Source organism: Lissotriton helveticus, chromosome 1_1, assembly GCF_964261635.1.
Source record: "Lissotriton helveticus chromosome 1_1, aLisHel1.1, whole genome shotgun sequence".
Lineage (NCBI taxonomy): Eukaryota > Metazoa > Chordata > Amphibia > Caudata > Salamandridae > Lissotriton > Lissotriton helveticus.
Genome location: NC_136057.1, coordinates 977,976,917 through 978,049,005, shown reverse-complemented (window position 1 = coordinate 978,049,005; position 72,089 = coordinate 977,976,917).

Here is a 72,089-nt window from a genome sequence, read left to right as displayed (position 1 = left end):
GGTAGTGTGTGTGCCTGGTGAAAGTGTGCACTGATGGCTGGTGGTGTGTGTGCCTGGTGAAAGCATGCACTGACGGCTGGTGGTGTGTGTTGGCCTGGTGAAAGTGTGTAGCGACGGCTGGTGGTGTGTGCGCCTGGTGGAAGCGTGCACTGACGGCTGGTGGTGTGTGTGCCTGGTGGAAGCTTGCACTGATGGCTGGTGGTGTGCGCGCCTGGTGGAAGCGTGCACTGATGGCTGGTGGTGTGTGTGCCTGGTGAAAGCGTGCACTGATGGCTGGTGATGCGTGTGCCTGGTGAAAGCGTGCACCGACGGCTAGTGGTACGTGTGCCCGGTGAAACCGTGCACCGACGGCTGGTGGTGAGCGTGTGCCTGGTGAAAGCGTGCACTGACGGCTGCTGGTGTGTGCCTGGTGGAAGCGTGCACCGACAGCTGGTAGTGTGGGATGGCTGGTAGTGTGTGTGCCTGTTGAAAGCGTGCACTGATGGCTGGTGGTGTGTGTGCCTCCCCTCAATCAAAATTAAATCGAGCCCCAAGAGGTGGTGGTCCCCGGGGCTTGGGGGCGTAAGAGCCCCCCCACATTTTATTACCAAGCCCCGAGGGTGGCGTTCCCCAGGGTTGCGGGGGGGCTGTGTGTCCTCCCGCAACTATAAATGCTTTGCCCCGGGGGGTGGCAGTCCCAGGGGCAGTGTGGGGGGTGATTGGGCCCCCCCACACTTTTTTGATCATGCCCCCGGGACTTGGCTCCGCGGGGGCTAATTCACAATGAAGCGTGGGAGTCCGCGCTTCGTTTTTTAAAAAATGTCGGCCGAAATTCACGCTGGGTGCGCGAATCTTGCCGATTTTCTTTTTTTTTTACAAAAATGCTTTTTCTGGCCCGGGGGGTCCTTCTGGGATCCCCTGAGGAGGCCTAGGGGGTCAGGGTGTTTCTACCCTGCCCCCATTTATGAGTTTTGCAAGTTTTTTTCTGCTTTCTTGTGCCTCTCTTCTACTAAGGCACAAGATGGCTGCCAACACTTCCTGGTTTGGAGTGTAGACAAACAATTAGCATACAGCAGTAGGATGCACGGATCCTGCGCGCCCATACTTATATATGTGATTTTAATTTTGATTTTCTCAGGAACTACTGAACGGATTTACACCATGTAACCAAAAGGCACGACTCTGAACCAAGGTCTACCTTTCTGCCAAATTTGGTGTAATTCCGTTGAGCAGTTCTGGCTGTAGCTGCAATTAAAGGTTCCTACAGGAAATTGCATGGGGAAAACACGTTTTGGGACCCAGCTTTTTTCTCGACCCCAGCTTGATGAATCACCCCAAGACTTTCAGGATAGGAGCAAACCGGAGCGGGCCACCAGTTTTGAAAATTTCGCGAAGATTCATCAACCAGCGCCAAAGTTATTCCAAATAGAATGTTGCGGATTTACTATGGATAATAGGTCCTACCTATAACTACCTACTGCCGACCGCCAGTAGGTTTTATTTATATATATATATATATATATAGATATATATATATATATATATATATATATATATATATATATCTATATATATATATATATATATATCCCCATGGAATTGGCACTCATAAATCTCCACATGCAAGCAGGAGTATGAGTGGGCCTGAGACAGCTGAGTCACAGCCAGATGTAGACATTGTTACACCTTAGGGAATTCCAGCCGTCAAACGAAAGAGGAAGAGTGGGAAGCCTATTTGTACTAAAAGTAAACAGCCCACCCCCACTGGTCCCCTTCGAACCTGTCTTTCCGCCTGGATGCAGCCATCGTCAAGCAATGGCATTTCTGGATTTTCTGACCTCCCCTGCAACAGTACTTAATACGAACTTGAACTGCTCAACTGGTACACAGACTGAGGCGATACTGGATCTTGAGAACCTTGGGAATGGTATTGCCAATATTGCCGCTGCGATGGTGACCAAACAAATTAACACACTTTTAGATATGAAATTTGCCTTATTACCGGATCGTTTGGACAATATGGCCTTAGTTATAGGGGGATCTGGCCAATCAGTAGGGAATGTTCAAATTGTAGGGGGAAGGGGAGGGTCCATTGCCAGAACAAATGTTTCAACTAATGATACCCAACCCCCTATCGTCGGAGCCCCCGCCCCTGCAAGTAGCAAGTGCACTACATGTGGACAAGTCAGGGGACGTTCTCAACCCCTCTAACAGGCATGATACCCCATGTACTGTTGAACCAGTTACTGCCTCACAGCCCAATTCCATTGTGGGAAGTGGTAACAGACCTAATGGAGCAGACCAGAACCCATTGTCTGGCAAATTGAGTTGCAATTCATTAGCCACTCCCAGCAGAAGTCTCCTAAAAGCAAATCTGGATGTCCTGAGCTTGCCACCTGCCGCCTGCCCTTATGTGCTGGTGTTAGCAGGTGTACCGACCTTAAAGAGGGATCGGAATGAGTCATGGGACCAATTACGCAATAAATGTGTAGACTGGCTATCGAGGAATAGGAGGTTACACCCACTAAACATGAATAACATTATTATGGTACGTAGAGTTGGGTGGGTAGGTGCATCCACAAAGAACGTTGAAGGGTACAGCATTGTAATTAATTTTCACAGACCAAACCAAATCACGGTCCCCACCTTAATGGGACCCCGCCACCCATCACATTTAACAGGTTTTTGGCTGTGTCAGTGTTGGACACCCAGGATTGACTATCGTGATCCCCTGAACCCTATGACCTCAATGCTGGACCATCACCTCTCCTTCCAGCAATTGAGCCCACTAGCCCACACACACCAATAAAGGTCTTAGCCAGCCCAGACCTTCGTATTCTAAGCTGGAATGTTGCGGGCTGCATTCCAAGCTGTACCAACCTGGCTGGCTAAAACTCATACGAGAGCAGGATATCCTCTTGCTGCCCAAGTTCTATATATTGATGGGTTTGAATGTCACAATGTCTTAGCAACAATCCCTAAGCACGGTCGACACTTTGGGGTACTATCAATTTGGGTAAATATCGCTGCGGGTGGCAGCATTAGAACCGTATGCACTAATAACAATAACTTTCAAGCCATACTGTACAACAGAGGGGTTTCTTTTTTCTTAATTAATTTCTACAATAATGATTTTTATTATATACCAAATGGGAACTTCATAAACCTATTAAATTTTATTGCGTCTATCCAAAAATCAAAAGACTGTTTAAGTCAACTGGAATTTGCCTAGGAGACGACTTTAACGCCAAATTACCCCAACTTTGGCCAAGTAATCAGCCATGTAGCAGTGGACAAAATTGCCATAGGGGCAAGGAATTGGTGGACTCCATGAATAATCATAACCTAATTAATGTTATGGAGATTGCTGCCATAGCAAAAGATTATGTTTTCCAGGAGTCAGCATTTAGAGGGAGGGGCTGTGCATCCATAATGATTACGTGTTCATCTCCCCTGTTTTAGAGAGCAGAAATTATTGCCACAACCTTTGGGGACCACCACCCAATCCAAATAGTGCTAAGATGATCCCCTGGCCCTACGCCCAACATAGAATGTGGTGCCAGGAATTTATCACCTTCCACGGATAATCTAAGATTGGTGTGGCGGGGCGTTAATAACACCAACTTATTCTGTACAATGGTAAGGGATAACTTGAGCCTTATTATTTCTTGCTTGTTGGCTCAGGATCCACACCCGAGGTAATTCATGCTTTTACCAAACTTTGTGGAGGCATTTAATCCTTGCTGTTGAAACCCATCACTACACTGCAATGTGAACCCAGATGGTTTAACCATGAATGTTCAGAAGCTAATAGGCAGTTATGTAAGGCTTTGTCAAATAGCCCGAGGAGTAATTCATCGCTTATGGTATCAAGGCAGAAGTATATATATCGGCCATTGCTAAAAAGGAAGGAAGAACTCTTAAATGTGCACTGGGACACGCTTGTTAATGCTGCTGACGTGAAAAACGGGAATACATTTTGGACTACCATTGAATACCTAAGAACAATGGGACAGCTGTTAACTCCCATAAGCTGCAACATAACAAGTGCAACCTGGGAAAGTCATTTTTCCACAATCTATTTAGCGCCTGTTTTGGAACTCGACCTCTTCAAGCATAGGACTCCATCTAGGGTCCCAATATCGATAACAGAGGTTGAGGAGGCCATCTGTCAGAGCGTAGGCAACAAAGCTACAGGCCCGGATGGGTTACCCATCGACCTCTTCAAACACAATCCCGATTTCTGGGCCCCATTACATGTCAACTCAGCCCCCGCCCCCTCCCTTCACCACTGTGCAAATGCTTTCCATGGTGTGTTTTAAGTTGGGGGATTAACTCCCCTTCAATCCTTAGGATCCCTGGGGTGCAACTAGCCCACCAGCTACCTCCACTAAGTGCCACAGAGCTGCGTTGCACAGAGGTGTAAAAGGGGGCGTGGCCTCAGAACACCTCTCTGCAACGCTGCCTTGGCGCATACTGGAGGTTCCTGGTGGGCTAGTTGGCCCCCAGGGACCCCAGTATTCAAGGGGAATTCTTTCCCCATCTGCAAACGGGCCACGGGGTGCATTTGCAGAGTCATGAAATGAGGGGGCGTGGCCTCCGGCGCAATGCCGGTCTTTTTGTTTTTGTTTTTAAGAAGAGGGGCTGTGTAGCCCCCTTCTTTTTATATTTTTTGGGCCCTGTGGACCCCACCCCCAGGGCCTGCCCCCTAATTTTTGTTTTTTACTTATGGGGAGGGGGCCACGTGGCCCCCCTCCCGGGCGAATTGTAGCCCCGGGGACCCCATCCCCCGAGCCTGGCCCTCTCTGGGGGGGGGTCCCCAATCCCCCCATGGTCCCGCAGGCTCCCCGCGTCCTTCGGGAGCCGGCATTGCTTTTCCACATGCGGAGCTGCTAAGATGCAGCTCCCCCTGTGCAAAAAGCAATTTGGTTTGAATTTTGAAAGAGAGAGCAGGTTTCCCTGCTTTCTCTTTCAAAATCCAAACCAAGTTTGCTATGGCATAGGAAACTACAGTGTCCCAGGGGTGGGCACTCCGGGACACTTCAGGAGCCGGCCCTGGGGGGTGGCGGTCCCCAGGGCTATCATTGGCTCCAGGGGGACCGCGTGGCCCCCCTCCCACTTAATTCAAAGTCCGGGGTGGTGGTCCCTGGGGCTTGGGAGTCCGTAACGGACCCCCTATTTTAAATATTTAGTGCCCTTGGGAGGTGGCTGTCCCCGAAGCATGTGGGGGACTCGAGCCCCCCACACACAGGTAGTTTTTAATTTTAAAACAAGCCCTGGGGGTAGCGGTCCCCGGGCTGCGGGGGGGCGGAAGCCCCCCGCAAATATGTAAATAAAGCCCCACGGGGTGGTGGTCCCCGGGGCTTTGGGGCGCCCTTGAGACCCCCACCCATTTCATTTTGTAGCCCCAGGGGTGGCAGTCCCCGGGGCTGGGGGGGCCCCTATGGGTCCCCATTATAATATGTACATTGCCCCCGGGACTTGGCCCCCCAGGGCTAAATAACAACACAGTGCGTGAGCCTGCGCTTCGTTTTAAAAAAAAATTCGGACGAAATTCGCACTGGCTACGCGAATCTCACCGATTTAAAAAAAAATAATTTAAATTGCTTTTTTGGGCCCTGGAGGTCCTTGTGGGACCTACTGAGCAGGCCTAGGGGGTCAGGGTGTTTCTACCCTGCCCCCTTTTTGTATTCTGCATGTTTGTTTTACTGTTTTCTTGTGCCTCCGTTCTACCGAGGCACAAGATGGCTGCCAACACTTCCTGGTTTGGAGTACCGACAGCTTGTCATCGGGAGGGTGCGCGGATACTGCGCGGCCATAGATATATATATATAGATATATATGATTTTTCTTTTGATTTTCTCAGGAAATACTGAACGGATTTACACCATTCAACGAAAAGGCATGACTCTGAACCAAGGGCTACCTTTTTGCCAAATTTGGTGTAATTCCGTTCAGCAGCTCGGGCTGTAGCTGCGACTAAAGTTTCCTATGGAAAATTGCATGGGGAAACACGTTTTGGGACCCAACTTTTTCTCGGCCCCCGCTTGACAAATAACACCGAAAAAAAATGGATGCCCCTGCCTTGAGCCACCCTCTTCACTGCATGCCTTGGCAGCCTCTCTTGCACATAAGCTGTGTATGCATTATAGCCGGAAATCACATTTGGAAAGGAACCACCCGAACTAAGACTTCAAACAATGGATCTATATCCTCTGTCTGGAAAATGAGTGTAAACAATGCCCCAAGCCACCCACTTTGTTCCAGTTCCAAGTTCATCTGTACAAAGCAAGAGAGTATTCCACATTTGAAGAACTGCAACTAGGGCTGCTATCCCCACGACAGCCAGTCTACCAGAGATGAGGGGACATCACCTGAAGACTCCACCGCTTGCTGGAGAAGCTGAATATATCCCTAGTGTCTCGGAAGTCTGCCTGTCTGGTTTGGGAGGGAAGGAGAATCTCTGACCCTGCAGGATGAGAGACTGTTCAGGAGGAGAAACCCAGCTGTGATCCCAGGGTTGGCAACATGCAGAAGGAGCTGACTACTATCTGGAAGACAGCCAGAACCAATTCATTATCATGAAGGTTCTCTTGATCTCATCTCACAGTGTAGTTCCTGTAGCGGACTATTTCCCGACCCAGAGGCAGCCTCAGCTAAAGCAGCTCGACCGACTCGGTCTGAGTCCTGACCAAACCTGCCAACTGAGTCCTATGTCACCGGAGCAGGGAATGAATGAATGACTGTGTTTGCCAACATCACACAACCTGCATCTCTGTGAGCACTCTGAACTGATTCACTAATGTTCCTGTGGTGTAATAACAAGTGAATTGCACCTGTGCCTAATCTTTGCTTATGTGTGCACTTTTGTGTAAATGCCTCTAGACATTGGAAGATCTTCTAGAACTGGAAAGGGGCACCGTAGTATGTATAATGCTTGACCCCCAGTTTAACTGTGTAATATTTTGCCTTGTTGTGATATTAAAGTACTTTTTTCTACTAAGATATGCAATGGACTGGACAGTACATTTATGTGTCTATCCTTTGACTGTTGACTTTTTGTTGTTGCAGATTTATATTGTACGTTCTTCACCCGAAGGTAGTAGAGCACTTCACATGAGCACCAGTTACATTACAAAAAGATGCATTCATTTTTTTTTTCGGCAAGGGAAGATTAAGCGATTTGCCCAGAATCACATGATGTTGAGCCAGTGCTGAGACATGAATCTCATTTCCCAGTTACAAAGTCAGCAGCTGTGGCGATTACGGCTCATCCTCTCCCCAATACTGAGTTCTTGCTAGCCACTCTACCACCCTGAGAAGCTTCTGCCTGCTCGCCCCCACTACCACGAATGAAGTGCAAAATGGGTGTATTGGCACAGTTTTTAGAGCTATTCTAGGATGGAGCCAGAACAAAGAGTGAAAAATTACCTGAACCCCCGTGATGGTGGTCCAGTAGTCCGTGCTTGCTTTTTGCACCCCCCACGCAGGGTCTGACTGCTGCTGAATGGATTTATGCCAGACTAAGCACATGCACTACACTGGATTCAGTTCTAGTTCTATGCCATGTGTGGTGTAATTCTGTTCAGTGCTTTTTAGGTCGAGCCTGAGCCAGCGCACATGCCCTGCTCTGTCAATCTGCTGTAGGGGAGTAGGGAATAGAAGCCTGCCCACTCTCTGCCCATATTTGCCATTGGCTCGTGTCATTGTCCATCCTAAATGCTGGCTTCTGATTGGTAAATAGGCTTGCTAGTCTCTCCTTAGTACTGCCTCCTCTTCATTTGTCACCTCCCATGGCGACTGGCCCTTTTACTTTGGTTGTTACACCTTCCCTCTTCTTAAGTCTGTGAGCACTATTTTCTTTATTGATTTTCATTCATCCGGGTCAATCGCGCCTACTTCTTTTCAATGCAATAGGTCTCGCATTTAAATGTGAGACCTATTGCATTGCAAATATTTGTCATTGAGTGGCAGGGTGGCTAGCAGGGGTTGCCATGCACTAAAGGAGTACCAGTTGAGTTGAGTGACTAACATTATCCATTTTTATAGCTTTATATAGCGCAAACTGGAATTGAAGGTGTCAGAGCGCTTTTTGTTACGTACAGAGAGGTTCAATGATTTGCCCAGAATCATAGGTGTTTTGAGCCAAACTTCAAGGAGGCCGCCCTTCCTTCCATCCCTTCAGCATTGGATGCTCTGCTTCACAGCAGGCTGCTGAAGCCTGCGGTCCTTGTGATAAGCAGAGCTCCCTCCCGCCTGTCTGATAGAAGCACCCAGAACAGAGTGAAGTCAGAAACTTTTCATGGCTGCTGGGGTTGGATCTGAGCCATGGTACTGCAGTCACCTCTTGGAAAGAGAGCCCTCAGATCTGAGCATGGCAGTGCCTAGACAAGCATGGCTGTTGCCACTGGGAGGTTCTCGCCTTTCTGTCCGGTCCTTCTCTGCATCTAGCTGTGGAACATGCCCAGGTATACTCTGGGCCTCAGGGCAGTTACTTCGGCTTCTCCTTGGATTTCTACCGTGCCAGCGATAGGAGGTAAGGCGGGGCCCTCTGCTTTACTCAACCCCAGGGGATAAGCCGTTTCAGCAACCAGGGGCCTGGTTCTTCATGGGGGATCCTGGGTCTTTGCTCGACACTATGGGGTTATTTAGGGTTTGGCGGACTACAGCCTGACATATTTAGAGAGCTCTGCCTGCCTGGCCGAGATCTCTGTTCCCTTCAGAGAAGCCCCAATGGCTATGCTGAAGGCCCTGTAGGTCTCTGCTGTTTAGCTGCCATATTTCATGCGTCACTCACCATTTCTTTTTTAAAACAAACTCTCAAAACGAAGGCTATTTTAAAAAACAATTAACTAATGGCTCCGCTAACCTGGGATTTAACACCCTGGCCATTTTCTCTTAGGGTGTGTAGTTTTGTCTGTTTGGGGCTACCTTGCTTTTCCCGGCATCCCTGAATGGGGAAAAAGTAATTAGAATGTTTACCCTTAATAGAGAGAAGTTGGGCCATTGGTCTAAGGGTTCTGTCGAGCAAGCGGGGGCACAACTGGCAGAAACATGGCAGTGTAACTGACTTTTAATAAAGCGTGTGGAATCTCAGTTTGCGGGATGGTTCTTCACCACACTGTCTGCCAACCCCTAAAGAACCATCTATGTACTTGTCCAGTTACCTTTATTTACCTGCCTGAGTTTAACCAGCTTCAATGCTACGCCCATACGACTTCATACTATCAAGGGCGATGTGACGTCGACTTCACCTCGTCTATTTCCTTGCACGTGCCCTGTGGGAGTGGACGTCATGCTCACTCATATAGACTTCATTGCACCAAAGCAAATAAGTACAGTGGTTTGTACACTGAAAGCCCCTGCTTTGAGTCACTGGAGCCAACAGGTGACCCTGTTTATGGATCAGTGTCTCCTGCCAAGGTGTACCTTTTTTTTGTCACAGAAGCGGGAAGGTGACAGGGTAATTGGGGGCAGAGGGCTAAGATGAATAACCACTTATTGGATGATGAACGTAGTAACTGATGCACAAAAAGCAACACGTTTGCACATAAAAGTATTATAGAGCAGAGGCTGGAGGAGCTGAATACTGACGTAAAGTGAAGGCAGTGCTGCTCTTTCAGATGAAGTGTGAGACACAAGCGGCCTCTGGCTTTATCTGTTCTCCAAAGCAACGAGGGACATAATTACAACATGCTGAGCTCTAAACTGCTTACTAGGGAACCTCTACTGCTGCCTTTCTGTCCTGTCCGCATTATGTGATCCTGGGCAAATCCATTTACCTCCTCATAATATCATGGCCTACTTTGCCAACACTGGGGGTGATGGTCTGCATGGTGTCTGCAAATATCAATCACTACAGAACTTGAATTTACAAGTCTTTTAAAACAGGATTTTTGCACAGACAAGGCAGAGGTGCTGGATCAAAACAATATTAAACTGACCACCTAGCCTGGAATGTGGTGTTTTTCTTATTCCTTAGAAGATTTCTAAGCAAGCTGGTCCCTCTGATAGGCTGTAAGATTTGGTGCAGATTCAGTCGAATGACAGGCTCTGCCGGAGGATTCAAAGGTCATTTCTCCTCCACTCGTGGATATTCTGGTAATAGACGGCTTAATTGAGGTGTTACTGTCACTTTGAATCCATCTGCTAAACTAAAGTTATCATCTTCAACAACTTGAAATGTAGTGTTCTTGGTAACATCAGTTGAATCTAACCTTCCACAGTTTTTCATCCACTTCCTGTGGGCCCTTATCCTTTCTATTATCTGTTTCCTTCCACTTCCCTAGTTTTCTTTCCCCTTCCCATTGTGTTCTTTCCTTATCATGGGCTCTTTTCTTGCCCCTAGTTTTTTAGGTCGAGCCTAGAGTCATCACGCAGGCGATGACTCTGAGGAAGATCTGTGGGAGTTCACTGTGTGAGGGAAGCCCCACCCACTGTCCGACCACACTTTTTTATTGGCTTGTGTCTTTGTCCTTCATAAATGCTACCTTCAGATTCATTATGAGGCTTGTTAGTTCCTCCTTATTATGGCCATGCCGTCATTTGTACCCTCCCATGGCTACTGGCTCCTTTACTTCGAGTGTAACACGGTACGTGTTATTTATTCTGTGAGCACTTTCTTTTCCGTGCCTTCTAACCCCGGCCCGCACTCCCGTTGTTCATGCCTTCTCCACCCGCACTCCTGTTGTCCCTGTTTCCCTTTCCCGTTCTCTGGGTTGCAATGCGTAATTGTGAGTCCTATTGCATTGCAAATGCTTGTTTCTATAGAGGAGGGCAATGATTTATATGGGAGACACCGCTTTTTTGACCTTCTCTTTATTGCCTCTTGTACCTACCATGCCCCGACCACATTTGACAGACATGCTTGAAGGTTTTTGTTTCTTTTAGTTTTGTTCAAATTTCTCTATCAATGCCAAAGTTACTAGCAAGACATAAAACAACCATTGACAAAGCCAACAGTTCTCGCTTTTGGGACCTCTCATGGTCTATGATGCAGCATGTGTTGTTATCTTGTAAGCGCGCACATCGAGCATGCGGTTGCCTACAAAATGATGAACGTGTTGGGATTTGTTTTGTTTACCAATCCGACATGGACCAATAAAACGCATAAAAGTAGTACAAATGAATGGGGGAAGCAACATGGAGGGTAGGCAAAATCATGGAGAACGGAAGCAACACGGGGCATGTAGATGGGGAAAGTAAGGCTGAGGGTGGGGGGGATGGAAGCAAATGGAGAGAGAGAGGAACTTGGAGCAGGCAAAAGTAAACGGAGGATAGAGAGTGCAAAACAGAGTTAGTGGAGAACCACATGAGGGCAAACGCAACAGGGAGCGGGGTGGGTAGATGCACAAGGACAGAGAAAGACCAACACAAGCACAGCTAACGGGAAAAGTACATGAGTGAGACAACTGGAACACATGTGCATTTTCATTTTGTGCTTAAATAAAAAGAAAAAAGTAGCACCTGAAAAGTGAGCAGTGGAAGGACAGAACTAAAGCGTCAGTGCTCCAGGGGAGCTACAAATGTACGAAGAAGTAAAGCCCACAAAAGTTAATGAATAAGAGGCAAGCAAATAAAGAGTGATAATGATGCCAACCAATGGTAAGCAATGGGCGGGCTCTAAACCCACTGTAAGCTGACAATACTTTTCACAATCCGCACATGCACTATCTAGGTCAATAGAGAAGATCTCACACGTTACCCATTATGTATTTTTATAACACATGTTTAATTTGTGATAGTAAACTTGAAAAGGGTGTATTTTAAATCTGGGAAATGTTTATTGAAACAAAGTGAAACTCTGAGCTATGATGTTTGTATGTCTACAGTAAAAAGAAGAGAACAGTACTAAATGATATAGTTAGGCAATCTGTGAGAAAAATGGAAAGACGATGCAGAGTTGAGCTTGGCTTTACCCACAATGCCTGTTAACTCAGACACGTCTGCCACCCTGTGGGAAAATCGTTTGGCTAACTGGCGAGCTAAAGTCAAAACTATTATTGCTCAGATAGAAATACTAGTGCCACAATATCGATATAACATAATCAACAAAAAGCATATTGCCCAAAAAATTGTTTTAAAATAAGTTTGTTTAAAAAAACATCATTTTATTAAGTACAGTACATGATGACGTATAACAAATTCATAAAAAGCAATAATAAAATCACAAGTTAAAATAACATTTTCTTTTGTAGTAATAACAAGATTTGAGAAGTAGTTGTCGACGCAGCGTTTCGTTTTTTTTTAGAGTAAAACACATTCTTCAGGACAATTCTAGATAGCAAGAAACATACAATTAAACACATATATACTCAATGTATTACATGTTATTTCGATAAACAATTAGAATGGCACAGTTTACACTTTCAAGTATCTTTTTTATAACATCTTATTTGTATCTGAGTGACTGACATTTTCAGAAGAAGATTGTCACTGACTAAAAAGCGTATCTATCCATTAGTCACATTTATATTCTTCAAAGAGGCTACTACCATAACAACTGAATAGACCTCCATTTGATTACATACGAAATCACACACATTTAGCAAACGAAAGGCCAGGAACTTCTTAATCCAGCAATACAGCATCTCAGCCGAGAACGCTGTAAAAAGGTACTTCTCTTCAGTTCTGAACTTCCAAAGCAGCAACAAGACATAATTCAGACAAGGAATCACGTACAGCCCTCGTTTGTGCTACGTGCCCCTATATGTCTTTTCTGGCTCCTCCCTTGTACTGAGCCTTCTGGGACCTGTAGTTCGGCAGGCGCATCTGGCATATCGTGACATTAGCTTGTCTTAGCAACCACTCTGGTGACAGGGACTTGTCTACGTTTTGAAGTCTCTTTAACCCGTCTGGCATTGGATTCTGTAGGGGACCTCCCTTTCTGTTTTGTGTTTGTAACTGGCGAGCTGCCACTTCCCAGAAAGGGCCCAGCTGCAGAGCCTCAGGGAGCCCTGTCATCTACTCACCCTGGCTGTCTGCTCGTTCGCTCTGCCGCTACGCCACATCCTAGATGGGTGATGTGTGCAGAGGACCACAGGAACCAGATAGGTTGACAAAGTAAGCCCAGCAGGCATGAGCTGACCAGACCTTGCTAATGAGAGGTCAGACCCGAGAGAATGAACGCCGCTGCAAGGCTTTGAACTGGGAGGCACCCTTCGACATCTTCATCCCACTTCTGGATCTGTCCCTCTGCTCAGGGCCGGCGCTAGGCATGGGCAGTGTGTGCAGCTGCCCAGGGCCTCGCGCTCAGCTTAAAAACAGGGGGCCCCCGCTTCACTGTGAAAGGCCACGCTTTCACAGTTAGTCCACCTGCTCCTCCAGGGTCCCCTCCCACACAATCATAATACACATCAGAGATGTCTCAACCTTGCTGGTCCGGGCGTTGTGGGATTCCTGGGGGTGCATGGGTAGAGGGAAGGACAAACAGAGTGGGGACTGCAATTATGTTGGCTCAGTGTCGGGGGCGGGGCAGCACCTTTGTTAAGTACCAGCCATTCCCTTTCTGCATTTTGTTCCTAGACGACAGAATGCCCCTTTGTGTCCAGGAACAGCCGGACATAGGGAAGGAGAGGTGGGTGAGGGGAGGAGGGAGCAGCCAGATCACTGGCTTTTTTAAATTTTTGCATCACCCATTTTTTTTATGAGAATATGCATTTAAAATGCATGTACGACTGCCGTGGTAGAGCAGTGTTTCGTGAAATGCTTTGCTACTGCGTCAAAGGGGCAGGGGAGGGGGCCCCTTTCCCTGGGCCTCTAAGCACTAGAGCAAGCTGCAAGGTCCAGATGTGGGGCACCCCCTTCCCTGGGCTCTGTAGCCATTACTCCCTCTTTCCGTTATTTGTACCCCTGTGAAATGTATGCAAAAAAAGAAACACGTTCTGGAAAGGTAATCTCTTTTTAAGATTTTTCACTTCCAAAGTGCAGCCTCGGGACGAAGAAAAATAAAAGGTTAAAAATGTGAAAGGTAACTAAAGCAAGACAGAGTGTGTCGAAAAGGGGCCAGATTGATTTTATTCACATCCAAAACACGTTAGTGCCACTTTACAGAGTTTGCCGGTGAAGCACTACTTTTGTTTTCTTGTATTTCTCTGAACAGCACCCTTTTTCCGAGTGGGGAAGCACACCATGCGGATAGGAAAACAAAATGCATACTACTGCTCTGTATTCACGAATGTGGTCTTTTTAAACCATACTGCTTACATTTTGTAAGGATCTAAGCAATGGACATTGAAAAGGGTCCCTTCTGGTCCTGTAATCATGTCCTTACCTTTTCATGCAAAAGCACTCACTGATTCTGAACAGTGCGTGTAAAAGCGTTGAGGTTAGCATGTTGTTCATGCTTACATTTCACATGCTTTACTTAATCTTGCATTCCCTATGTGTGTTTGCTTTTTCCAGTATGTTACTTTTTTTTAGGCAGCATATTGCTCTTGTCTAGTGCGTAATTTGAATTGTGTCGCATCGAGGTGTTTATAGCGGGGCGCAATTGGATTGTAGGTGAAGGCAGTGCGAGTTTCTCTGTGGGGCAGTTTGGCGGTCAGTGGGGGAGAGGATGTGGCACTATGGTCAGAGCTGCCAAATTTGGAACTTTGGAACCAGGTTCAGCCTTCATGAATAGTCCACCAGACCACTCTCCTGAGAGAGCACATTTCCATGCTAGACCTTAGAAGGCCCAGAAAGACCCTAGAAGAATGGTGTCTGAGAACCAGCGGGTGGACCATAGCGGTGGCAAGTGTGTGTTAACCTTGAAGGCCTGTCCACTACAACTCCTATTGAAGCTCACCTCGAGTCTTGAGGGCAGGTCTACGAAGCAGCACACCCTAGAGCGGAGGTCTTCAAACTTTTTTGCTCTGAGCCCTCCCAAAGCAAAATTTTTGAGGTTGGAGCCCCCCTTCAAAAATGTATGGCAAGGATATGGGGAGCAGGAGGGAGATGGTTGCATGCAAGTGCCCGGTCTTATGAGTTGATTTCCGGTGTAATTTTCCTATAGTTTATAAACTGCACTAAATATAAGACTTACAAAACAGCAAAGGCATCAAACAAAAACATGCATTACCCCAAAAATACATATGCCCATAATTGGGGTGGTGTGAGCTTCTAACAATCTTGGACCCCAATGCAACTACACCTGTTGTGCTAATGATAACTGTAGTACTGAGTAGCAGGCTACTCCTCTGCATCTTTTACCTCTTCCCCACCATGACAGACCATCACCTCGGTCCTAAAGCTAGAAAGGAAAATAAGCTCTCATGCCCCTTTTTTAAAGGTAGACAGTCATAATTGTGATGCAGTGGACCCCTCAAAACCCTGGGCCCCAGCCCTGCTGCATCTGCTTCCTTAATGATAATCAGCAGTGGCCACTTACAATCCTGGCAGCAGCGCCAGCTTCACTAATGAATGAACCTTTGAAAAAACAATTAAAAAGCACTTACATTGTCCCCTTCTTTGGGGTATCTCTCAGAAAAGGCTGCATCTGGCCATTTGTAAACATAAAAATTAGTCTCCATATAGTGCTCCCTATTCTGGACCTTCTCTTTGACAATATCTATCAATCTCGCTCCTTTCATCTGTCTCTTAAACCATTACTGTGAGGCCCCAGGGATCGAGAGGATTAGAGCTCTGTATATGAATGTAATCCTGCTGGCCTTCTACCTGCCACCTCATGGACTCAGCTTTCACAAAAAACTGCCCCTGAATGGTTAATACTGACTTTGAGGTGCCTCTGCCAGATAGCGAAGGGTGTGGAGCTAGTGCAGAAAGTTAAAAAAGAAAACAGACGTTAATTGATTGAGTTGCTTAAAGCCAGGGCCACCGGAATTATGAGTTTCTGCAGCAGCAGCGTTTACCACATAATTGAGTTTACCATATTTGCTACATAATCCACAATCTGCAGATTCCAACAAAAGAAACTTGATTCTAGCTCACACAGAACACAATTTACTTAAAACGTGGCAAAGTGTTCCAGAGCATTGGAAGGCTCTTTGCAAAGATTGACTATAAATCTTTTAGTTGCTTTCTGCTGTATTTAGGCGTTTTATAAATTTGACACATAATCCACCATCTGCCACATCATCTGCGGATATTACCCCCCCAAAAAAATGGTTCTAGGTCAAACGGTTCCAAAGTTAGTAAAAATGCTATGACACATGGTGCTGGGCAGTGGAAGGCACTTTGCAAAGCTGGCCTGGTCTTCTTTCTGTTGCTTATAGTTATATTTCGGTATTAAACTGGTCCTAATGAGGTGCAATCAATGCCCTAACAGTGTTACCAAGTTTTAAAATGAAAAAATAATGAAGCAATGGTATTAAAAAAAGTGCTGCATAATTTGCCTATTCTGGCCGCATCATTTACTCAACTCTGTCTCATAATTTGTCCCTCTTCTGCCGCATAATTCCAGTGGCCTTGCTTATACCCTGGAAATCAAGCTAAACATTCTAGGTTTGTGTGAGGTACAGGCTCTCGCCAAGTCTAGAACTAGGCCCAGTAGCTCTCAGGCACCTATGAGATGCCTACCGAATGTTAGAACTACCCACTCTTTGATGTGCGCATTTTAAATGTTAACGTTTTTGAAACAAAAATGTATTAACTCTTCATCCCATAATATAATATGACAACCGTGAATCGAGCAAGTGAAAGCAGCAATCCCTTCTTGTGCTCAAAACCAAGACACTGACCAGCAAAGCTCATCCTCGTGAAACACAACCAAAAGCATTACAAAATAAACGAGGGAAAACGCAAAGTACAAAAGTTGCATTTAGTACTGCCCAGTTAAAACGCACATTCAAACAACCTCTCAAACAAATATAGTTTTCACTAGGACAAACACACCACAAACTGATTTCACATTAAGAATTTGTGCAGCCGTTAACTTATTGAAACATAGAGAAAATACATGTTTCAGGCAAAATAAGTCTGACCATTCATAATTAAACAAATTGGACACCACAAAATTGGTTCCTCTATTTTTGTTGAGGGTCTTTCATTGACCATAGCTTTTTTGATAATATGTCTATAACTCATTATGGGCCATATGTAGGTGGCCAAATAACGGTCGATAAAACCGAAAACAGGTTGATTTCGGCGTTACCGACCGGTATTTAGTCATGTAAAATGTACGTAATACCGAATTGAATCGATAATAACGAATCGTTAAATAATTACCGATTCCTTATTTACCGATCGGAGAATACCGAAACAATGAATACCGAATCGGAAATAACGAATCGGCAAAAACCCCAAAAATGCGATGTAGCAAACCTCGTTATTACCGAATATGACCAAATTCGGTAATAACGAATCGGTATTTACCACTTTTCCTGAGCAGCTGGTAATCAGGTGCAGTGCATAAAAACAGTTTTTTTAAATTATAACAAGGGAACCCAATATGTACCTTTGGACCATGGGCAGGCAATCTAGTGTAGAAAACAAGGGTCCTAAGGCTAAGTTAGGATATAGACACAATGATAATATAGACTGGAATCAGTACTATACCTTTTGTCCCTGTACCCAGCCGGGTCAGGGAATATTTATTCAATATGATCAAAAACAATTAGATGACCACAAGAGGGGTCAATTTCAGCATTAGATAGGGTACAAGCCTGTACCTATCCAGGAGTGAATTAACATACAGTTTAGAAAAGGTAGAAATAAAAAGAACACACAATATCAGGCAAGAAAAAGTAGGAGCCACATGTCCCTTGCAAATAGTTAACTCATAAGCAACTTTAGACAAACAGTCAATGCAATCACGATAAAGACAATGGATAGTTTGCAGAGCTGTTAAAATGTCGACGACGTTTCGATCCCCACGCTCCTAATGAACCGGGATCATCATCAGGACTTTGTATTTAATTGCCTGTTTTGATTTGAAGCGCCTGTGAAAATAAAGACAGGAAAAAGGCAAAGAATTGGAACAGGGTTCCCAAAATGTAGAAATTGTTAAAAACAACTTTTACGTGCCAAGCCCCATTCAAGGTGTAACACATGCTCAATTCTTAACGTGTGTATAGGATTGTGTGTAAGGCCCGGTCCGCATCCAGCCATGCATACATTGAGGGACACAAGGGCACAAACCGTCATCGTACTGGTCGATGTAATTAAACTACAGAGTGAGAGAACAATTTCAAAGTACGTAGTGCAAAGTGCCACACGGTGAAGTATTAATGCTAGAGCACGTCCAGGTGATTCAGGCGCCATTTGTGAAAGGGTGCAAGAGTTCAGCTGTGTAACTGACAAGGAATTACATGGTCTCAAGATTGTTAAACGCGTAAATCAAGCCGAAGTGAATTATAGTGCGTGCACTTGATAACGGATGATAACAACGCAGTGCTCTGAAGGTGGCATAAGTGGAAAAGTTCTGCTGACCTGAACAACAGCGTTGGTCGGTTTGTAATAGATCTCTATGGCGCGAGCTTAAGGTAAGTGTAGAACCTAAAGGGTCAGAAAATGAATCATTAGGAACAATGCTACCCCTTCCAATGGGAATTGTGGCGGCATAGAAGTTATTATTACCTCTTACTAGGGCCTCAGCAACACAATAGGTATCAAAGGTCTCTTACGAGCGTCCTAGCTGTAGGCGACTTCTTTCGGAATCGATATCGTAAGGTTTTAGGAGTGCGAGGCTCCCATTAGTGCCACCTCACCAGCTGGAAAAGAATTAAATGATTTAGGGGGTTACAAGTAGGAGTGGTGGGCATTGTGCCGTCAAAACTCTACATTGGCCCAAGGCACGGTGTGCTTACCTTTGTAGTATGTAACTTGCTCCACAATCGGGCAAGAGTTTAATCGTCGGTAGACTCGATAGTCAAGGTACCAGACACTACGGAAATCCGTGTGTGGCTATCAGTGTAGCCTGAAGCCAGTTTGAGATAAACCCGGAGGCAGTAGATGAACAGCGATGAAGGACTTGGAAAGGTTACGCGGCGGCCATCTTGGAAAGGGATCGTATTAGAAGATTGGCCATACGATAATATTTGCCGAAAGCATCAGTGACAAGTGCCATGCTATTAAAAAAAGGGGGGGTGGTAAGCGCAGGCAGTGCAACGTAAAAGAAATGTTCATGCTCCCTGTGTACCCAGTGACCTATACAGGTTCCAAGCAAGAACTTACATTCTTCATAACGAATGAACAAGGACTTACATTCTTCATAACGGACAGAATACTACTAAAGCAACAATTAATAACATTCGACATGTCATAGAACATTATTGTACACAGTTCAGTGCAGCATTACAGGCAACAATAGAGGCTATAGGGAGTGGCATATTTCCTAACCACTCAAGGCTCAGTGATACCGTCATGCCTACATGTAATGTACTTTATAAGAGAAATCAGAGTAGGGCAGCCCAATCCTCTGTGCGATTTAGTCCATTTTGTATTGAGTCCAGCAGAATTATGCATCTGAGTTCTTCCTTATTCAGAAGATGCGCCATGCTGCCGCCTCTCGTTGGGAGTTTCAGGACTTTCAATATGGTCCACCGAATATCGTCTTCACTGTGGTTGGCAGTGGCGAAATGTTCCACAAGCGGGGCATTAAGGGTTTGACATCTAATCCGGCTTCTGTGTTGGCAAATGCGTGTCTTAATTTTCTGAGATGTTTGCCCAACATAGATTTTACTACAAGGACATTGGATCAAATATACAACGTTGCTTGTATTACAGTTGGAAAGGGTGTTACTCTTGAAGGTAATGTTATTTAAAACCATAGATTTACCTTCAATAGTAAGATCACAAACGCTACAACCACCACATTTCACGTGTCCAACAATGGGGGACAGACCCCATACATCTTCAAGAGTAGAAGAGTGAGAGGGACTAGGAAGGGCTGCACGGACCAAATGATCTTTTAAGTTTTTGCTTTTTCTGAAAGCGAACAATGGACGCTCAATTTCCACAGTTCCTGCATTAATGATAGGCCAATGATGAAGTATCATTTTCCGAAGTTTGTTTGACAGTGGGGAGAAAGTTGCGACACAAGCTAACCTCTCATGGGTTTTCTTAGGGGTCGGGTTAGCAGGGTCTCGCGTGGTCTGTACCATGCACGCTTGAGAGCATTCTTCACAATTCTTCTGGGGTATCCCCTGTTTCTGAGTTTGGTAGCAAGAATTGCACTTTCTCTAAAATAGTCCTCCCTATATGAACAATTTCTCCGAATTCTAATGAATTGGGAGTACGGTAGGGAATCTCGGAGGGCCCTCGGGTGATTGCTCGAGTACTCTAAGAGTGTATTTCGCTCAGTGGGCTTTCTGAACAATCGAGTCAATAAGATCCCTTCTTGATGGAAGATGGTGAGGTCTAGGAAATCTATGGAAGTTTTGTCAGATGTAAGGGTGAAATTAAGGCCGGAACAATTGTTATTCATCCAGTGTAAAAAGTGGTGTAGATCATTAATGTCATACCTCCATATAATGAAGATATCATCAATGTATCGACGCCACATGATGATCCCAGAAAATAATGGATTTGATGGTAACAAGATCACTTGTCTCTCAATCTCATCCATAAAAAGTATGGCCAGGTTTGGGGCAAAAATTGCGCCCATAGGTCCCCTTTATTTGCTGATAAAAGAGACCATTGAATGTAAAAAAAATTCGTGTTAAACAAAGTTCAAGGAGCTGCAAGATAAATGAGGTGGGCATAGCATGGGGACGTGGACGTGTGTCAAGAGTTTTTTTAATTACTCGTAAGGCTGTGACCTGGGGAATGTTTGTATAAAGGTGACTCCACGTCCATGGTACATAAAGTGTCAGTTGTGGGGTTGAAGGGGTGATTTTCAATCAGACTAATCATAGACATGGAATCTCGAAAGTAGCAAGGGGTCGATGGCACAAATTCCTTGATCAAAAAAATGTACAAATGCCCCTAGTGGTTCCAGGACCGAGCCGCAAGCCGAAACAATGGGCCGCCCACGTGGTGAAGTGAGATTTGTGTGGACTTTCGGGAGCGTGTATATCACCGGCGTCCTAGGGCTTTTTATATTTAAATAATTGAATTCCTTTTTTTGTGAGGAAGCCCACTGTGACAGCCTCAGAGGCTGTCACAGTGGGCTTCCTCACAAAAAAGGAATTCAGAAAGTCCACAAAAATCTCACTTCACCACCTGGGCGGCCCACTGTTTCGGCTTGCGGCTCGGTCCTGGAACCACTAGGGTTACGTTCGAGATTCCATGTCTATGATTAGTCTGATTGAAAATCACCCCTTCAACCCCACAACTGACACTTTATGTACCATGGACGTGGAGTCCCTTTATACAAACATTCCCCAGGTCACAGCCTAATGAGTAATTAAAAAAACTCTTGACACACGTCCACGTCCCCATGCTATGCCCACCTCATTTATCTTGCAGCTCCTTGAACTTTGTTTAACACGAAATTATTTTACATTCAATGGTCTCTTTTATCAGCAAATAAAGGGGACCTCTATGGGCGCAATTTTTGCCCCAAACCTGGCCATACTTTTTATGGATGAGATTGAGAGACAAGTGATCTTGTTACCATCAAATCCATTCTTTTCTGGGATCATCACGTGGCGTAGATACATTGATGATATCTTCATTATATGGAGGTATGACATCAATGATCTACGCCACTTTTTACACTGGATGAATAACAATTGTTCCGGCCTTAATTTCACCCTTACATCTGACAAAACTTCCATAGATTTCCTAGACCTCACCATCTTCCATCAAGAAGGGATCTTATTGACTCGATTGTTCAGAAACCCACTGAGCGAAATACACTCTTAGAGTACTCGAGCAATCACCGAGGGCCCTCCGAGATTCCCTACCGTACTCCCAATTCATTAGAATTCGGAGAAATTGTTCATGTAGGGAGGACTATTTTAGAGAAAGTGCAATTCATGCTACTAAACTCAGAATCAGGGGATACCCCAGAAGAATTGAGAAGAATGCTCTCAAGAGTGCATGGTACAGACCACGCGAGACCCTGCTAACCCCGACCCCTAAGAAAACCCATGAGAGGTTAGCTTGTGTCACAACTTTCTCCCCACTGTCAAACAAACTTCGTAAAATGATACTTCATCATTGGCCTATCATTAATGCGGGAACTGTGGAAATTGAGTGTCCATTGTTCGCTTTCAGAAAAAGCAAAAACTTAAAAGATCATTTGGTCCGTGCAGCCCTTCCTAGTCCCTCTCACTCTTCTACTCTTGAAGATGTATGGGGTCTGTCCCCCATTGTTGGAAACGTGAAATGTGGTGGTTGTAGCGTTTGTGATCTTACTATTGAAGGTAAATCTATGGTTTTCAATAACATTACCTTCAAGAGTAACACCCTTTCCAACTGTAATACAAGCAACGTTGTATATTTGATCCAATGTCCTTGTAGTAAAATCTATGTTGGGCAAACATCTCAGAAACTTAAGACGCGCATTTGCCAACACAGAAGCCTGATTAGGTGTCAAACCCTTAATGCCCCGCTTGTGGAACATTTCGCCAATGCCAACCACAGTGAAGACGATATTCGGTGGACCATATTGAAAGTCCTGAAACTCCCACCGAGAGGCGGCAGCATGGCGCATCTTCTGAATAAGGAAGAACTCAGATGCATAATTCTGCTGGACTCAATACATAATGGACTAAATCGCACAGAGGAATGGGCTGCCCTACTCTGATTTCTCTTATAAAGTACATTACATGTAGGCATGACGGTATCACTGAGCCTTGAGTGGTTAGGAAATATGCCACTCCCTATAGCCTCTATTGTTGCCTGTAATGCTGCACTGAACTGTGTAGAATAATGTTCTATGACATGTCGAATGTTGTTAATTGTTGCTTTAGTAGTATTCTGTACGTTATAAAGAATGTAAGTCCTTGTTCATTCGTTATGAAGAATGTAAGTTCTCGCTTGGAACCTGTATAGGTCACTGGGTACACAGGGAGCATGAACATTTCTTTTACCTTGCACTGCCCGCGCTTACCACCCCCCTTTTTTTAATAGCATGGCACTTGTCACTGACGCTTTCAGCAAATAGCATCGTATGGCCAAGCTACTAATACGATCCTTTTCCAAGATGGCCGCCGCGTAACCTTTCCAAGTCCTTCATCGCTGTTCATCTACTGCCTCCGGGTTTATCTCAAACTGGCTTCCGGCTACACTGATAAGCCACACACGGATTCCCGCGGTGTCTGGTACCTTGACTATCGAGTCTACCGACGATTAAACTCTTGCCCGATAGTGGAGCAAGTTACATACTACAAAGGTAAGCACACCGTGCCTTGGGCCACTGTAGAGTTTTGACGGTACAATGCCCACCACTCCTACTTGTAACCCCCTAAATCATTTAATTCTTTTCCAGCTGGTGAGGTGGAACTAATGGGAGCCTCGCACTCCTAAAACCTTACGATATCGATTCCGAAAGAAGTCGCCTACAGCTAGGACGCTCGTAAGAGACCTTTGATACCTATTGTGTTGCTGAGGCCCTAGTAAGAGGTATTAATAACTTGTATGCCGCCACAATTCCAATTGGAAGGGGTAGCATTGTTCCTAATGATTCATTTTCTGACCCTTTAGGTTCTACACTTGCCTTAAGCTCGCGCCATAGAGATCTATTACAAACCGACCAACGCTGTCGTTCAGGTCAGCAGGACTTTTCCACTTATGCCACCTTCAGAGCACTGCGTTGTTATCATCCGTTATCAAGTGCACGCACTATAATTCACTTCGGCTTGATTTACGCGTTTAACAATCTTGAGACCATGTAATTCCTTGTCAGTTACACAGCTGAACTCTCGCACCCTTTCACAAATGGCACCTGAATCAGCTGGACGTGCTCTAGCATTAATACTTCACCGTGTGGCACTTTGCACTACGTACTTTGAAATTGTTCTCTCACTCTGTAGTTTAATTACATCGACCAGTACGATGACGGTTTGTGCCCTTGTGTCCCTCAATGTATGCATGGCTGGATGCGGACCGGGCCTTACACACAATCCTATACACAGTTGAGCATGTGTTACACCTTGAATGGGGCTTGACACGTAAAAGTTGTTTTTAACAATTTCTACATTTTGGGAACCCTGTTCCAATTCTTTGTCTTTTTCCTGTCTTTATTTTCACAGGCGCTTCAAATCAAAACAGGCAATTAAATACAAAGTCCTGATGATGATCCCGGTTCATTAGGAGCCAGGGGAACGAAACGTCGTCGACATTTTAACAGCTCTGCAAACTATCCATTGAGTTTATCGTGATTGCATTGACTGTTTGTCTAAACTTGCTTATGAGTTAACTATTTGCAAGGAACATGTGGCTCCTACTTTTTCTTGCCTGATATTGTGTGTTCTTCTTATTTCTACCTTTTCTAAACTGTATGTTAATTCACTCCTGGATAGGTACAGGCTTGTACTCTATCTAATGCTGAAATTGACCCCTCTTGTGGTTATCTAATTGTTTTTGATCATATTGAACAATTATTCCCTGACCCGGCTGGGTACAGGGACAAAAGGTATAGTACTAATTCCAGTGCATAAAAACAGGCCCAAAATGCATCTGTGTGAACACAATGGCGGGCCTCTACCTCATAGCAAGGAGGCTATGCTTGAAAGCAGCAGGAGTGAGGATCTGGAGACGGGAAGAGCGGGTGTACAGACTACGCATCACATTGTTCCAATTGACTGAACCTGAAATCCATGAAAGGTACAGACTGCACCCACACACCATCCTTGACCTAATACGGAACCTAAAACCCTATCTGGAGCATCAGACACCAAGGGCGCACGCAATCCCCACCCATGTCCAGGTACTCTGTTGCCTGCACCTCCTTGCCTCAGGAAGTTTCCAGGGTGTGATAGCCGCAGTGGGTGGTGTGTCACAGAGCTGTCTATCCAGTTTCTTCAACACCTTCCTGGATGCCATGATGGACAGAATGGAACATTACATTACCTTCCCCAGTACACAGGGAGGGGGTAGCACAGCATGCTGGGCATGCTTCTTACCTTGTTTCTTTGCTGCTCTGGCGGAGCTGTCTGCATCTCCCACGCCACTCACACTCTCCGGCTGGATGGTGGAATCCACCATCTGTTCCAGTGGTGTTGGCGCTGGGGCTCGGTTCTTTCCTCCACCTGTTTTGGCAGCCTGCCTCTGTCTCTCTGCCATCCTTACTTTTGCTGTCTTCCTCAGGTCGTACCACCTCTTCCTGATGTCCTCTATGGTGCGCAGGGTCACACCTATGGCATTGATTTTGTCCCGAATGCCACTCCAGATTTGCCTCTTCTGTGACTCGGGCACTTGGTGGGACTGCGCTCCAAAAAGCCTGTGATGGTCTTGGCTGACATCCTGGATCAGTACCTCCAGCTCCTTGTCACTGAACTTCAGTTTTCTTTTCCTCTCATTTCCCTCCTTCTCCCTGTCCTGGCTTGCCATTTCAACGCTTGTTATCTTGTTTTTGTTTCTTGTCTGTAGCTGTGAGGCTCTGTTGCTGCTGGCTCCTCAGCTCACCTGCCTGCCTGCCTCGCAGTGAGCTCCAGGTCCTGTGCAGCTGCCTGGGTGTGGCCACTTCCTGTTTGGGAGGTAATTGGGTGACACAGGATTGGCTGATTCAACTAATTACGAATTTTTGAATTACCAATTCATTATTTACCGAATCGGTAATGTATTCTGTAACTCCGATTCGGTATTTGTATTTCGGTATTTTAATTTTTACCGATTCGTTCACATTAGGTATTTATTACCGAATTTTAACGAATCGGTAATGTTTACCAATTTTTTATCTACATCGCGTTTACCGAATTCTTAATACCGATTCAGTAAAATTCGGTATTAAGGATTCGGTATTCTTGATTTACCTACATATGGCCCTATATATCAATGTAACTTACTTAAAATTAGGTACGGGGTCAATAAACAAGCTCATGCGGTTTCAGACCCGTTTCTTCATTTCACTCTCGTGCAAAAACCTTCATGTAACATGGACTTATCAATGCCTCTTCATCTATGCAGCATGAGGTGAGTAGAAAGTTGAGCAACGGTGAAGGTAGATTTGACGTGTTTCTGCACCAGTGAAATGTTCTGTGTCCCAGTCCCTGTTGGGTGTCATTTGTGTTGTGCTTAATACAATGCTATTCCAATTTGGGACATTTATGCGCACCCTAGAGGAGTTCTACTACATCTGTTTAATATAACATTTGCATTATTTCAAGGGAGTTTCAAAGTCTGTTCAGGAACGGTCTTTAAAGGCTAATTGTGAAAAGTAAGCTCTGAAACGCCCAGGTTTCCTGGCGACACCTTCCTTTGCAGCATAAATCACTGCCCCCCCCCAACCAAGTATCTGTATATTTAAATAAACCTTAATTGAAATTAGTAGCATGAATAATAGATGAAATCTAAACCTGGAGAAAGAACAAGCATTTGCAATGCAACAGGGCTCGCATTTATGCGAGTTTGAGCTATTGGTATTGACATAGCTATTTACAATGCCAGTAGCTTAAATTCCAGCAATGCGAGACCTATTGTTCCAAATGATTGTCAGTAATTTCTTTGACCTTGCCTGCCACACTCAGTGACCCCTGCCCCCAGGGCACTCAAATCACGCTCAGAATAAATGAAGACAGCCTGGAAATGCAGCAAGTAAACAAAGCTCGCACTTCCAGGCCATCTTCATTTACATATACTTGGAGAGGCATCTGCGCCCCCCCTGGGAACCCATCCACACCCCCCCAGGGGGGCGCGCCCCACAGTTTGAAGACCTCTGCCCTAGAGCAACAGTGACTCTGTCACTGAGGTCACAGGACCCTTGAGCAGGGAAGCTCTAGGGCGGTGCGACCAGTGAGATCGCACTGAGCGCTGACTGCGGGTGGGGGCGTCATGTTTGTGAGTATATTTTGTTTTTAAAAGCACTTGCTGCCTCCTTTCTGGCCTCCAGCAATTATCGGCAACAATAAAAATGTCATGATATCTCCGGTGATTAATGTTTCTTCCTAGAGAGAGATAGAGTTTCGTCAGGTGGAAGTTTTGACTTGTGAAACGGTAGAGCAGAGGGTTAATGTGCCTGCTGCAAAGAACATGTACCGTGCAGATCACTAAGTCAACATGATGTAAATAGGCCAGTGGGCTACTGCTTTTGTCAGAGATCCTTTTGTTACTTGCAGTTTATAGGTCAAAATCCTAACACAGAACAATGAGCTATTAACTGTCATCTAAGAGATGCATGCAAACACACAAGGTATAAATTAGAGCGTTATGTTTTTTTCCTCAAGTCTTTGATTATCCTAATGATGCAAAAATGGTTAATTTGGACAGAAATCAATTCTGATTATTAAAGAGAATCCCCAAACCATGGTATTGCGTGCTAAATTCAGAGTTTGTGTTTCTACAGATAAATCGCTATTAAACTATACTGCCTACTAGTAGGATTGTCATGTGATTCCTACACCTTGTAGTCCTTTGTCTTATGTAACATTACCTTTTGTGATTTACACACGTATGATTGATTGTCTCTGTGTAATGTGTGTGATATAAAGTTCTCTGACACCCTACATTGATGTCAGTGGCGCTGTAAATCAAATTGAATGCATCTGAACAAGAATGTGGTTATGGAGACTTGAGGGACACTGTTAAAGGGTGGTAGTGAGGGAATCCGTGGCAGAGCGAGTCATTGGGGGAGCCAACAAACATTGTCGCACAGGGCTCCACCAGCGCTAAAGCCAACCACTTCTACTTCCTACAGTTCTAACACCAAATCAAAAACGCTGATTTGAAAACCCCTTCATTCTGAAGCATACCTTCAAGTCAATGTATGATTTAGCAGGGGTCTTGGTTGTGTTTTAAGTCTTTTTTTTATTTATGTACAATGTTTATTTGTTTGCAATGGTGTCTTGTAATTTTGTATTATATGTGTTGTATTTTTGCCCTTAACATATTTCTGCCGAGTCAAGAGCCCACACGCAAAAAAGATTCTTATGACTCTGGGATACTGGTGAGAGGATTTACGTTAAAACAAATGACTATGTATTAATGCCATCCTAAGGTAGCACAATAATGGCACAGAAAGACAAGGGAGCCTTTTGAAATTTCCGATTATATCCATGAAGGGAGGGGTTTTCTCTTGTGTAATTTTATATTTTGAATTATCCCGCCCCTCATTATCTCAACAGGATCTCCCCCCTTTATGAGACAGAACTGGAATGTTTGTTATGCATTCAACTAAAATCAGTTAAAATGAGTAAAAAATATCCATCTTTGTGAGACCTGCACCTAGCTTTTCCATCCAATGCGACAAATGTAATCCATTTAATACAGTTTTAAAATACATGGACTTATTTATTTTGTATATTTATCTTTTTTGTCCATGTTACTGATATCCACATTAGATCTCTTCAGTGATGCCAAATAAGATCAATAGTCCTGCAATATCACTTTCTGTGATGTCACTTCTTGTGATGTTACCAAAGATGGCTCTGGGTCATTGTCATTTAACCATATTGTGTTATAGCACAACAACAAACAGACTTCTGTGATAGAAAATGCATACGTGCCGACATTTTAAAGCAGGAAAGTTGCAGATTTAAAAAAAAAAAAGAATCGGGGGTATGTATTTCCCCCACTGATTTAATTGAAGCATTTTGTGATAGGAGAAAGCAGATCTATAGCTATTTTAGGCTTAAAAAAAAAATCAGAAAATCAGGAGTCTGAATCAGGTCTATTGGTATGTATGAAGTTGCATGCGCTACAGTTCCTTGTGACATATGTGCCTTGTTGAGAGGTCCTGGCTACCTTTGGTGACTTTACGTCCTTTACTATGGTAATTGGAATTTAAGTCACAGTATGACACAGTGAGGGGGCACGTATTCTGTGGCCCTAACTTTATCGTCATTACATTTTGCCAGGGCACTGCTTTCTTGAAGCAAGGTGTTTACATATGTTGCAACGTAAGTCCCATAGACAGTAGCATGTTTGTATAAGCTTCTTCGCAACTGCAGAAGTGAAGAGTCAGGAGCTAAAATCATCTACTGATATGGCAAAAGTCACGTTAGATTCTGCAAGAACTTGCCTCGAGAAAAAAGCCATTGGCTCAGTGAAAGACAGTGTTTTAGAGACAATAGGGGCAGATATAATAACATTACTGTCGAGAGTAGGCACTTCAGAGAGGAGGGTCGATATTGGGGAACAACAGCTGGAACTTATGAGCCTAGGCCTTGACTGAGAGCAAGAGTTGTGAATTGTTCTAAGAAATTTGGTGGAGTCGAAGGACAGAAGTCCACAAGATAATGCATGCCTTATGAAAGTGCCTGAAGGGCCGGAGCAATCCAATATGTTGAAATTCCTGGTAACTTTCCTCCTGAAACTGCTACAGTTCAAATTCTCCTCTCCTCTAGAATTCTAAAGGGCTCACAAGATTCAATCTCCATGTTCCCACAAAAATGGATATCCCAAGACCCATCAAAGCCTGTTTCCTCAGGCATCAACAGACAAGACAAGTCATTACTGACGAAGATACTTGATGTAATCGGAAAGGAGATGGATACTTCAGATAGATTATTTAAGTTACTTTATTAAGTTAAGATGTTAAGATATAATTATAACCCCATCAGGAGCAGCTGCCCTGCTGCTCAGCCCTCACCCAACTGACATTCACAAACCACTAACGTTCCATTCATCCAACATTCCACATCACATGCATTCTAGCTGAGCAGCAGGAAGATGTAAGATACAACATATCTCCCTTCGTTGGGGTATTTAAAAGAATCAAATAAAACATTGACAACATGTCTAGTACAAATGGTCAGTAGATTCAATAAATTTTAAACACAGCACAAGTAAAATAAAATGTGCAATATGATCAATAAACGATAGATTCCCTCATACCTCGCATCACAACCAATGACACGATCATCAAACTGACACAAGAAGACACATCCTGTCACTTCCCATACTGGTACACGCACACTACAGTCTGAACAGGCATCACACTACTTCCTGAAATAAACAACAATCCTACATCCTACATCCATATGCCACAAATCATACTAGTTGGCCAGACCAGTACAACAGGAAAGACACAGAGAAACAAACCTTAACACCATATATATACATCAGGAAATAACGTGCACACCACAGACTAAGAACAAGCACTCACATAACCCATTCATGCACCGGGAAACGACGTGCACACCTGAGACCAAGAACAAGCACTCACATAACTCATTCTTGCGTCGGGAAACAACGTGCACACCACAGACCAAGAACAAGCACTCACATAATTCATTCATGCACCGGGAAACAACGTGCAGACCTCAGACCAAGAACAAGCACTCACATAACGCATTCATGCGCCGGGTATCACACACCACACAATACCTACTAAAGACTGACCATATACAGCATAGTCATCTCATATACAGGGTGACCACATACAACATAGCCCCCACACACAGAAACTAATGAGTTGCCTAACAACTTGACACAACTCACACACAACATTTGTTGTGGAACAGCTCTGGGTGACTTAAACACCTACAACCAAACAACACTAACAAGGGGTGACCACATACACATAGCCCCCTCAAACACAAGCTAATGAGTTGCCTAACACCTTGACACAACTCACACACAACATTTGTCGTGGAACAGCTCTTGGTGACTTCATCACCTACAACCAAACAACACAAAAAAATGAGAATTGTTCAAAACGTTGGCTCTTTGACCCCGTAATTTGACTTCCCGTTGTTGTAATACTTGGACGTTGTGCCCAACATGGTCTCTCAGACCCGCTTTCATTACCGGGTCGTTTATTCTGTTACACCCCTTTCTGGGCTCACGGACCCTCCTCCATTACTGGGTGAAATGTCCAGCTAAAACTTCTTCTCCAATTGGAGGATTTACAGTGCTCTCATGAAAAACTCTGTCCTATTTAGTCTTCTTCAGGGTTCTTAAACTTAAAATACGTTCTGATTGCACGAACTCTGAACCCACTCCCGATATATCTTGGGCAATAATCCAAACAAATATTTGAAATGTGAGTAACAACCTTAGGCGAGAACATCACGTTGCAAGTTTGCACATTTGTGTTTGTCAACCACTGGCAAGAAGCAGACTCCACTTCTTTGGCAACACTCACTAAAATCAAAATCAGTATCTGGACGCTCCATGGTGCAGCATTCATTTCAAACCACACCACGACAACAACTACGTCAGAATCTTGCCTTGACGATGTACACCTATCAACTCATTTACAAAAATGGAGGCACGCACATTGACGTAGAGTCGGCTGGTTCACGGCACATAGATGCATCAAATACTTCCACGCCAGCATCAAACGTACACGGAGTGTTGTTTCGTCACAGAGAGAAGATGCTGAAGGTATCTCGTGCAGACTGCTTTTCAAAATTAAACTGAAATCGTTATCTTGCCTAACTTTCAGGTAACAGGCAAAATACGTTGAATAAAATATGTGAATGACACTTTTCTTCTTCTTTTTTTTTTAAAACAACACTGTCTCCACACAATATCACACAATGTAGGTTCACATCTCTTCCGTCATTAATTCCACTTTACTTTTCCACAGAAGACAATGAAACAGGAGCTCGTATTAAATCCAAACACCGAGGCACGATTTTTCCTTGCCCCCGAACCACAAACAAATTACACATGAGCTGGTAGCTTGATTACACCAATGAAAATGTCACTCCAGATTTACTCCGTGACTCGATCTTTGCTCCCAAACAATATTCACCGTACACTGCAGCTGTCATTAATCATTTTAATTAGTGATGACAGATCACGCAGATTAGGGTTAATTTGTCATCATATACATTGCTCCGAGGCTCGAGTTACTGCCTCCGAACCACAAACCAATTTCAAAACTGCTGCTAATAAACGCCTTGGGTTAATGCTCGATTTTACATGGATACCATACAAAAGGTGGTAAACGCCCTTCACACTTCACTGAGGCTCGATTTTATGCCCCCGAACAACAACAACCAAACCAAACATAGGCTGGTAATACGCAGATGTATCTGGCAGACCTGGGTTTCAGGGCGACCCATGTCCGGGTAACTGATGGGGTTTAATTGCCAGACAGCATTCAGACACACTTTTAAATACTATTAAGAGTCATTTACCTCGAGATTTTACTTTTTTCCGTTTTTCTGTACCTTTCAGATTTCCTTTTCCAACAAGCTTTGACTTCTCTTTTCTGTTTCAGTCAAGTCTCTGTTGTGTTTCAATTTTCCTTGAATTTGCACGCATGGATTCTTCATCAAAACATCGCTAAATGATGTAATCGGAAAGGATATGGATACTTCAGATAGATTATTTAAATTACTTTATTAAGTTAAGATGTTAAGATATAATGATAACCCCATCAGGAGCAGCTGTCCTGCTGCTCAGCCCTCACCCAACTGACATGCACAAACCACTAACGTTCCATTCATCCAACATTCCACATCACATGCATTCTAGCTGAGCAGCAGGAAGATATAAGACACAACAATACTCTATGGGCATTCACATTCCAGAGCAACAAGATCTTTGTCTTGAGAGATTTTCTGCAAGAAAGCAATTGAAACATAGAAAATGTATGGCACTTTGCAGACAGCTCAGGAAATGGAACATCATGCACAGACTGCTGGAACCTGCCACGTCAATTAAGATTGAGAGCTGCAGCAAGAAATAGAGTGATCCTTAGGACCTGGAGACCTTTCTTGCATCCTTGGATTACTCTGCAATGGACACATCTTGCCCTCGAGACTGAATCGGATAATACACATTGCGTGGACCTGGGTCTCACTCCATTGAGTGATGAGACAGCCCAGCCTGAGTCAAAACACTGGGCAAACACAGAGAGACAATCAGACAGAATTGTACGTACAGGGAGTAACAAGTTGAGAGTTGAGAACTCCATTGATGTCATAGTATTTGGGCTAAACCTGGCATGGATTGATGGATAAACCCAAATCTTTACAGCATCTGACTCTGAGCCCATTTACACGTTTTCCTCTATTTGTTATCAGTTTTGCATTTTGTCTAGTTATCCATCTCTTCCTGAGAGAGTCAGGGCTAAGCACCTTATTGGTGTCTCTCTATTTAGATCGGTTAGGGAGAATGGAGAAATCCTTGGTGGGAAACAGCTTGTATTAATTGACTATGATTGGCTGTTGTGGCCTCACATCCTATATCATAGAGTCGGACCTGTGCACACCATTCCAAAGCCTTATTTCTGTCCAAAATATTTTATTAGAGTTTTGGATAATAAAAGACATACACAAAAGAGCACCGGAAAAGTACTGCCAATACTACAAAAATATAATATTGAAAGACCGATAACCATTCATATTTATAAATAAGAGAAACAATAATATAATATAAAGTACCTAAAAATCATATATCATCACATTAAGAAATTAACAAGGACCATAGCATAAACTTATAATAAATAGATTACAGAGCTACTAAGCTAAAGGTAGAAACTTAATTAGATATAACTAAATTGGTACATACTAGGGATTCAACATTAAATACTCATCAATTGGTTTTCAAAAATTTAAATATTTCCAATCATTATAACTAATACCAGATAAAGTCAAATGAGCACCCTTTCTTGTGAAAATAAACCAAGCCCTCGAAGCATGAACAAATCAAGAAGATGAATCTTCCAGTTATCAGTAATTGTCTTTACAGCAGCTGACATTAAAAAGTCAAAAAGCTTGTTGTGCACCAGGGGTAATTTAGTAGTGAAAGAAGAAGCTTTGCAAATAACTAATGTATATGATAATGTATCTAATATATTCAAATCTATGTAAAACCTCATCCCAAAATTTCTTAACAAAATGACAATCAAATAACATATGTCTTAATGAACCTTCATTTAAAGAACAATTCAAATAATAGGAAGACGTTGAAAGTTGGACTTATATAACTTTAAAGGAGTAAAAAAACAATGAAAAAGCGTATAGGCATTAGTTTGATGCAATGTAACAGGTAACCAACCCGAAATAGAATTCAACCAAATCATCTTCCATATGTTCAAGGATAAGGACAACTCTAATTCTGCATTCCTAAAGGTGGAAAGAAGATTGATATTATCAACAGCAGAATTTTTTTTTTTTTATATAGTAATGACACTGCATGGGAGGAAGACGCAATTGTTTGAAGGTACATTTCTAAATCAGAAGAAACAATGGAAGAAAAGCCATTCAGGAAGGAATCAGGAATAGAATTACGAAGCAATTCATATTTTACAATATCATGTGATTGTAAATTAAATCTTTGTTTTAAGTCATCAAAAGCAACATAGACATTATTATAATAAATATCTTTAAAATATAAAATGCCCGCTCTTATCCATGAGTTTCAAAAATTTGTGTGGCAAACTAATTTTACAGATGGGTTATACCAAAGTGATAGGCTCTATGTATTAGAGATAGGACATTGGAAAACAGCCTCGCGGACACCGGCATCAGTTTTTTGCGGTCCCTCTATCCTCCAAATCACAGGTTTTGACATGGAATGACCGTGATCAATTTTCTATTAGAAATATCCATCATATAGCCGCATTAGTATCTTTGAGGCACCACCAGTCTGCACAGCTAACAGGATATTGTGCTTCAGATTTCTAATTATTTAAAATAAAGCTAAAAGGTCACGCGTTGCAGCTGCATCGCGTGCAATTTTAAGAGAAGAGCCAGCATCCGTCCTTACCTCAGCAATATATTGACCCTCGTCTTTAGACACTTTGGACGTAAACCATATTGATAGTTGGAAACTTTAAGAAGTACACTTGTACATAAAAGGAATACACGACCAGCGTATAATCCTCTTAAAAGAAGTTTTGGGATATATTATTTGACCTTACAATACGTAGGGTTTCAGAATTAGCAAGCACAACGCAAGAGTGGCAATTACAAATTTCACACTTCTCTGTATGCCACTGGTAGAATCACCCTGAGGAAGGTTCAACACCGAAACGCGTTGGTGATAATTGTTGCTTATAGTATGCCAACAAAAAAAGAGAGGTCTGTGGTATAGCAGTAACCACTAGAAGGAGCAAAAGAGATTGGGAGAAAAAACCATTACCTAGCCCAACTAAGGTAGGTAAGATAATTGTTGCTTGACACCATTGTTTCTCTTTTTAAAATTTTGAATTAACATTTCATTGCAGTGTTGTATGAATTTCTCTATGTTTACACTGTTCTAAATGATGTTATTTTTGCCCATCTCCTAGAGTGGTCATATTTACATGGTGAAAAATTCATGAATGGAAAGAAAGAAAAATGTTTCTGTAAATGGACATATGACATTATCCTTGTATACACAAAGTCTTTTTTAATACTGTGTTACTATCAAATTTAGATCATGTGAAAAAAGAGTAATAAGAGAATTATCTATCTCACATTTTGATAAAATAAAAATAAAAAAGATATATTTTTGATAATGAACATGTGTGTCTCATGATCAGTTGTATATGCATCTGTGATATAACTGCAGCACAAATATATAAGTGGCACCTTGCCCAGTGATAGACCTTCTTTCCCAGTATAGCAATTGTTTGAAGGTACATTTCTAAATCAGAAGTAACAATGGAAGAAAAGCCATTCGGGAAGGAATCAGGGATAGAATTACAGAGCAATTCATATTTTACAATATCATGTGATTGTAAATTAAATCTTTGTTTTAAGTCATCGAAAGCAACAAAGACATTATTATAATAAATATCATTAAAATGTAAAAAGCCCTCTCTTATCCATGAGTTCCAAAGATTTGTGTGGCAAACTAATTTTACTGATGGGTGATAGGCTCAATGTATTAGAAATAGGACATTGGAAAACAGAATCCAAATTGAGTAAAATTAATCTAGGTGATTTCAACAATATTGATTTCTTTAAAAACATAGAAGAGTTTGACATTGTAAATATAGCAACTAAAGCAACTAAAGGAAAGGGTGATACTAATGGGCTCATTAAGATGGCGGAGAGACCGTCACCGCGGGGCCGGCGGGGGCGGTCCCTCCGCCATCTGGGTCCCATTTCCCCTACCACATTAGGAAGGCGGGGGGAATCGTGCCATAAGCAAAGAGCGCCCGCCCTGCTTTCGCCAAAGGCACCACCATGGAAAGGCTGGCGGAGGCTGGCTACCTCTGGGGAGGGGCAGTTGTACACTGGGGGTACCCATGGTTCCCCCCTACATTTCCATGCACATGATGCAGGCACCACGCGTTGCTGCCACTTTTTGCAGGGAAATGCACAACATGGCCATTTGACATTGCGGCGGGTGCTGCAGCACCCGCCGCAATGTTAAATTGCCAGATGCGACTGCTGCGGTGGCGGTTGCATCATAATTAGGGGTACGGGACCGCTGCATGACAGGCGAGCGGTCCCGATCCCGCTACAATGGCGGGCGAACTCAAGTCCGCCCACCATCATGATCAGCCCCTATGTTCTGTTCAATGCGAAGCCATGCACGTGAATTATTAATATCTCAATGTTGAAACCATAAAATACTTTGTTTTAAAATAAAGGCTTTGTGATATTTTAGAAAATCTGGTAAAGCAAACCCTCCATTGATTTTAGCCAATTTCAGCTTATTATAACTTAACCGTGGCGATTTATTAATCCAAATAAATCTCTATAAAAATGTATCTATAGTCTTATAAGATATAAGAGGGAATTGAACAGGTAACATTGACAACATATAAAACAGTTTAGGAGCCAAGATAATTTTAACTGCGTCCATTCTTCCCCACCAAGATAAACATAAGTTGAAGTTCAATCTTAATATACGCCAAAGTAGATTCAAAGTTTAGGGTCAAAGTTTGTTTTACATTGTTGGCAAATAATATACCCAAATATTTAAGTTTATCTTTTTGCCAAACAATATCCTAATTCGAAAGCTTATCAGGTGTAGAGTGAATATTTAACGGAAAAAAATCTATTTTATTATTGTTAAGTTTATAACATGAAATTTTAGAGAAGACTACAATTAAATTCAACAATGGTGGAATGGAAGATTCAGGAATAGCAACATATAACAGAATATCATCAGCATAAGCTGACGTTTTAATAGGGGTATTGGAAAGTTGAAGGCCTTCAATATCAGTACAATTCCTAATAGCAGATAATAGGGGTTCAATAGCAATAAGAAAACGTAATGGGGATCGACGACAACCTTGCCTAGTCCCTCTAAAAAGGCAAAACGTTTGGGAGAGTCTATTATTAATAAAAAGTTTGACAGAAGGACTAAAGTACAGTGCTGAAGTTGTACAGATAAGCAAGGGTCGAAAATTAAAAGCAGATAGTGTGCGAAAAAGGTATTAATTTTATCAAAAGCCTTTTCTGCAACTAGAGTTACAAGACCAGCAGGAAAAGGTAATAGTGCTCCAGCATCAATAGCATGAAATAATAACCTAATATTATTTGATGAATACCTCTTTTTCATAAATCCGGAATGATCCACATGGATAATAGAAGAAAGTATATCAGCTAACCTAGTCGCAATAATTTTAGCATACAGTTTACAGTCTTGATTTATTAAAGATATTGGACGGTAATTGGTAACCAGTGAAGGGTCCTTATCTGGTTTCGGGAGGACAATAAACAAAGCTTCAGTAAATGAGCCTAAAATCCACCCTGTATAACTGAAGTGAGTAAATAAGGAAAGCAGGTAAGGTGAGAGGTGAGTTGAAAATTCTTTATAAATTGCTGCAGGAATGCCATCTGGACCAGGAGATTTCTTTAATTTCAGTGATTTAATAGCTGAAAGTAATTCCTCAACCGTAATAGGAAGTTCCAATTTAACTCTATTGGATTGTGATATTTTAGGTCACCTACAGCCTTCCAATTTATTTTTCAATAAGAGCTGTATCCAAAGAAGGTGGTTTATTATATAATTCCGAATAGTATGTCATGAACTCCTTAATTATATCCTCATAGGATAACGCTATAGAGCCATTTGGAGAATGAATAGCATTAATTTGAGTTTTATCATTTTTTATACGGAGATAATTAGTAAGAACCTACCAGACCTATTAGCACTAAAACAACATTTCGCTTGTTATTAGAAATTTGTACCCCAACTCTATTGCTTAAAATAGAATTCAGTTAATAACGTAATTTCTGCAATTTAACCTTATATTGGAGGTTATTAGATGTAATATATAAAGGCTCAAATTTAGCTATCTGCTTTCCCAATTCTTCAATTCTAGAGTTAAATTATTTATTTTCATGTGCCATAATAGAAATAGTCTCACCTCTAATAAACGCGTTAAAAGCATCCATCGGTTAGTAATAGATGTGAATTCTTCAGTGTTAAATGAAAAATATTCTTGAATAGCTGATAAAATTCTAGGTTTGTTATTATCATTAAGCACAATATTGGTATTCATACACCAGCGACTGTGACTATTTTGATTGCAATAACTAGATAAAATGCAGGAAATCAACGCATGGTCAGAAATATCTATATTTTGAATGTCAGGATTAGAAATTGAGGACATTAGATTATGAGAAATCAAAAAATAATCCAACCTAGAATAAGAATCATAAGGGTTAGAAAAAAAAAGTAAACTGCTTATCAGTCGAGTTATGGAGACGCCAGATATAAACCATAATTGTAGTCTTGAAAAAGTATTTGAGAGAGAAAAACGCTTTTGGGGATCGAAATTTGGCTTGTGAAATTCTATCCAGTAATGGGTAAAATAAAAGATTAAAATCCCCTCCAATAATCAGAAGAACATTACCCAATTTTAGAACCTCTAAAGCAAATCTTGACCAAAACTCTGGGTCATCATTAGTAGGCCCATACACATTGATTAGGTAGAAGACCTTATTGTCAATTTTTATATGAGCTAAAATTAACCGACCTTCTGAATCAGAATGTTTATGCAAAAGTTGAACATATAATCTTTTTGCATAAACAATTGCTACCACATTTTTCCTATTGTGAGCCGGAGAAGAAATAACATCCCCTACCCATTTTGTGTTCCTATAAGATAAGATTTTATCATCTACATGCGTTTCTTGAATTAAACATATATCTGCTTTATGTCTAGCTAAATAATCTAAAACCTTAGTACGTTTAACAGGGTGCAGTAAACCATTAACATTAAAAGAGACAATTTTAATACCATTTCCATTGGCGATTTTGAAAAAGAAGAAAATATAGAAAACAAGATAGATTAGAAAGATAGAATGAAAAAAGAATAGTAGCTTGAGTAACTTTATAAAGAGGACACAAAAGACACCAACGAATAAAAAATATAAAAACTACACAGCATAAAACATATATAGAACTTCTGAATCGCACACACGCATGTCAAGAAGAACCTACTCCACATGCCCTAAAAAACAAACTCCAGTTAAATAAACATGCTGGCAATAAAATCAATTAGTAATAAAGTCATGTAGTAGCTTCATTTGTTTGCATGGATGAATGGGACTGCAACTCTCATAATCTGAGAAGCTCCTCAGGACGTTGAAAAGATTTTGAAAACTCATCTTTCCAAATACACACAGTGGATGGATCAAACAAGCCGTATTTATAACCAGCATTCCTCAGCCTGGGACGAAGATTTGCAAATCATTTACGAATATTGACTGTATCTCTTGCAAAGTCTTGATGAATAAAATGTGTATTCCCATTGACCAATAACGAAGGGATATCTCTGGCTTCTTTTTTTATTAAAATTAGATGATGATGACGTAACACCTTGGAAATAATTTGACAAGGCTTATCTTGGGTTGCAATGAGAAGGGATTCTGTGCGCTTTATCAATCTCAAATGTTTCAGGAAATGTAATGCTCAAAAGACCAGGAAGTATATTTTCCAAGTACCCCATGCAATCATTACCTTCTGCATCTTCTGGTAGGTTAAAAATCTGCAGGTTATATTGCCTATTGTGATTTTTCATCTCTGATAATAGTTTATTCATAGGTTCAACTTTGGCTGCAATAGGCAGCAGATGGTCAATTTTGACTTTATTGTCCTGAATTGTAATAGTATTGACAGAAACCTTCATAGAAAGACCAGCCATGCCTCTACGTAAATGTTTTATTTCCGCTGCAATGTCTGTGTTTGCTGGTACCGCTTGTAACTCTTCCAGTAAAGTGGATAATGAACGTTCATTAATATCTACTAATTTAGATTTAACTGGTGGAGGAGATATATTTTGTTTTTGTTTTGTTTTAGTTTAGTAGACATATTGTGAGACTGCTTGCCTTCCATAAGTACCAAGAAAACAAATGCAGCAATAAAAGTAGCAGTCTACAGCAATATTTCAATTAAGAATACTAATTGCAGAGAAATGCTGCCAAAGTAAGCAGAGTACAGCAGCTATAACCAACCGTGGGAGTGGCCCAGGCCTCAGCTGCGCCCTTTCCTGATCTTCACTCCGCTCTTCTGACAGGAATTTCTGAAACAGAGCCAGTCCATACACCGGAGAACAGCTAACCTCTATTATCAGCCACTACACACTAGGAAAATGCACAAAAAGGTAATGTGCAGTCCACTTTATTCCTCAGAAACTTCGTTGTTTTAGTAAAAATATAAATAGCAGCCTTAAAACATTTTCAATTCTCCAAAGCCTTATTTCAATACTGCTTCCTCATTGGCTGGCAGTAGTTAGGGGTTGTGCCTGTCAGCACAAAGAGCTGGTAAATCTTCTCTTAGATTATTTTATGCAGGGATTTGATTGTCACTTGCTTACAGTTTACATAAACCAATTTCGGTATTCCCTGTTTTCATTGTTTGCATATAATGCCAGGTCTGGTGGCTTAGTGGACTATTGCGTCCACTCAGCCTTTCATTCTTCTGAGGTTGATAGAATGAGTACCGTTGCGTAACAATAAACATCTGTTATTCCGTGTCAACATACCCTTGGATGAACGTGTGCTTTACAAATACACATGTTATGTTATACTCTTACATCTTGGGGGGTTCCCCAGTTTTTTTCTTGATCACCGCGTCTTCTCTGTGCCCCTCTCTCTTCCAGTTGAGACCTGCTCATGTGATGAAAAGGTGGATGATGGGCCACAATGGCCCGAAGACCTTTAACCCACTCAATGGAACAGCCTTACACACTATATCAAACACAAGAAAGCACTGTCCAACCTAATAAGAAAACTCAGATGTACCTTTACTGCTCGAGACACATTTATCCCCTCTTGAATCCGACAAATTGAGAAAAGATTGGGTTGGTATGTTGATCAAAGTCTGAAACACTGCTGCCCTGCAGTTGAATGGTGAGATTACATTGATGCACAACTAGAAAGACCCTGTACAGCATTATGTCTTTGTGAAAATAGTGATAGAAGGAAAACAGATGATGGTAGGCTCCGTCTGTGCTCTTTACGGTGGTAAGGCCAGATTCCTGGCCAGATAGTCTAGAGTCTATAGTTGTATGGTTTGGAATTTAACAGTAAATGTTATCTTAGACCGTTCAGGGAGGCCAGATTTTAGTAATAACAGGGCTAGGAGTGTCCTGAAAGAAGTTATAGCTGATCATCCTCTTGTGGATGTGTGGAGACTGCTACACCAGAGGGACAGGAATTCTACCTACTTCTCTTGTGTATATTGGATTTGTATGCATATACACTACATTTTGGTATCTTATAGTATCCTGCCAGATGTTGTCAACTGTGAGATTCGAGAGAGTGGATTTTATGATCATGCACTGATTATCTTCTGTTACTCCCTAGGACTGATCTCTTCATTGCATTCAAATCTAAGCACCCTAAGGAGAAGGGTAAGTTGTGGATGCATTTAGTTGACTCTCAATCAACTAGTGAGGGATCGGTCACTTCTCTATAAATCTTATGGGCTGCAGTTAAAACCTTGATAAGAATGAAACTGATGCGTGAGTCTGTTTTGTGTCAGAAGCAGGATTGGGCAGGGGCACTCCTCTGTTTGAGCAGAGGAGCGTCGCCCCACTGAAATGACCCAAGAGACAAAAAATAAAATGGCAATGAAGTTAATTCATTATCATTTTATTATTTGTCTCTCGGTCCCGAATCCAGAGTCAGGTAGGGGGCGGGGCTGCTGCTGACTGGCAACAGCAGAGAGAGCAGAGAACTTTCAGTTTAAAGTTCACATGTCTTTTTGGCCAGCCATCTTGCAACGGCCAGCCACACATGCACGCTTTAAACCTCTCTAACCCAGCTGTCTTAAGACCGCTTGGTTAGAGAAACCAAAAGCCTCTAGTGCTCTTCTGATTGCTGATAGAGGCCGCTGCCACCAATCCTGGTGCTGCTCTCATGTTGGTGACAGCAGCGCCAGGATTGGCTTGAGAGTTTGAAGCCTGCCTACCTGGAGGAGAGAAGACCATCGAGGAGGACGTTGCGTTCGCAGGTATGTGCTTTTAATTTTAAAAAATTATGTCCCTCCCGCCTCACCACCCTTGGAACATGTGAGACACCACTGGGATCAAGCCAAACAAATGTTGAAGGTGAAAGTGAGGGAGGGACTTCTCTTCTAGGTATAAGACACAAGTGTAGACATTATGAGCATAAGGAGAAGGCTGGCCGCCTATTGGCATTTCTGTTTCGCCAACAAGAATCCTCGTTGGCGTTGATTGCATGAGGTAGGAACTATACCAAGGAGTGTAACAGAAGATGAGAAATAGACAGCAGTATGTCACCTGGGAACATTGGGTAAATATAGATTTATATAAGATGAACATGCGTTGGGTAGCAATGGTTTTCAGCTCAATTCAAAGATGTGGGATCGACAAAGTCTCTACATCCCGAATTTAGAGAATTTCTCATTCACAGGTGGTATAGATGGAACCCAACCATGCGCCACTGAAATCAGTACACAAACACAGATAATATTTTATTGTAATATTATCCCTTGTACACTATTTTCTATAAATCAACTGCATTAGAATAATTGGAAATATTATCTACAGCTCAGCAATAATTCTGCATATTATGACAAAGGTCAAATGTGCCCAAATCAAATGTCATCACATTTTCCATACTCTACTTCTTTTCCTGAATTGGTTGTAACCCTCCTTCTAATGACATGGTTGAGTTAATGTAGCTTACAACAATATGCTAAAATGTAGCTAGGCAATTCCTCTCTGCATACGTTATGGTTTCTTCGCACTCGAAGTCAGGCTCCATGGTTTAGGGCTTCCCGCCAGCAACCAGTCTGTATGCCTAACACTACCCCTTGTACCAATAGCTTATATACCTTTTCTAGGCATGGTATTGAATGGAGCGAGGTGGTCAGCTAATGTTTGGCTTCTGCATCATGATGCAGGATGCTTGCGCAATACATTTTGTTCTAAAGTGTATGCAGAATCTTACTGCTACTCCCCTTTCTTCTTCCAACAGGACGGAAAACACCAGGTCATCTTACTCAGAGCTATAACTTTAGCTGCCACACTCAAAAACAACTCATGCAAACACATTGACATAGTAGCAATCCCTAACCACTTAACACACAGCAATTATGGCCTGTCCCCCTTATAGCCAGAGCCACTGGAATTCACAATTGTCCGTCTGTGGCGATTTTCGCATGATTATAGATTTGCTGCATTTGCCACATACTCCATCATCTACCACATAAACTGCAGACTTGCACAATTGTTTTTTTTATTTGTAGTGCAAACGGATCAAAAGTTACTAAAATGCAGTGACACGTGTTTCAGCACCGTTGAAGGACCTTTGCAGGGCTGTACTGGTCACTATTCTGTTGCTGATTGCTATATTGGGGTATTCAAGTGGTACTAATGAGGTGCAACTAATGCCCAGCCAGTGTCCTGAACTTTAAAAATGATAAAATAATTAATACTGTTACAAAATATGCTGCATTATGCAGCATAATTTGCCTTTACTTGCGGCATAATTTACTCAACCCTGACGCGTTATGGGTCCATCTCCTGCTGCATAATTCCAGTGGCCCTGCTTGTAGCATAGCAGTCCGCCATACACCCTAAATTCCACCAGTCTGGCAGCCAATCACTAAACATTACTGTATGGCAGCTGGTCCTGCACACTGAATATGATGGAGACACAGCTTGTTGAAATCCCAAAACAGCACCGTGTGACAGTTCTGGTTTACACCATGGTCAATCTGTCAGCGGCTGAGACCTGCCAACGCACACGTCTAATCACCAAGTTGGGATTTAAGGTTCTTTCTTATGGACCTCTGATACTTTAAAATCACGCTTTCTCACTATACACATCTCTTCTAGACAATCATGTTAAGTAATGGGATTGCAGATGGACAACACTGAAGAAAGCATGGGAGTGATGAAAAGAATGATTCTTTTTGACTTCAGTCGGTATACAAGTTAATATGATTCTTTCTCAAAGTAGAAGGTAGAAACGACTTAAAATTCCACTACCTATCCATCAGGAATGAAGTGAAAACAGATGTATTCATGGAGAATCAAAACTTTCAGAAAAAAAACAGAAGTAAAGCTGGGTGTATTTCGTCGGAATTATCTCTTAGGGTTTTATTTCCATCTAGAACAATGGGGCAAGCGACATCAGTCAGCGGGTTTAACATCCCTCACCTGTCTTGTCTGTCTTGTCTGTCTGTAATAATTATATCACATTTTAAGCCAAATACACCTTGTAAGTATACCTGGCTCTTTGTCTGCAATAATGCTGGGGAGCAGCAGAGAAGAGGTAGGTTGGCTCAATAACATATAAAACGAATACATAATTCGAGCAATCCTTTCAAAAGTATTTCAGAATGTTATCTGTCAAATGTATCGAGAGTGGTAAAATACCTATTTATATATAAAGGTGTGAGGTCATTAACAGCAATGGGATTCTGTAAAAAAAAAATCCCATTCCAATGACCTACTCACTTGAGACAGTGGAGATGAATAATGACTGCAACTAACAGTACTGCATGGGGAGTACTTTATCCAGATCCTTGTACGACTTGCAAGAGGTTCTCTTCATTTCAATTAGAAGTCCCTTGGAGTAAAACTGACCCAGAGAAATGTACAGATCTGTGATGCAAGATTGTCCCGGGAAACAGAATGTGCTTGCTGGATATCTGATAAACACAGGATGTTCCACCGCCAAGCGTTCCATCATAAATTATTCATCCTTAGGGCACAGTTATGACACTCAAATGCCACTTTTCCTTCTTCCTACCAGCAAACTATATAGACATAAACAGACACAATGATGATAGGTTAAGACAATATATTAGATATCATTCTGGATGAGATCGACTAAGCGATAGTTGATTTCAGAATGACTATTGATTGTAGAATGTACTTATTTGTGTATGTGTGTATATATATATATATATATATATATGTATATATGCAGCAGAGTTTCTTCCCTTTCGTGGAAAGATAAAGTCGCACACGCATATGTATATATATATATATTTAAAAAAAAATGTTCACTTACAAAAACTCCGTTCAAAGCGGAATTATGGTATTTTGCTTCAAATGCCCAAAACAAGTGAAATTCACCAGTTATGGTTCGTAAGGCATGCGGCACGTACCATAACTCTTGCCATCTGCCATGCTCAAAATAACAATTTGCTGACTACATTCAAACAAAAAAAAAGCTAACAAGACAACAAAATGGAAGATGTCATGAGTGGAATGTTTTACTGACCATGGGCCATATGTAAAGCATTTTTACCATCGCTAACCTCCCAATTTGCAAAATCGGGCCGTTTGTGGTGGCAAAAATGCTTTTCCATATGTACAAACATCCAAACTGCGATTCTCCAGAATCTCAGTTTGGGTGTAGAAATCACTATTTGGAAGGGGCATGTTCAGGCCATCCCTTTCAAATCGCGATTTCTAGTGTTATGTATCAAGGTTTTGCGACCGAAAGGAGTTCACAAAACCTTGATATTTTACCACCAACTCAAAGTTGGTGGCAATGCATTTGCAAATTGAAAGGGGTCCCCAAGGGACCCTTTCTTCTTTGTGATTGTTGGAAAAACATTTTTTAAGAGCTGGCAGTGGACCCAGGGACCACTGCCTGCACGTTAAAAAAAAGAAAACAAAACCTTTAGCTTTTTATTGTTAAAACACATCCTCTTTCCTTTAAGGAAAATGGGTTGCATTTCAACAACAAAAACTTTATTCTTAGGTAATTGCAGACATGGTGGTCTGCTGACCTCAGCAGGCCACCATACCTGTGATGGCAGGCATTCCAAACCTCAACCAACTTCATTAGTATTCATGAAGTAGGTTGATTTGCTACCCACTAGGAATCGCAATTATGAAACAAAAAGTTTAATACATAAGGAATAATGATTTCCAAATAGCGATTCGGATAAAATCGCTATTTGGAAATCACTATTCCTACTCTTTGTACATCTAAACCCATATGTGAATTTCAGTCGTTTTGGGTGTTTGAGCCAGAACAATAACTCCGTTTTTAACAGTTTTTTTCTTTGAAATTCATGTTTTTTTCATGAGGTACTTAATTTCCAACCCCTGTTGTGCAGGGAGTTCAGCCTTTGGTCATGTACATCAGTGATTGCCTGCAGGATATGGCCTTAGTCCAGGTCCTGCCCCCTATCCATCCCTGATGTAACACACCACAAACAGCCAACCTGCTTCATGCTGCAGGAAATCCAAATTTAACATCCTTAATAACTCTGAGCCCTGCAGTTAATCTACACCAATTATTATGTAAATAAAATGTATATAAAAATATTTATAGCGTGTGAAATTTGGTGCAGTTAGGTCAAATGATTCTAAGGTTGGAAGTGGGTCCCAAAATCACTCTTATTTAAAACGGGATATTTGTTAGGAAAGCAAAATTTGTCTGTCCATGACAAAGTATGTATATTTTTCAAAAGATTTGCAACTGCCAGAACGTGCTTGCACCGACAATAGGAACCTAGTGCGTGTATATAACATTCGTAAGTGTTTTCCTCCCAAAGTTCACAAATATTGGAAGAAAAACAAAGGAAAAGAAACCTAAGCAAAAACAGAAAGCAGCAGCAGAAGAGCTGATGCTGCAGTTTTATAAATGTCTCTGTGACCTGTTTGAAGGGAAGAGACAAATAAAGAGAGACCTTTGATCCTTACCCACCTTGCCTGTCCGGAGCCAGGGACCTTTCACAGTTTCCCAACGGCATGGCAAGGGGAGTTAATACATTCCCTCCCTGACTTCCCTTAAGGACTGTACAGGGGACAATTTAGCCAATGTCTTGACACCTTACCAAAGGGCAATTTTAACTTGAACTGAACAGCTATGCCTGCCTTAATGCATGTGCCCAAAGGCACTTGCCTTGTCAAATGGCGAAGTTGGCAAACACCAAAGGCCATATTATCAAGAAAGGGTGATACATTATCGCCGCTTTTATCGGCAGGAAACTGCCGCTAAAGCGGCGATAATGGGCTGGATAATATGCCCATGTGAATTCCCATAGAAGCCCAGGTTAACACCAGAACCTGGGCTTTTATGGGAATTCACAAGGGCATATTATCAAGCCCATTATCGCCGCTATAGCGGCAGTTTCCTGCCGATAAAAGCGGGGATAATGTATCACCCTTTCTTGATAATATGGCCCCCACTCCCTCGAAGGGTGAGGAGCAAGCTTGCCCAAGGGTGTGTGGGATTGACATCGAATACTCTTGCAGGGCAGGACAAAAAGGCCTCTGTGCCCCAGTCACTGTGTGCTGGGATGAGGGGAGAAATGCTACCATACCGCCAGCCTTGCCCAGGTGTACAGGCGTATAACATAAAACAAATTAAAAACTGTTGAGTAGGTGGGCTGCCACCTGTCACACAGCCCTGTTCCTCCAGATGGGAACAAAGCAGAGGAATGGCTGACAGCCAACCTCCTCTTCCATAACCTCCACAATGTAGTGGGCCACAGAAGATTGGCTCACCTGGCACCAGTTCCTGCTGCTTGTTCCCCACACCCACCAGCATACAAACATATAACTAACATCTAATGGCAACATTCTCTCTCTCTCATATTTATAGAAATACCAAGAATAGTATACACTCAGAAGAAACATAATAAACTCTATGATGTGGCAACAGTGACCACCAGACATCTACAAAGCAGCCATTAACCAATGCACATCAGTATGACTCCAACAACGAAGTCACACAATTATCCATCCTTTTACACACTTACAAACTTTATCAATGATTCTTGAGTAATAACAGTTAACACAACTATCATCATATACCAGCAGAGCAGCAAATATATATTAACACAACTAATATCATATATCAATATTCATATTTTCATACCCACAAACATCTACTAACATACACTACTCGAGTGCATACTTTATACATGAATGATTGCTGGTGCCCCCAGCTCTGCTCAGAAGCCCGTGGCCAGTGATTTAAATGTTGGCGCATCTAATACCAAGGCTGCGGAGTCTTGAACCTACCTCATGCCTCTTTAATCCACCGCTAGACACTCCCTGTCCCTTTATCTCACTCATGCAGGTTCATGCTTTTCTTCCTTTATGGTAGTTATTGTGTATTTTCTTCCTATTTCCTTCCCATTTGGGTGTTTTTCCTTCTGTTGTTCCTGGTAGATTTCTGGTGTAGAAAAATAAGTAGCAGTTCTCAAAAATGAGTCCCGGTGGGCCACACTGGCAACCACAGCCTCAAAATAAGCACTGCTATTAGTTTGAAGGCAACACCATTTTCACAAACAGCCTTTTGAAGCGAATTCCCCCATAATAATCATGTAGTATAAAAATTATCGACTAACATAATACTGTCCTATATTGCCATCTCGCAATTCTCGTGACATTCACAAACCACTTAGCCTTCTTCAGTGTGGTTTATGATGTCTCCAGAAAACCTCATTGGTAATAGACAAGAATTGACCATGTTACACATTTGTGCGTTATGCATTTTAAAAACAAAATGTAATTCACCCATGATGGATCCTGCAGAGATTCCTTCAGTTTGAAAAAGGGAGGTACAGAACTATTTGAGGGCTGGGGAAGGTGAAACAGCATCTATCCATGTTCATTTCCATGATATTTGGGAAGGGCACAGAAATAACTGCTGGATGGAATGACATCAATTTTGCCACACATACAGCAACTACTACCTTCTGCATGCTTTCCTAAATTTTATGTAATTGTGTTTGTAATTGTTTAAAAATGTTGCAATGTTAATAGTGCATTCATTTGAATAGTGTGTCAAGCTAGTTACAAATTTTTACCGTTAGGATCATGAACTGATTGTGAATGGGTAGCAGAGGGGGAGGTCTAGGATGTTAGTAGCTAAAGAGTGAGTGAAATGCAAGTAAAGAGCAGGCGGCTCAGTAGACCCTATTAGATGTATGCTGTTGACCATTGGTAACTGGTGCAGCTGCCCCAGAAGTCCTGCAAATCCCATCGGGTTGTGAACAGTGATTTCTCGAATACTAGAGGGCAAGTGGAATTTAGGTGTTTGACAGTTGTGAATGTATACATTCTGTCTTTCCTTTCAGGAACCAGCTGTTAGCTTCTAGCAGACTTTCTACTGCATTTAACCTGGTACTGTACTCTCAGCAGGGCAGTGGTAAGAGAAAGGCAGAAGAGACATGATGCATAGGTTCAACGCTTTTTATAGACCATGCACCTGCTGCAAATATTAATTTACACACCTTAAAGCAAGCATGTTTGAATAAAGAGGCAGCTAAAATCAGATGCTAGAGCTGTCATGACGTTTTCTTTTTTCCCTGGAGGATATGTTTGATCAACTTAGTTGCAAGTTACCAGAGGCCCCAAAAATCTCTGACATGCCTGACTATGTACTTCTACCAAGGACATGGAGGGGTCTATTTATTAAATTCTCACGCAACGCCACCACAAATGCTGCACTGGATGAGAAGGAGAGAGCAGGATAGTGCCATATCTATAGCGATATGGCCTTCTCCTCCTCTCCCTAGCAATAGTGTACAATCAGGCCTTCGCACCATTGCGCAAGGGTTTTTCGCATGAGTCTAGCATAGGTTTGGCACTGAAAGGTTATCCTTCCAGTAAAAAATACTATGCACAGACATACTTTAAAAGTTTTCCTCAGGATTATTTATGTGGTGCTACGGGTCCACAACACCAGGAAGATAATCCTGAGCTAATTATCTTTTATGAAAGTGAGACTACAAAAGTTTCCCTGTGAACTCCTCCATGAGGCCTTCACTGTTTTAAGTTAGGGATCATCAAAAAAACACAGACTCAGCAAAGTTTGTTCAGCAGGACTGTACTCATAGGCATAGCGCGGATGCTTGCTGACGAATGAATGAACACCACTATAGAAAGAAGTTAGAAAAATAAGGACCTAGGTCCCGAAGAATGCCTCGGACACTTTGTGGTGCTGTTCTAAAGGCTGAAACATGTCAACCCATTCTGGTGCTGGCATAATGGTAAGTCCAGTGCATTACCATAGTTGTTAATCATCCATTTGGCCCAACCTTAATTAAGAGAAATTCTTGGGTCTAGAGCATATGGATTTTTAAATTTTCTAGGTCCTTGTTTTAATGACACACACCCCTAAAAGAGCTCCCTGCAACACCAGGCATAGTTAATGATGAAGCATGGGGCAGGAGTGAGGCCACACCTAACAATTGTTTGTGAATCCCATTGGTCCTTCACATACTGGGAGACAAAACACAGATAAGAACTACTCCCAGAGAAGCGAGCACTTACTTTGTCTCATCTGAGATCAGTCACGTTCGCCTTTGTTTTCTCACTATCTGAAGTTACCCTATTCAAAACGATCACAATTCAAAACGATCACAAACGTATAACCCACCTATTATCACAATGACCTCATCCCACTCAAAATCATTAACAGGAACTTCCAGCTCTTCAACAGGACATTGAGTTAATTAAGCAATGCATCCCTGAAATAAGAAATCATGCCTGATTGCCTATGAGCTGGTAAAATTGTCTCTCTCCTAATGAAACTGGGTTAAAACCCAAAGTCCTCTCAAACTACAGATCAATTATCAACCTCACATGTGGTAAAAGCCATCAAAATGTATAATACATCTATCAACCCATATTATAAATAACAAACTCCTAACCCCCTATCAACTTGGCATCCCCAAGAGCTGTCGCACCGGCAATGCTCTCTTACGACACCAGGTGATATCCTTGGTAAACTGGTCGAAGACAGCAGCTCTCTCCTCGCCCTCCTTTGACACTGCCAACTATCATAGGCTTCTCAAGGTTGTCAAGACCCATAGGTGCTTCCTCTGAAAAGTCTTCAGTTGGTTCACCTCTTTTCTCACTAACCCAATGCAGCTAGCTAGATGGAGGCCTATCGCTTCTAACACACAATATATCACCTGTGGAGTCCCAGAAGGCTCTGTTCTCACACCCATGCTATTCAACCTCTATATGGAGTTTTTAAGAGACCTAATTTAGGAGACTGATGTTAACATCTACGAATATACAGATGACACCCAAATCGATCTGGAACCACATTCTATACAGGATATCTGCATTCTAAAAACATGCTTAGAAAAAGTGCAAGGCTGGGTGACCTAACTCTTCCTCACACTCATCTAGAAAAAACTGAATTCATCCTCCCACAGAAGCTCACAACCACAAATACATTCAACAAAGATTGGTAGCATCCAATGGTTTCACACCAGTCCTCTCATCTGAAGTAAAATTCGGGGCCATCTGAATCAATCACTCCCTATCAATGACATCAAATGAACCAAACAGCAAACACAGCAAGAATGTCACTTCTTACTCAGACCCTTCTTACTGCCCATAGACGTTCACCTTGTGGGCCAAAACATGGCCATTTCATGAACTGATTATGGAAAATGCGCTGTCATCAGGGTTCATAAATCTTCATTTTCGCCTTTTACGCAGTCCATCCATTTAGCAGGTTTCCTGGTATTTGGGCACCAAAAAATACAAACAAACATACAACTACATCGCCCCACTATTAACATGACTGCACTAGATCCGCATTGAGGCCAGAATCAAGTTCAAATTACATCTCAACAATAGTAGATAGAGTAAGGTTTGAGAGGTGCAAACAAGTCTGATCATTTCAAGAAGTAATGCAGATAGCAGTTAAATAGAAAGGGTTTAGTTTCTTGCGGAAAGATAAGAGGTCTTAATGGCAGTTTTTTTTCCTGCTGGGGTAGAGCTCCAGAGAGTTGGAGCTCCTTTGCAGAAGGATTCTGGTCAGGCAGAATGTGTTTTCAAGTTTTAGATTCAAATCTCAAGATGTCTTTGCTTCTTAAATATCTGTTTCTACCTGAGATTGTTATGGTGGGCCGTGAATACTTTGGGTGTGCCTTGTGAAGGGCTTAAAAAGTTTGAAGGTTAATTCAAAAATGTTGATCTCAACAAATGGGGGTGCGCCAGGTAATGAAGTCCATTAAGAAATTTCAACTCCAGTATATTGCGCTGAAACTCATCAGAGTGCTTACATGCATAATAAGGCCTGCATAGGAGACCGACTAGACTTTCGGAGTGTTGACTGGACGAGCATGTTTGTCGGCACTCCGATGAGTTCCAGCGCAATATCCTGGAATTGAAATTTCTCAACGACCATTTGCGCCTTTGAACACAATCGGAATTTACGTATGAGCTCTGATAAAGTTCCTTTTGAGAAAATGGAACGCGGTGGCTGAGCTTTGCGTATTATTGATTCGATCTATTGAATTGAAATAAAGAACTTTTTTGACACTTTTTACGATTTCCTGGACTTCATTACCTGGTGCAACCCCCATTCTTTGAAATCAATCTTGGATCTGGAGCACAGAGCGCTCACGGCTGGCGCTGGGATTGATTGCCCAGGAACAAGACTTACTGGAACTAGCGTGAGGTGCAGACGTAGGAGTCCGCCGTTGTAAATCTTGACATTAATTCAAGAATGTTGTCTCCCTTGTAAAGTGCACTAACATTGGAGAAGAACGACATTGCAAAATGTAAAATAAATGCATGATGGTAGCAGCAGCTGGGGATGCACGGCTTAGTTCAATAAAAGGGGTGGCCCACTAAAGATGGATCAGAAAAAGATTTAACTGCAAGCAAAATAAATAGAAATCCCTAGTCAATTATTTATATTGACTGGCAGACCTCTAAAACTTCCATTCTGATATTATAAATGCTACTGAAACTGACAAAGAGGCTGTATGCTGCTATCAGCTGAGTATTATCGCTAAAAGTCCCAGAACAATTGCAAAATATTTGCATGGATTAACAAAATTAAATGCAGTTGGAACTGGTTGGAGTGGATAACCATTGTTAAGCAACTCAGGAGAGAAAGAACCAACAAATACTGACTTAATGGTTTTCTGAATGCAATAATTTCAGCAAGCAGATGGAGAAGGACAAGGAGGCAGAAGAGTCAGGAGAGGGCAAGGGAAGTGGTTATTCCATAAGGAAACTCCTCCTTTCTTAACTGTGGCCAAATTGGACACCGGAAGAGGGGCTGCCTGAACCATTTCTATGTCTTGATTTTATCTAGAGTAAAGCAAAGAACTAGAACGTGTTTTGTGCAGCTTTCAGAAGAAGTCTTCAATGTGTTCTTGTTCAGTGTGTCACTATTTGCTGACCTTGTTCAGAACAGGCCCATCTGTTTGTCGGAGCTGGGCCAGTGTCTCCCCACCCACAGGAACTTGGAGGGGTTCCTTTCTAGTAGCAAATGGAGCAAAGTGCAGACGACAGGCCTCCAGACTCAACCATGGTGCACGCAATGGCAAACTCTACAATCCATGATGATGGTCTCTCCATTGGGAACCACATATTTTCCCCAATCCAATTTCTGGCAGTCTCTTCTTCTGATGTCATTTTCATGTTTTTGGCATAAAAAAGGCAGCAATTAAAAATCCATCGTAACACATTTAATTCCCTGATTTTTCATGGCGCTCAACACTCCCTTCCTATACATTTTTGCCCCTGATTTTCTTAGCCGATCTAGATAATTTCACTCAGCAACCCACTTGTTCACACTTATACAAACCAGCTACTTTCTCACATTGACACAACCAACAACCCACCCATGCAACACACCACACTCACATGCATGCTCCTCAACACCCACTCACTTACCAATCATGCCATGAAGATATGGGACATACTGCACTACCACACACTGGATGGCTCTTTCTCATGGAAACATGGGCAACCTAAGCTCTGCACCAGACATCTCCAGAGCCATTCCCACCAGCTACAAGATCACCAAACAACACCATCAGCACAAGCCCACAGGCAGAGTCAGCATCATAGCCAAAGACACCATCAGCTCCACCACTGAGACCCTCACCCGCTACAAGGAACACATCACATTCAATATATGCATTACAACCAACTTCTGCCTAGGCAGAACCATCATATACAGATGACCATGGCTTGCATCAATTTCGCCAGCGACACATTGACTTCATCACACCTCTCATCATCAACACCAGCACCTTCATCCTCCTTAGAGACCTCAACTTTCACCAACCTAAACTCAGCTGCTCTTCTATAAAACCTTGGAAACCTCAGCCTCATCTGGCATGCCACCAAACCCACCAATGGATCCCTGACACAATATCGATGTTAAAAATATTGATATACAAAAATATCAAGTAAAAAATATAGAATGCCAAAATATCGACTTCCTATCTCCAAACAGGTTAGTACAAAAATATCGAATCAAAAATATCGATGTAAAAAATATAGATAGTCAAAATATCGACTTTTTTAAATAGTTGAAAATAATATACAATTAATAAAATAATAAATATAACTAACTTAAAAATACTTAAAATACTTAAATAAGATTAAAACTAATAGAAAATTAATATAATTAAAAAATATATATATTTAATACATGTATATATATATATATATATATATATATATATATATATATATATATATATATGTATATATATATATATATATACATAGTATTAAAAAAAAACCAATATATTTACCATAGGATAGCGAGAGGGTTACATTTACTATTACCGCTCCAGTGAGTGCAACAGTAGGGAAAACGTTGGATAGCGGGAGAGTAAGAATTACTATTCCCACTCCTGAGAGTGCAACAGTAGAGAAAGCGTTGGATAGTGTAGGGGTAAAAATGACTATTCCCACTCCAGAGAGTGCAACAGTAGGGAAAAGGTTGGATAGCGTAGGGGTAAAAATTACTATTCCAACTCCAGTGAGTGCAACAGTAGGGAAACCGTTGGATAGCGTAGGGGTAAACATTATTATTCCCACTCCAGAGAGTGCAACAATAGGGAAAAGGTTGGATAGCGTAGGGGTAAAAATTACTATTCCCACTCCAGTGAGTGCAACAGTAGGGAAAGCGTTGGATAGCGTAGGGGTAAAAATTACTATTCCCACTCCACAGAGTGCAACAGTAGGGGAAGCGTTGGATAGCGTAGGGGTAAAAATTACTAATCCCACTCCAGTGAGTGCAACAGTAGGTAAAACGTTGGATAGCGGGAGGGTAGAAATTACTATTCCCATACCGGAGAGTGCAACAGTAGGGAAAGTGTTGGATAGAGTAGGGGTAAAAATTACTATTTCCACTCCAGTGAGTGCAACAGTAGGGAAAGCGTTGGATAGCGTAGGGGTTTCAAATACTATTCCCACTCCACAGAGTGCAACAGTAGGGAAAGCGTTGGATAGCGGGAGGGTAGAAATGACTATTCCCACTCCAGAGAGTGCAACAGTAGGGAAAGTGTTGGATAGCGTAGGGGTAAAAATTACTATTTCCACTCCAGTGAGTGCAACAGTAGGGAAAGCGTTAGATAGCGTAGGGGTTTAAATTACTATTCCCACTCCAGTGAGTGCAACAGTAGGGAAAGCGTTGGATAGCGGGAGGTTTAAAATTACTATTCCCACTCCACTGAGTAGGGAAAGCGTTAGATAGCGGGAGGTTAAAAATTACTATTCCAACTCCAGAGAGTGCCACAGTAGGTAAAACGTTAGATAGCGTAGGGGTAAACATTACTATTCCCACTCCAGAGAGTGCAACAGTAGGGAAAGCTTTGGATAGCGTAGAGGTAAACATTACTATTCCCACTCCAGAGAGTGCAACGGTAGGGAAAGCGTTGGATAGCGTAGGGGTAAAAATTACTATTTCCACTCTAGTGAGTGCAACAGTAGGGAAAGTGTTGGATAGTGGGAGTGTAAAAATTACTATTCCCACTCCAGTGAGTCCAACAGTAGGGAAAGCGTTGGATAGTAGGAGGTTAAAAATTACTATTCCCACTCCAGTGAGTGCAACAGTAGGGAAAGAGTTGGATAGCGTAGGGGTAAAAATTACTATTCTCACTCCAGTGAGTGCAACAGTAGGGAAAGTAAATATTTCATATATCTTATCTTATCTTATCTTAGGTGCCATTTGTAGAGCGCACTGACGCCGAGGCTTCCTGGCGCTGAGAGACAGAATGAGTGAGGGGGAAACAAAGTAGCAGGGTTTTTAACAAAGGGAAGGAAAGAGGTGGGTTTTAAGTACTTTCCTGAAGTTCAAAAGAGAGGATGAGGATTTGATGGAGAGAGGGAGGGGGTCCCAAAGTGCAGGGGCTAGGTGAGAGAAACGGCGACCACCGAATTTCTTAGTTTTGATTTTGGAAGTGGCAAGTAGGTGACGGTGGGCCGAGCGGAGGTCACGCTGAGGACAGTAGGGGCGGATGAGAGATGTTACAAACGCAGGGCCAGAGCCATGAAGGGTCTTGAAGGTAAGGCATGCCACCTTAAAGGCTGCCCTTTGGGCAATAGGGAGCCAATGAAGGCTATGGAGCAGGGGTTTGGCAGATTGCCATCTGGGGATGTTGAGGATTAAGCGGGCCGCTTGGTTTTGGACAACCTGGAGGCGGTGGGTCAGGGATGATGGGAGGCCATGGTAGATTGAGTTAGAAAAGTCAAGGCGGGAGAGTACAAGTGAGATCACAACTTGGGTAAGTGCAGCGGGGGGGAGTAGGTGGCGGACTTTGCGGATCTTCCGGAGCTGGTACATGCAGGAGGATATTACTGCTCCCACCTGTGATCTGAGAGAGAGCTCAGCATCGATGATCACACCCAGGCTCTTTACAGTTTTCGCCGGGATTGGGGGAGGGCCTAGCTCCGACGGCCAGAACTGCGGGCCCCAGTGAGCGTGACTGAGTCCCGGGAGGAGGAGCTCAGTCTTCCCGGGGTTCAGTTTCAGCTGGTTCTGGTTCATCCAACCTTGGATGTGAATCATAACTGCGTGAAAGGTGTTAATGGCATGAGGTGAGTCGAGCGGGAGGATGATCTGCAGGTCGTCAGCGTAATTGAAGGTGACAATGTCCCATTTTTTAAGGGATTTGATCAGGGGCCGGAGGTATAAATTGAACAGGAGCGGCAAAAGGGAGGAGCCCTGGGGGACTCCACAGTGCGTGGGTGCCTTGGTGGCGGTGTAGGGCCCCAGGCGGACCGCCTGTGTTCTCCTGGTGAGGAATGACTTGACCCAGTCAAGCCCGGCGCCCTGGATGCCGGCCTGCTCGACACGGTGGAGAAGGATGTCATGGTCCACCGTGTCGAACGCGGCCGAAAGATCTAGGAGGACGAGGGCTTGGGGAGAGCCTGCGTCCGCGTTGCTCCTGAGTGTGTCCAGGACTGCCAGGATGACGTGCTCAGTGGAGTGGGCAGGTCTGAAGCCGGCTTGATTGGGCTCAAGATGATGGGAAGATTCGATGAAGTTTGACAGGCACCGAGTGACGTGGGCCTCCATCAATTTTGAGAAGTACGGGAGGAGGGAGATGGGGCGGTAGTTCGAGGGCTCCGCTGGATCGGCTCCAGGTTTTTTGAGGAGGGGCACTAAAATAGCCTCCTTGAAGGAGGTTGGAACGGTGCCGCGGCTGAGTGCCCCGTTGAGTAAAGGTAGGATACAGTCTGGTAAATGCAGGCATATACTCCGCAGGACTGATGGCGGGCAGCAGTCGTTCGGGGAGCCAGATTTTACCCGGGTTGCTAACTCTGCTAAAGAGGTAGGGTCAAGGAGCGGAAAGGAGGAGAAAGTTGAGGGATTGTTGGGGCAAGGGACCGGTGGGGGTGACTGGGGAGAGGGGGGGATAGAGTTTTTGATTTTTGTGATTTTGTCTAAGAAAAACGAGTTGAGGGTGTCACAAGCCTCCTGAGTGGGAGTCTGGGCTGGGAGAGTCCTGTCGTCAGTAGTGAGTTTGTCCATGACTCTGAACACCTCTTTGGATTTATCAGCTGACGACGAAATCCTGTTAGAGAAGTGTTCCATTTTGGCTAGTCTGATGGCGGCTCTATATTCTTTACGCGCAGGACTGTCGGGTTAGGGCGGAGTAGTCACGTCTCCAGGTGTGTTCTGACTGCCGAGTTTTTAATTTTAGAAGCTTAAGATCACCAGAGAACCACCTGTGGGAGTTGCGGTGCCTAGTGCCGGGGAATTTGACCAGGGGGGCGAAGATGTCACTGGCCGATTCAAGCCAGGAGCCAAGATCGTGTTCCAATCCGTCGATATCATTAGAGGGGAGGAAGGATGGACGGGTGTCAGCCAGGGCAGTAAATAACATAAATATTAATACCAATTACAAATTAATTAAAATAATTGACAATTTTATAAAATATATTAATTAATCAATTAAATAAACAAATACAAATTAATTAATAATAAAAATTACCTACTAATACAAATTATTTACCAATTAACAATAAATTAATTTACAATTTAAAAATAATTAAAAATTAGGCCCAAAAAATAATTAAAAAATGTAATTACTTACAATTAAATTACTTCCCAACCTATTCCCCTATAAACCCAGAACCCACTACAGAAAATAATGTATTAAAAGTAACATAATTATCAATTAATCAATTAAAATAAATTACCAATTATATTTTAACTAATTACCAATTAATAATTAATTAACAATTAATTCAAAATAAATACCAATAATTAAATTAACATATTTAATTAATTATAATTGAATTACTTCCCACCCTATTCCCCTATAAACCCACAACCCACTACAGAAAATAAATTACTAAAAATAACATTTTTATCAATTAATCCATTTAAATTAATTACCAATTATATTTTAATTAATTACCAATTGATAAATAAATAACAATTAATTCGAAATAAATACCAATAAATAAAATAACATATTTAATTAATTTTAATTAAATTACTTCCCACCCTATTCCCCTATAAACCCACAACCCGCTACAGAATTATAATACACCAAAATTAAAAATTAATATTAACTTACTTACCTCAAATTCCTTATTTTTGTTGTCTATATTCTGTCCATTCGATATTTTGTCCATTCTATATTTTTGATTCGATATTATTGCTATTATATTCGATATTACTACTATTATATTCGATGTTTTGGTAGTCTATATTCTGTCTAGTCGATATTATGTCTATTCTATATTTTTAACTCGATATTATTGCTACTCGATATTAAAAACTCGATATTTTGACTCTATACCCCCACCAAAACGGCCAGACACGTTTTTCGACCCAATTTTCTCCTCAGTCAGCTACATCACAGTCAACAGGCCAACAACTGTGCCCTGAATATACCACACCCTTGTTAATTTCAGCATACCCACCCTAACCACCACAGACCTACCACCACTAGACCCGTCTGCTGAAGCTGGAAAAGCAACACAGAGAGGTCAGGGCTCCCATCCTCTCCCTACACAAGCCTGAGCTCACCAGCTTCTTCCTAAAAGCTATCATGAATATCAGCAGCTGGATCATTGCATATGACGACACCCTGGCTCCCCTCAAGCACAACCCAGTACAAGAGCCTGGCCACAGGCCAGCTGGTACAAAGGGAAGCTCAGGCTAACAAAATGCAACTGCAAGCAACTGAAGTACAAATGAAAAGCACATCAAGAAATCAAAATAAAGACATCTTCAAATTGGTCCTAAGACGCTACCACAGCACATATGGAATACGAAGCTCACAGAACTTGCCGATCAAGTCAATATCGGTGCAAAAAGCAGCATGGAAATCTTCTCCATTATCAATGATTTCACTGTTTATCCTGCCCCCTCCAGCAACATCACCACCTTGCAAGAGATTCTCAATAGCTCTTGGAATTCTTCTAGAACAAATCACCGCCACATATGGTAACATTGACACTCAACCAGACTTCGTCACCATCGTAACTCAACTTGCCATCATGGCTGAAGATTGAACTCTAATCGTGTGACCCACTGTCACCACCATCGAAACCATCACTACCAGAAGACCATTCTCTCGGGGGCCTCATCTGATCATTGCGCCACCATGCTTTCACCAACGGACTCCTACTCATCAAAGAAGCACTAATTAATACCCATCTTCAGTGCCTCCATCGAGTCAGCCATATTTCTGGGCACTGGAAACACCCCCCATTGTTCTCCAACTCAAAAAACCATCAGCTAACCCACCCATACTCTCCAACTACAGAACCATTTCCCTCCCATCATACGGGGCCAAGGTCCTAGAGAAATAAATCAACCAACGTCTCACTGACCACTCAGCTACCACCAGCTCCTCAACACCATGCAGTTTGGATTCAAGCCCAGCCACAGTACAAAACAGCATTCATTACCACCACAGACGACATCCGCATTATCCTTGACAGAGGAGACAGTGCAGCGCTCATTCTCCTGGACCTCTCTGAAGCATTTGATATGGTCTCACACACCATCCTCATCAGGCACCTGTGAAGATGGTTTCCAAGGACTCGCTCTCTGCTGCATCTGCTCCTTATAATGGACAGGATACAAGCTGTCAGCCTGGCACCTTACTCCTCAGAGCCTGCAGATTTATCTGCGGAGTGCCTCACTCTCTTCAACACATACATGCTCTCTTTGGCCAACGTGATCTGCCATATTACATCAACATCTTCTCCTATACCGATGAGACACAATCCATACTCTCCCTTTCGAGCAAAACCCCAACACAAGAAGTAAGTTGACTGTCTGCATGACCGTAGTCTCTAACTGTCACAAGCTCAACACCAACAAGACTGAAATCATGATCTTCAGCAAGAGCACCTCAGCATTGGACTCTAACTGGTGGCCAACTGAACTTGAACCCATATCCAGCTCACACACCCAGCCAGGAACTTCAGAATCATCATCAACAGCAAACTGAATATGACTGCACAAGTCAACACCTGTTTTACCAGCCGGAAAATGTTGAGGAACATCTTCAAATGGCTTCCAAGCAACAGCCAAAAATGTCACCCATGATCTAGTGACAAGCAAGTTGAATTGCAGGAACACCCTTTATGTTGTAATCACCGAGCAACTCATCAGAAGACTACAAACCATTCAGAACTCAGAAGCTAGGCTCACTTTCAACCTCCCACACAAAAGTCACATCACACAACATCTCAGTGAGCTCCACTGGCTCTAAAAACACAAATGTGCTAATTTAAAACTCCTCACGCTTACATTCAAAGCACTACAGAACTGAGGTCCCACCTACCTGAACTGTCACATCTCCTTCAACCAACTACTCAGACACTTCCACTCTGCAGGTTTCCTACTCACATACATACACAAAACCAGATCAGAAGGATGCACATTCACTTACATCACTCCTAAGGAATGGAATGACCTCCCACTCAACATGAGAGCCTCGCCCTCTCTTCTTGAATTCCACAAGAAGCTGAAGACCTGACTTATCTATTAACTAACCTACCCTAGGCAAGACAAGGCACACACATGGTCAGCGCTAAGACACTTTTGTGGATGATGTTGCACCTGATAAATACACACAACATAATATTAGGTCAGCCTGAGAGGAGCCGACTACATAATGCAGGAAGGGCTGCTCATCCAGTGTGTTATTAATGGTAAATGTAATGTGAAATTGTTTTATAAAGTGCACAATATTCCGGGGGTGTCTTAGGGCTAGCAATTAGACAACAGAACAAACCACCAAAATGGAAAGAGTCAACAAAACTTGGCTGAAGGAGTCAGTAAAGAGCCAGGTCTCTGGTAGACTCACTCCTTGCCTCATCGAAACAGGTGCTAAGTGATCAGCTGTGCAGACCTATGATTTGCCATCCCTTCCTCTCTTACACATAGAGGCACTTTGCAATAGAACCAGAGGATTAAACACTGCCACTAACCAGTTTCTGCCTCTGTGGGTCCTATTACTGACTAACTTGTTTTTCTCCGAAGCCCCACCTTTCCTGCCAATCTACTGGGAAGGATCTTCTCTGTAAAGTGAATTGTAGTGTATATTGCACCAAAGATGGTGTATTTTCGTTGTTCCTATTGACAACGAAAATGCAGTTTTTTGTGTGTGTAATGAATGTTCTTTCTCCAATAATGCTCAAAGGACTTGACAACATGCCAGTGGCGTAGCTAGACATTCGGCCACCCATGTGCCCCGTGGCAGTCACATGTCAGAGTGGGGGTCTGGCGATTCCTGCGTTTGCTGCCCCGCGACGGCCGCAGGTAAAGGGGTAGACCCCGCCCCAAAATTCATACTGCATACCACCTGCCCTACCCCTCCCTTGCTATGCCACTGCAACATGCCAGTGAAGACTCTGTTAAGATCTGTTTGAGTAGTATGGATAAATTACCATGTGTACCTGAGTACCCTCTTTGCCCTGAAATGGAAGAAGGAATATATCCGTTTGCATCTGTGTTTGTAGAACAAGGCGCATTAGATTTTATTTACAACTAGTATCTGAAATACCATAACTTTACTGATCGGGACGCCTGGGAAAGATCCATAGCATTTTGTGCAAGATTTAGGAGCAATTAATGATTTTGTGCTGCCTCCTTTCTATATTGTTCTGAACCCTGAAACATTGTTTCCGTCTACAGCTACTTATTTCACTGTGGCTGATTTATGCTTTGCCTTGTGTTCAGCATCACTATACAGAAAGACATGACAATTTGTGTGTGCATTCTCACTCAAAGGGAAACAATAAACATGGATGAGACTTCTTCCATCCTATCTCTGCCCTCAAGAAAGATTTAGCTTACCTTGTTTTCGCTGGAGTTTTGTTTGTATCCACTTTGAGGATGACCTATTGCTCGCCTCTGGTTGGAAATGTGATTCATTCTATTTGCTCAGTATCCTAGGCATGTGAGAGCACATAGCCTTGAAGAAAAACCGGCAGTTTTGGTTACAGCATGTGCTTTATTTAAGTCATACGTTTTCTGCAGGTGAAAGATACCGGCCTATCAGCTGTTTCCAGGCTCTCGATAGGGTAACACAACCTTCCCCTCTGTCTGTAATGTGCGTTCTTGTAAGCATGTCAGATGATTGTCATCAGTAGAGTTTGGGATTTGCTCATATTGTGAATCCCCTACGGGTCCTACAAAAAGAAAGATGCTTGAACAATTGGCTTGGTTCCTGGAAGTGGACAAGACTTCTGTGTCTTCGAAGATTGTACTATCTTCATCTCCTGTATTAATTTTATCCCATTTTTCAAAACCGTTTACATTGTATTATGTAAATGAAGTCTTCGCCTCCGTGGTACTAAAACTGGAACTCGATGATTTTTTAAATAAACCGGTTGTTTATTATTCCTCTGCTTCTGTTGTTGATGCATAATATCCGAGTCTGCATACAGTGGCATCTGCTAGTTGTAGTCATTGTGTTAGGTTGCTCCTTACACTTGCTGTTCCACGTTTTGCAGTTGCTTTTGTTGACCATGAAAACACAGCACCAGTCAATTTTAAGATTGTAAAATTATAACATTCTAAAGGTGTCTGCTTATCACAGAAGACTTATTAGATGTCCTGTGTTCACCCATAGCTTGGAAGATACAGAATCTCATGATCTTTAATAACCACTACCCACCTTATAAACCATGGATACGCCTCACTGATATGTCATGCCTAATTGTGATATTGTGATTTATGTTGAATGTCTGCCTTAGAAACAAAGATTACAAATCGGTTGCAGGATACGCTGTAAGCGTGCAGCATGGAGTAGTGGAAAGCTGATGTCAACCCCAGGTATACTTGAACAAGGTTGCTGAGTTTGTTGCTGAGTTTGTTGCCTTGTTGCTCAAAGTGCACGTTTGGCTTCACCTTTGACTTTGGAGCTACTCTGGATACAATGGAGGTGCTGGTACACCAATAAAGGAAGAGGCTTATATAAAATGCTTGTTCAACTGCGCGCTCCAGCACCCAAATGAACTAGTGGTGGTCAAATGTGCAGCACATCAATCCTCCTATGATGAAGTGTCTTGTTGTCCTGCGGAAATATTTTTACCTATTTGAATGCTAATAATGCTGCTTTATCACCTGATTCTAATGCAACCATTGCATTTGTCTTAAGACTCTTGATTGCCTTATGCCAACTTTACGTGACCCACCGACTGTACGGGAGCAAGCACTCAAAAATGAAAGGACAGTTTGAAGTAGGTATGGATGCCTCACGCACCATGATGGCATGTCCAGGGACAAGAATGGTAAATTGGTGTACCAATCTACTGTACATGTCAAAAGAGATGGAATGCGAAATACTGCTAGTACTCGCTGGTTTGTTCCGTATATTCCCATCATGGCCCAACAAAACTGTCATTTTTGTGTGGTCTGTCAAGCACATAATGTTGGTAACAGTGTCAACATCACCAGTACAGCTCACTTGCCCTCTGACCTTTCATGCATTTTCAATGTGACTTTATTCAGATGCCTTATTGCTGCTCTGTTCAGTTTATAATGGTAGTCAGTATGTTATTCCCCCGCGCAGCTTGCATAGTATTGGATTTGGAGAAGTAATTTTATACTCTTAACTGACACATTCTGTTTGGTGTTGGCCAAATTAGGGTTTGGCAAAAAACTTGTTGCACTTACAAAATTGCTGTATACTGCTCCTACCTCCTGAATGTAACTCTGTAGGCACAAAACAACTTTGTCAGCAGTCTGCAGAGGCATGAGACAGGGTTGTCCGCTGTCTCCACTGCTCTTTGCACTTTCGACAGAATCCTTGGCTGAGTAGCTGCAGTGTGAGGGACAGTACAGGGAATCCCCTTCGATGATAGGACTCATTTGGTCTCACTGTAAGCAGATGATATGCACCTCTACGCGTAGTATGTAAGATCTGGGCACAACAGCATAGGTATAATTTTGCATAAATGTGGTGCAACAATGAGAGTCAACATCAACTGGGCTGAATCGCCTTTCTCCTTTGTCTGGAGCTGGGTGAATCTAGACATAGATCTCAACGGTGGCCCCCTCCCATAGGCGGAATCGTCTTTTAGTTACCTTGGGGTCCAGATTTACCTCTCTCATGTTGACACATTTGAGGGGAAATTTATCAGAGTAATGATGTTACTGGGTTCTCAGGTTGCCTTTTCAAGGGGGCTGCTGTAGACTATTACGGAATGAAAAACCGTATCTAAAATGATCATGATCCACAAATACTTTACTACTTTGCAGACATACTATTTATCCTTCCTAGAAAATTCCTCTGTGACGTGGATTGGCCTACTTATTGATTTAATCTGGGGAAATAGTTGTTGTAGTCCCATGGTGGCCCTTGCTTCTCCTCTTCACTGGGAGTTGAGGCCGAAAGGACAGTAGCTGTGGTCTAGTCTCTACTGCTGACGTCATCATGTCCCCTATAGGACGAGACAAATGGTGAGCCAAGACAGTGTTTGAGGGAGGAGAAACATCAGGGTCAGGCAGATGGAAGCAGCAGGGGGATGTGAACGAGGAAACTGAGGAAGAAGATGCTGAGAAACCAACACTCCCCACCCCCTTTTCTGAATCGTTTTGGCCACTATAGGAGTGGAAGGGTATGCTCAGACATGAGTCCCTTGCTCACTGCACCATCAGGATTCAAGCAAGCCGGGCCGAAGACGGCTGTAATGCCAGAAACCGGTCCCCGGGAGCTTGTTTCCTTTCCAGTAAAGAATTGGCTTGGTAGTTTGGTCTGCCCTGTTCCCATGATGCACTGGGCCAGGGTCAGACTAATTTGCATATAGCCAGGTTCTGAGCTGGGATGGTGCAGTGAGCTAAAAAACGGTGATGGATCAAGCCCTGATCTTTTGACTGGGTAGGAGTGTTCTGCTTAATTCAGATGCTCTGTCCATCACCACCCCCTTTTCTGAATCGTTTTGGCCACTATAGGAGTGGAAGGGTATGCTCAGACATGAGTCCCTTGCTCACTGCACCATCAGGATTCAAGCAAGCCGGGCCGAAGACGGCTGTAATGCCAGAAACCGGTCCCCGGGAGCTTGTTTCCTTTCCAGTAAAGAATTGGCTTGGTAGTTTGGTCTGCCCTGTTCCCATGATGCACTGGGCCAGGGTCAGACTAATTTGCATATAGCCAGGTTCTGAGCTGGGATGGTGCAGTGAGCTAAAAACGGTGATGGATCAAGCTCTGATCTTTTGACTGGGTAGGAGTGTTCTGCTTAATTCAGATGCTCTGTCCATCACCACCCCCTTGTTTTGGCCACTATAGGAGTGGAAGGGTATGCTCAGACATGAGTCCCTTGCTCACTGCACCATCAGGATTCAAGCAAGCCGGGCCGAATACGGCTGTAATGCCAGAAACCGGTCCCCGGGAGCTTGTTTCCTTTCCAGTAAAGAATTGGCTTGGTAGTTTGGTCTGCCCTGTTCCCATGATGCACTGGGCCAGGGTCAGACTAATTTGCATATAGCCAGGTTCTGAGCTGGGATGGTGCAGTGAGCTAAAAAACGGTGATGGATCAAGCCCTGATCTTTTGACTGGGTAGGAGTGTTCTGCTTAATTCAGATGCTCTGTCCATCACCACCCCCTTTTCTGAATCGTTTTGGCCACATAGGAGTGGAAGGGTATGCTCAGACATGAGTCCCTTGCTCACTGCACCATCAGGATTCAAGCAAGCCGGGCCGAAGACGGCTGTAATGCCAGAAACCGGTCCCCGGGAGCTTGTTTCCTTTCCAGTAAAAAATTGGCTTGGTAGTTTGGTCTGCCCTGTTCCCATGATGCACTGGGCCAGGGTCAGACTAATTTGCATGTAGCCAGGTTCTGAGCTGGGATGGTGCAGTGAGCTAAAAAACGGTGATGGATCAAGCCCTGATCTTTTCACTGGGTAGGAGTGTTCTGCTTAATTCAGATGCTCTGTCCATCACCACCCCCTTTTCTGAATCGAGAAACCAACATTGGCAGAGACCAAGGAAGAAGCAGGCCCTTCGAGAGCAGGTGACCCGAGAGCTGCAGACATCACAGAGGAGCTACGCTGACGAGGAAAGCAGGTGGGCACGGCGATTCCCTCTGCTGTGGCTGAGGCGGGTCGCAGACCTAGCCAAGTCTTGTGGGCCAGGGAGGGAGGTGGGCTATAAGGAGAGAGAGGACACAGCGTAAAGGTGCGCTACATGAGTGGTGGGCACCCTGCATGGGAGAGTGGGGAATAAGAGGGAAGAGAAGAACACACACAACCACGTTTTTTCTCACGGGAGATGTTGAAAGGTACACATTATCAACACAACCGCCGGTCTGACATCTATTTCTTTTTCTTTTTTCGCCTTTGAGGGGCATCTGAAGCTTGCGGACCTGTGTGGTAAATAAATAAATAATACCTCTCTTTTTGAATGCATAAATGAATAACAGATAGCTCAATAAATAAGAGTCAAGATTCGAGGTAGTAGGAGTTTGCAGGTTTAATACAGCATAGGGACAGGAACAGGACAACCTGCACAGGAATAGGATGGCAAGCCCTGGCAGCGCTGCCGGGGTCAGGATCTGGACAAGAAGGCTAGCGTGGTATTTAATAACAGATACATGAGCATATATACATAACGCAAACACATAGCATTACATTGCAATAGGCGTAGCAGTGGGTGGAGCAATAGGCATGACGCGTAGCAGTCGCGAAAGATAAGGGTGAAAAGAGGTGTAACAGGGCGTATACATAGACATGTGATGCAAACGTAACAGAATATGTCATGAATGGGGTGGAAACCATGGAGGGGGCTACCTAAGGAGCCGGGACCTCTAACCTGATGGTGCGCGCAAACTGGCAATGACGTGTTACTAGGAGAAGCTGGGGGCTACGAACTCTGTGCTAGGAGCAGAGACTGAAGTCTGGAGAGTCAGGGCGACATGTACCTAAGCAGTATCTAGTATCTGATGTTTAGAGAACATGTTGATAGAATCCAAAAGTTATCGGGGTAAAGGCGAACAGACTCTAAGACTGGAGCATGCATTATTCTACATGTAGTGCGTGATGAAGAATATTAAATGACCATTAAATGCAGTATTTCTCTTATATAGAGACGTAGAGGCTAGACAATGACGGAAACTATTGATGTGATTCAGTAGCTTTAGGAATGCAGAGAAGGAGGGCTGTACTGATAACTCGAATCATAACATACTCTTGGCAGACTCAGAGGCAGAGCCAGGCTGAACCGGGCACTGTGAGGCAGGAAGTAAGTGAAGGGTCGAGGATACAGGTGGGGGCTGTATCGCTCCTCAGCGAGGCTTCAGGAGACAGGAGCTGAATCTGGTGTCCGGGCCCTTTTGAGGCCTACAAACGGGGACTTTACAATGGAATAACGTGCACACTGAGAAACGTGGCAACGTAGCTTTACATAGGCCTGATATTCGTAGTATTCACGAGAACTGGAAACTGACATACTAAAGGTGGACACAACTATAATTGCGTCTTTAATCGAACATGGGGAATAACATATGCATATTAATCATGCACATATAACATATGATGGAGGACGCGTAGGGACACAGAACATGGCAAAATTTACTTTTCCACATTCCCTCCTTGTCACTACGTTTCCTTCAGGAAACATCAATATTCATGATACCATCTATTATTTCGTACAGTATCATTTGCTCGTCTCGAATTTTCTTGGAACGGGTTTTAGAACGGGGCTTGGGACTAGGAATACAAGAGGTAGCACAGATGCCGCAAATCGCAGGGCCACATTGTATACAGAGGCAGCAGCTGAATATGATCGCTACTGCAATACCTAGAAAGGACAAGACTTTCCATCCCCAGGCGGAAACTATATTCCAGAACCAACCGGACCATGTCCAGGTGCCTGGATCTTGGTGTAACAGATGGGCAATTTTATGGAGTCTGGTTATAGCTGAATAAACAGACGGCGCGTTATTTGGAATGAAAATGCAGCAACTAGATCCGATGACTCTACAGGCCCCGCCCCTATCGGCCAATATGACGTCAAGGACGAGACGATTCTGGAGCACGACAATTCTCATAAAGGATTGTTCCTCGGTTAAATTACTTAGAGCAGAAGTAGTCTCAATTACTACTGCTTCAAGGGTTCTGGTTAACCTACGTATCAGTTTACTATTCACAACTGTACCTAAATAAGGGAAGACACCTTTATTGATATCTATATATTGTTCTAGAGCAGTTTCAGTATAATCGACAATCGGGAGGTTTCTCTTGTGTCTAGTATTTACTAGGTGGGAATTCCTATGGTAGTCGGGTGGGGCTAGAAAAACCGGTGGCAGTAGGAAGGCAATGTAACAGGTTCCCTCCCAATCGAGGGGCAGACGAACATATGCGGTCTGACCACAAATAAAATAAGAATGACGTGAAGCTTTGAAAATAGATTTCCCACTGTCACTATACTTGACAATAGTAGTACAATCACTATGTCCTACATGTACGGAACCATTATTTCGGACACATAATTCGCCTTTGACTGGTAGTACTGAAATTGCAGGTAAGTCTGGAGTAGTATCAGACTGAACATTCAGGACCATGAAATTCGAAGAATAATTACCTAAATTATACACTTCATTTTCTAGATCTAACCCGGTTCTGTGGGGGAGACCTTGCTTGTCTGGAAAACATGTACTGTTAAGAAAAGACATATCTGTTGAGGATGACGTTAACGTGGACCATGCTCCACACGAACCATTATGTGAAAAAGGATAAGGAAAGAGTGGCAGAACTCCCTTCGGTGTCTGAAAAGGGGGGAGTCGACCACACACCCAACAATTAGTGGCATTGCTGGTCTGGTGTGAATAATGTAACATGCGGATGAAAGAATTATTTCGCATAGCGAGGCGGTAAGAGAGTTCATGAGGAGGCAGATCACTAAACGTGTGCTCCACCGTAACATTAGCAGACTTATTTACATGAGAAACTGGAAAATACAGGTAAAATGCATAACTGGTGCAGGAAATCATAATGCTGAGAAATAATATGAAACTTAGAAAAACGATACATCGGATTGAGTTTTGACTAACTCTCTCACTATGGGGTTCTATTTTATACATGTCAGAAACAGTCTAACCGTTTCACCTAGGGGAGGACTTAGACAATCAAACTGGCTGACTTATTTTACTAGACCGGAGTTTCAACTTATACTCCTGCTGTGGAGTTTTCTCTAACAGGGAGGGTGCAGTATCATTGTTCTTTGCGGGACAGTCCTTAAGAATAGTACTTTGGTAATCCTTCAAATCCTGGGAAATGTTCTTTGAGACCGGTTTCAGTCCATAAAACTTCTTTATATGTGAAAGATGCACCCAGCCTTTGCGTCCCTCCAACTTCACGGCTGTACGGGTGGCGAGGAGGACCTGTCGGGGCTCCTTCCAGCGAGGCTCTAGCGGACTTGAGCGGTCAAAATTTCGCACCAGGACCATGGATCCTGGAACGATTTCATGCGGTGCCACCTCGGTATTGTCTGGAAATGCGGCGGCAACCTGTGAACGACAAGAGTTGAGGGCAGACATCAAGGAAGCTAGGTAATCTGTCAGCATATTACTTGAAACATCGGTAATACTTCGGGGTCTGGGTGTACCCCACATGTTAGGGGGGCGGCCGAAAACGACCTCATACGGGGACAGACCTGATCTGGAATGTGCGACCATGCGCATATAGAACAAAGCGACTGGCAGAGCTACTAGCCAGTCCACACCTTTCTCTTTACATACTTTGGCGATGCGGATTTTCAGGGTCTGGTTATGTCTCTCTACGAGACCTGCTGCTTCAGGGTGGCGTACACAATGGAACTTCCACTGGTACCCTAACAAAAGGGAAACATGCTTCATTAACTCTGAGGAGAATGGCTGGCCGTTATCAGAATATACGACCCTAGGGAGTCCATAACGGGGGAAGAACTCACGAACCAACTGCTTGGCAGTGGTCGCGGCTGTGTAATCTGGGACTGGATATGCTTCTGTCCACCTGGACAAAGCGCATACAACTACGAGGACATACTTGAAACCTCGACATCGCTCCATCTGAATATAATCCATCTGGAGGACTTCAAAAGGGTGGTCAGGAGGTTGGAATCCCCCTTGTTCCACCGGGACACTTTTACCTGGATTAAACTGACAACATATCATACAGGTACGGACTTTCTGCTTGGCTGCAGCTCGTAATTGCTTGTTGAACCAAATATTCTGGATACTGTCTAACATAGCTTTTTCTCCTAAATGTGCTGGACTATGTGCAGTATTGATAATGACTTGAACCATAGAGTCGGGGAGAAACCATGTGGCTTTTCCCTTCGTCACCCATCCTTGATCTGTCTGGACCCCTCCTTGTTCGGACCATTTCTTGATTTCTTCGGGAGTAGCATGTAACTGGATATCTATGACATCTTGAGTAGGGTCTTTAACTGTCATACATGTAGTCGGATCTGGAGTGTGTGTCGGTGTCTTATTAACTGGAATGTCTGGTGTCTGAGCTGTAAGCTTGGCTGTGCGATCTGCTAGATCATTACCCTGGGAAATAATGTCAGTAACTTTCGTATGTGCTTTGCATTTCATGATAGCAATGGATGTCGGTAAATGTATTGCGTCTAACAGAGCTTGAATAAGGAGACCATGCTGAATCTTGGTTCCATGAGAAGTCATGAAACCTCTCTCCTGCCAGAGCACTCCGAAGTCGTGTACAACTCCAAATGCGTAACGTGAATCTGTGTAAACATTAACTTTCCGGTTCTTGGCGTGTATGCAGGCTTGTGTCAGAGCAACTAGCTCTGCTGCTTGAGCGGACAGGGTGTCAATACGGTGTGTCTCAATAACTTCAGTGTCAGTGGTCACTGCATACGCGGCGACTAGTTCTCCTGTACTTGTTCTCATACATGAACCATCCACATAAAGTGTCAGGTCGGGATCTGGTAATGGAATATCTGTCAGATCTTGTCTTGGCTTGGTCGTGATGTTAACTACTTCCACACAGTCATGTGTGTCAGAATTCGAAGTAACTGACGGTAACAGTGTAGCAGGATTTAAAACGTTGCAGCGTCTGATTTCTATATGTGGCTGAAACAGTGTCAATTCATAACCTGTTAAACGTGCAATTGTCAAGTGCTGAGTCT